This window comes from Quercus robur, chromosome 8, assembly GCF_932294415.1.
Source record: "Quercus robur chromosome 8, dhQueRobu3.1, whole genome shotgun sequence".
NCBI lineage: Eukaryota > Viridiplantae > Streptophyta > Magnoliopsida > Fagales > Fagaceae > Quercus > Quercus robur.
In genome coordinates, this window is record NC_065541.1 from 63,932,721 (window position 1) to 64,004,809 (window position 72,089).

The 72,089-nt window shown below is 36.6% G+C and overlaps 5 protein-coding genes and 5 pseudogenes across 6 annotated transcripts; 1 reads left to right on the forward strand and 9 right to left on the reverse strand.

Annotated features, from left to right (window-relative positions):
• Positions 1–841: 841 nt before the first annotated feature.
• Positions 842–4,048, reverse strand: LOC126697630 (7-deoxyloganetic acid glucosyltransferase-like; annotated as a pseudogene).
• A 2,158-nt stretch (positions 4,049–6,206) lies between these two features.
• LOC126697628 (7-deoxyloganetic acid glucosyltransferase-like) lies at positions 6,207–11,362 on the reverse strand. The gene is made up of 2 exons (XM_050394702.1): positions 10,659–11,362; positions 6,207–7,287 (listed from the first exon to the last, which is right to left on the reverse strand). The coding sequence occupies exons 1-2, from the start codon at positions 11,170–11,172 to the stop codon at positions 6,341–6,343; spliced, it is 1,461 nt and encodes a 486-aa protein (XP_050250659.1). The 5' UTR covers positions 11,173–11,362; the 3' UTR covers positions 6,207–6,340.
• Positions 11,363–14,328: 2,966 nt separating this feature from the next.
• Positions 14,329–15,162, reverse strand: LOC126696616 (7-deoxyloganetic acid glucosyltransferase-like; annotated as a pseudogene).
• A 12,772-nt stretch (positions 15,163–27,934) lies between these two features.
• LOC126697632 (18.1 kDa class I heat shock protein-like) lies at positions 27,935–28,790 on the forward strand. The gene has a single exon (XM_050394703.1). The coding sequence runs from the start codon at positions 28,127–28,129 to the stop codon at positions 28,589–28,591; it is 465 nt and encodes a 154-aa protein (XP_050250660.1). The 5' UTR covers positions 27,935–28,126; the 3' UTR covers positions 28,592–28,790.
• A 1,910-nt stretch (positions 28,791–30,700) lies between these two features.
• On the reverse strand, positions 30,701–31,594 carry LOC126697635 (18.5 kDa class I heat shock protein-like; annotated as a pseudogene).
• Positions 31,595–34,395: 2,801 nt separating this feature from the next.
• Positions 34,396–35,098, reverse strand: LOC126697636 (class I heat shock protein-like; annotated as a pseudogene).
• Positions 35,099–37,879: 2,781 nt separating this feature from the next.
• On the reverse strand, positions 37,880–38,626 carry LOC126697633 (18.5 kDa class I heat shock protein-like; annotated as a pseudogene).
• A 10,122-nt stretch (positions 38,627–48,748) lies between these two features.
• Positions 48,749–52,492, reverse strand: LOC126697637 (uncharacterized). Its single transcript, XM_050394704.1, has 3 exons — positions 52,045–52,492; positions 51,277–51,642; positions 48,749–49,724 (listed from the first exon to the last, which is right to left on the reverse strand). Exons 1-3 carry the CDS (start codon positions 52,333–52,335, stop codon positions 49,056–49,058), a joined length of 1,326 nt encoding a protein of 441 aa, XP_050250661.1. The 5' UTR covers positions 52,336–52,492; the 3' UTR covers positions 48,749–49,055.
• A 6,101-nt stretch (positions 52,493–58,593) lies between these two features.
• LOC126697638 (uncharacterized) lies at positions 58,594–62,800 on the reverse strand. The gene is made up of 2 exons (XM_050394706.1): positions 62,003–62,800; positions 58,594–59,125 (listed from the first exon to the last, which is right to left on the reverse strand). The coding sequence occupies exons 1-2, from the start codon at positions 62,401–62,403 to the stop codon at positions 58,894–58,896; spliced, it is 633 nt and encodes a 210-aa protein (XP_050250663.1). The 5' UTR covers positions 62,404–62,800; the 3' UTR covers positions 58,594–58,893.
• Positions 62,801–65,661: 2,861 nt separating this feature from the next.
• LOC126697639 (transcription factor MYB1-like) lies at positions 65,662–69,975 on the reverse strand. 2 transcript variants are annotated; one of them, XR_007646235.1, is made up of 3 exons: positions 69,576–69,975; positions 66,175–67,163; positions 65,662–65,999 (listed from the first exon to the last, which is right to left on the reverse strand). XR_007646235.1 is itself a non-coding variant. In XM_050394707.1 (2 exons), the coding sequence occupies exons 1-2, from the start codon at positions 69,850–69,852 to the stop codon at positions 66,253–66,255; spliced, it is 1,188 nt and encodes a 395-aa protein (XP_050250664.1). In that variant the 5' UTR covers positions 69,853–69,975; the 3' UTR covers positions 65,662–66,252. The 2 variants fall into 2 exon arrangements, 1 of the variants encoding a protein (XP_050250664.1); XM_050394707.1 differs by having other exon boundaries at positions 65,662–67,163.
• Positions 69,976–72,089: the final 2,114 nt, after the last annotated feature.

Genomic DNA, 72,089 nt, shown 5'->3' on the forward strand with positions numbered 1-72,089 from the left:
ATGGTTCAATCTGATTGGGGTGGTGAATATCGCTCTTTACACAAATTTTTGCAAAATTGTGGCATTACTCATCATGTTGGGTCCTCACACACACCAACAAAATGGTGTTGTGGAATGTAAACATTGTCATGTAGTGTAAACAGGCCTAACCTTACTATATCATGCAAAAATTCCTCTTCAATTTTAGGATGATGCTTTTCAAACGGCTTGTTATCTGATTAATAGTAGGCTTCCTACCTCCACTATTAAAAATTTATCTCCTTTTGAAAAACTTTTTAACCGAGCTCCTAATTATAATTTCTTGCGTATTTTTGGTTTAGCTTCTTATGCCCATTTGATAAATGATGTGTCGTTATTTTCCGATTTATTTTCAGAATTGTCATACTCTCACATAAGGAGAGATGATAATAAAGTTGCTCACAGCTTAGCTAGGTTAGCTCTGACATCACCAAGTTGTACTGTGTGGATGGAGGATATTCCATTTCGCACTTTACCTTTTGTTTAGGCTGATTTGGCCACTCTTTAGTTTATTTCAATAAAAGTCTTCTTTCACCCAAAAAAAAAAAAAAAATTACTAAAAACCAATTAGTATATTGATTTAATAATAAAGATAAATCATCATATAGTGAATGTCATAGGTTGATTTTTATTTTTATTTTTGAACAATATAGAGCAGATGTCATATGTTGAAATTCTATAGTGTAAAAAAAATACTAACCTACTCTTTTACATGAATTTATTGGTGACATCACTTTTATGATTCATTAATAATAATAAACCAAGTCATTAATTATGAAAATGATGGAAAAAAAGCGTCTCACCACATTTATGGCCATACAAATTTTTAAACAGTGCCATCTTTCTTTAACTTGCAATTACAAGAGAAAACTAGTTGGTACTAGAATTCTAAACAATAACACATACTATTTTGTTGTAATCATGCTCATTAACCTTATATCCTTAATCAAATGGTCCAAATTACAGTAAGAGGACCTACCTTCACTTACACTTTCTTTTGCCAACCTAGCCATCTCAGCAGCTGATTTCATGAAAATCTCCCTCCTCTCCCCCATCAAATGATTCACCATTTTTTCTACCATAACTCTATCACACACATCATTCATGTCCATTCCCAACTTCCAAACCTCACTCACAAACCTACTATTTGTTTGTTGATTAGCAACGTAAGGCCAACAAATCATGGGCACCCCAGCCACTGTGCACTCTAAGGTAGAGTTCCATCCACTATGAGTCAAAAACCCACTAATAGCCTGGTGGGCCAAAACCTCCTCTTGTGGGACCCAACCCACCATATACCCTCGATCCTTCGTCCCTTCAACAAGTTCAAGTGGAATTTGACCTTCGCCATCTTTTTGGGTCACCAAGTTAGGCCTTATAGCCCATAAAAAGCGTTTCTTGCTATTAACCAAACCATACCAAAACTCCATGAGCTCATCCTTTGTCATGACCATAATGTTTCCAAAACTTACATAGATTACAGATTTCAAAGGTTAAGCATCGAGCCACACCATACAGCTTTCGTCCACTTCAAAGAGGCTGTTTGGAGACAAAGATTGCAACAATGTCATTTTGGATTCAAGTTTAGATTTAAGAATTGCATGGAGGGGTCCAATAGTATAAGTTTTGGGACATTTTGTGCGTATGTGAGATAGTACAAGTCCTTCTAAATCTTCAAATGTGTTAAGTATGAGCGCATGGGCTCGAGGGGATTGCCTAGTCATATTTTTAAGCTGTTGGAGATTCGGGTCTACTGTGTTTCTTACTCGGCAAAAACTAGGTAAGTCTCGAATTTGAAGAAAAGTTTCCATGCCTGGCACACTTCTTATAAAGCAATCCACATCTTCGTTTTCTAGAGTGGTTACCATACTTTTCATTAGTAAAAAATTTGACATAAACATTTCTTTGTTGAGAAACAAAACAAATTTTTGTAACAAATTCCACTAATATTTTTAATTCGTAAAAAATAATAAAACTATCATAGAATTATTTATACTTTCAAACTAAGAAAATTATAGCTATGTTATATATATGCAAACAAGTGATCATCTGCGGCAATGACAACACCAAGAAATGAAGGAATGACTACTCAAAAGAAAGAAACTATCACATGATATCTCGGTAGGATTAAATATATCTATGATTTTTCTTTTTCTTTTCCGGTTATTGATTTTTTGCATTTTAGTGTTGAAGAATGTCAATATGTATTAAATCAATAACTCATACAAAAAATTCTAGTCTTCTCTATCCAATTAGTTTAGCCAAAAAACAAAAAGGTTTGAGTATAGCTCATGAAAGTTTCGTCATCTTTGACATGCACCTGCGCATGGCTAATTTTATTTGAATTTTAAAATGATATTTTACCAGTCTAATTGTCTATTCCTTAATTAAAAAATGGGTAGTTCATGATAAACAAAAGAGGTCGCTGTCATTTTGAGTCTAAAATATAAATTGCTTAACTGCCATGCCATCAAGCATCACACTCCATAGCTACCTAAATGGTCCATATCTTAATATCTATGGTCCCTAAAAGGTCCAATTTGTAGTGTTTGTTGTATTAGACAGAAAAAGATCGAGGTCACTGTCTTGACTCTTGATAGCCTTCCTGATAATTAAGAATAATAAAATTATGATTGGGGAAAAATATTATATTTAGGGTAAATTACAACTTACCCACATGTGGTTTGGCCGAAATTTAATTTGCCTACTTGTGGTTTGAATTTGACACTTTACTCACCTGAGATTTGACCAAAATTTAAATTATTTACCTGTGGTTTGAAATCTCATGATAAAAGTTTTCCGCTAAATCCTTTTGATCTTGTATTTTTATGTTTTTTTGTGTTTTTGAAGGGGAGAGACACAAAAGTAGAGCAAAATTACATATTTAGCCATGTTTTTAACAAAGATATATTACGGAATTTTAACTGAACTAACCTCAAGTAGGTAAATTGTCAAATTTCTGACCATAGGTAAGTAACTTAAATTTCGGTCAAACCACAAGTGGGTAAACTGTAATTTACCCTTATATTTATATGAAATTATTAATAACATAATGTCTCTTATGCACCAATAATGACATTCACTACAATAATTATGAAAAAGGATTATAAAATTTTTTATGTAAACAAGAAAGCAAATACGAATTTGGCCAGAGTGAGAAAGATTACCTCTAATGGGAAGATCGCCAGTTTATATCATATCTTGAATACAAAAATAAGCCCAAAAGGAGCAAGCACTGATTGTACGGAAATGAATGACCGGAATACCAAGCTCATCGCCAACATCAATAAGAAAGCTCAAGCTACCGTCTACTATGATACAAGTCACCGACTGTCCAGTAGCTGAATTTAACTGACCAGAAGACATCATTACTTTAAATAATGGCTCAGTTACCAATTTAATGGAATCAAACACTTCCATGAATCGGTAACCAGCTCGTGGGTGATCAGTTGGAAGGCCATCTGGGATGCTCTTGAATTGAAATCCAGGAAAACACGCAAGACAGTCTAGTATGTCGGTGTGAAGGACAAGGCGATTGTGGTTGTGATCGGTGTTGAGAAAGGTGATGTTTAGGCCAGAAAGTGAAAGAAGCTGAGCAAGATTGAGCATGGAGTTGACATGTCCTTATGCTGGAAGAGGAAAGATAAGAACATGGGGAGCTTTCAATTCGGGTTCCATCTGAGCTCGATCTAGGGTGCTAATTGCTAAGTTTTCAGTGTCTCTGGCAAGAACTAGTGCCATATACATGCATATATATGGGGTGGTATACATGTTTTTGACTGGTAGATGCATGCATGTGACTAAAACTTGTTGCATGTGTATATGTTGTGCAACAAATGCTGCCAATATTATTAAGGGTAAACTACATTATTGGTCCCTATCCTATACATTATATTTCAATTTGATCCATAACCTTTCAATTGTGTCAATTTGGTCCCTAACATTTTAGTATTGTGTCAATTTAGTCCCTAACGTTATCTTTTGGATAAAAATTTATGACTTGTCTAATGGTCAAAACAAATCTTCTTACTCCACTATATACTCCACAAATAAAAATATGCCACATGTCCATCTAATTTATTAAATGCTAAATTTATGCATTATATTATTTCAATTACCTAAATATGATGGATTATTTATTTATTTATTGGCGTAAATGCTCTTTTCATCCTTACATTTTGGGGTCATTTCTATTTTGGTCCCTACATTTCTATTTTATCACTTTTAGTCCCTAAAGCAATTAATGCGTGACATTTAAGTCCTTATCGTTAGCCAACTAACAGAAAAAGCTGACGTAGCTAACAGAACACCTTATTAGCTTACGTGGCGCTAATGTGGTTATTAAAATATTATTAAAAAAATATTATTTAGCATTTTTATATGCCACGTCAACATTTTAATTTTTTTTTAAAAGTTATGTTAGACAATTTAAACCAAAAAACAAAATAAATTAAAAAACAAAATTAAACTCAATCCTAAGACCCAGAAAAATTAAACTCAATTCCAGGACTTCTCAAACCCAGAAAAACTAAACTCAAATCAACCACTCCACAAATCTCAATCCCAAGACCCACGGTGAGCTGCTACACCACGAACCCAGGTCCACCCACAGCACCATGACCCCACGCTGATGTCCACCGTGACAACCCAAAATCTTAGATCGACCACCACCAAAACCTAAATCGCAACCTACACGTCACATTCCTCAAAACCCAAACCCAAATCAGTCATGCTCCTCCTCCACCAATCAAAACCCAAACCCGTAGATTGGCTTCACCGGCGATAGATCGAAGATGTTGGAGGTTGGTATGGCTTCGGAGAGTGGGGTGGAGCTGTGTCAGAGTGGCATCGGAGTGTGGGGTGGAGCTGTGTCGGAGTGTGGGTGGACATCGAACCTTCGAAGGAGTGTGGGGTGGTGCAACTTCGATCTGTCGTCGGTGCATGGGGGTGGAGCTAAAGCGTTTCGTAGCGGTTGCTTTCTCTTGGAATTGGAATTGGAGGGCTTGTGAGGCTAAGGGTTGTGAGTTTTTGGGCAAGCGAGAGTGTAGGGAGAGAATAAGCTCGTTGAAGAAATGGAAGCAGCAACAGAAGCCATTTTTAGTTTTGGCCCAAACGAAATGAAAGAAGTGGCAAAGAAAAGTATTGGGAGTTTTTTAACCCAAACCCAGATCTGCTCCAAACCCAGAAACGATGCCATTGGATTTACTCCAAACCTTGATCTACTCCTGATAAGAACATAAAAAAGGAAAGGAAAAAAAAAAAAAAAAAACCATTCAAATCTGGGTTGGTGTTTGTGTACAATTGATTTTTGTGGAAGAATTTGTGTACAAATTTTGGAATATTTTGGGTTTCTATTCTTTTGTTCTTGGGATTGAATATTCTGGGTTTGTTGTTCTTGTGTGTTCATGATCAAGATGAATTTGGAATAGGAATTTGATAATTTGAATGTGAAATTTATGAGTTTATGGGTTTCTAATCTTATTGTTATTGTTCAAGGATCTGAGATCTCCATTCATATGATTTTTTGTTTTTAATTCTGTTTGTAATTTTTTTTATTTAGTTAAAATTAATTTTTTTTAATTTAGACGCTGATGTGTCCTTTTTTAATGTCAAAATAGATTTTTTTTTAATTATTATTTTAATGTACCGTTAGCCACATCAGCTTTTTCTGTTACTTGGCTGACGGTAAGGACTTAAATGTCACGCGTTAATTGGTTTAAGGACTAAAAGTGGTAAAATAAAAATGTAGCGACCAAAATAGAAATGACCCCAAAATGTAGGGACAAAAAGAGCATTTACGCCTTATTTATTTTAGGAAATTGAAATAATATAAGGCATAAATTTAGCATTTAATAAATTAGATGAACATGTGGCATATTTTTAATTGTGGAGTATATAGTGGAACAAAAAGAGTAAAATAAAAGATTTGGACTCATAAAAGAAACCAATCGGCATCTTGGTTTGATAATAAAAGACAATTATCATGAAGTAGGCGCTGTAGGTTGATTTTTTTTTTTTTTTTTCTGTGAACCATATGAAGTGGACATCATAATTTGAAATACTATTGTATTTTAAAAATAAATGATAAAAATATAATTGGACTAACCTTTTACATGAATTCATTAGTGGCATCTATTTTATGGCAAATTAATTACAATAAATCAAGTCATTAATCATGAAAAAGTAGGTAAAAAAATTGTGTTGCCACACTTATGACCATAAAATTTTGAATAGTGCCATCTTTCTTAATTTGCAATTACTAAGGAAAACCACTTGGTACTAAAATTCTAAACAATAACAACTCAAGAAATGATAGTACATACTATTTTGTTGTAGCCATGCTCATTAATCTTATATCCTTAATCAAATGGTCCAAATTACGGTAAGAGGACCCACCTTCACTCACACTTTCTTTTGCCAACCTAGCCTTCTCAACAATTGATTTCCTGAAAATCTCCCTCGTCTCCTTCATCAAATGATTCACCATATTTTCTATCATAACTCTGTCACACACATCCTTCATGTCCATTCCCAATTTCCAAACCTCACTCACAAACCTACTATTTATTTGTTGATCGGCAAAGTAAGGCCAACAAATCATGGGCACCCCAGCCACGATGCTCTCTAAGGTAGAGTTCCATCCACTATGAGTCAAAAACCCACCTACAGCTTGGTGGACCAAGACCTCCTCTTGTGGGACCCAACCCACCATATACCCTCTATCCTTTGTCCCTTCAACTAGTTCCACTGGAATTTGACCTTCGCCATCTTTTTGGATCACCAAGTCGGGCCTTATGGCCCATAAAAAGCGCTTCTTGCTATTAACCAAACCATACCAAAACTCCATGAGCTTGTCCTTTGTCATGGTTGTAATGCTTCCAAAGCTTACATATATTACAGATTTCAAAGGTTGAGCATCGAGCCACACCATGCAGCTTCTATCCACTTCGAAGAGGCTATTTGGAGACCGAGATTGCAACAATGTCGTTTTGGATTCAAGTTTAGATTTAAGTATTGCATGGAGGGGTCCAATGGTATAGATTTTGGGACATTTTGCGCGAATGTGGGAGAGTACAGATCCTTCTAAATCTTCAAACGTGTTGAGTATAAGCGAATGGGCTCGAGGGGATTGCCTAGTCCTATTTGCAAAAAGTTGAAGATCTGGGTCTGCTAGGTTGCTTACTTGGCAAAAACTAGGTAAGTCTCGGATTCGGAGAAAAGTTTCCATGCCTGGAACACTTCTTATTAGGCGGTCCATGTCTTCATTTTCTAGAGTGGTTACCATACTTCTCGTTAGTAAGACATTTGACTCAATATTTCTTTATGGAGAAACGAAACAAACGTTAATTAGTAACAAATTTCACTAATATTTTTAATTCGTAAAAAATAATAAAACTATCAAAGAATTATTCATATTGTCAAACTGAGAAAATTCTAGCCATGTTCAAAAAGAATTGTGAGATGTAAAGCCTGTAATTGTTCTTTGAAAACCAGTGATCATATGTGACAGTGACAACACTAAGAAATGAAGGCATGGCTACTTAAAAGAAACAAACAAAGTAAACTATCATGATTACAAATACATCTATGAGTTTTCTTTTGTTTCCCGGTTTTTTTTTTTTAATTTTTTTTATTTCAAGTCAGTGTTGAAGAATGTCAATATGTATAAAATTAATAACTCAAACGAAGAATCTAATCTTCTCTATCCAATTAGCTTTAGCCAAAAACCAAAAGAAAAACAAACAAAAAATGGCCCGTTTGATAAGAGATTTTTAATAACATTGTTTAAGTTTTGTAAAAATATATGTGAGTGAAAAAGTGTGTGAAAGTATGTGTTGTGGTATTTAAACAACCGATTTCCAAACAGGGCCAAAGGTTCGAGAGTATAGCTCATGATGAAGTTTCGTCATCTTTGACAAGCACCTGCGCATGGCTAATTTATTTGAATTTTAAAATGATATTTTACCAATCTAATTGCCTATTTATTAATTATTAAATGTGCAGCTCATGACAAACAAAAGAGGTCGTTGTCATTTTGAGTCTAAATAGCTTAGTTGTCATGCTATCAAGCCATTATAGACCCAAGGTTTGATATGTTAAATTACCAATGGTCCTAAAAGTTTAAAATATTGAGATATGGTAAATTTAATCATTTAACCATACAATTCTAACACTCCCTCTCACATGTGGGTTAAAACTACTTTTTAATAGGTGAGGCTCAACACATAGAAATTTAAATAGGAGGTAGAGTGAAAGAAACAAAGATCGAACTTAGATCTCACATTTAAATACCTCTCTCTCTCTCTCTCTCTCTCTCTCTCTCTCTCTCTCTCTCTCTCTCTCTCTCTCTCTCTCTCTCTCTCTCTGTTATGACCTCCATAGCCAAAGCTTGAAACTTTGACAGGGTCTATTTGGCTTTGTTTGATGATTGGCTTTGGCCTCCCCTGTGTCCAGTGGCGGCGCCACATTCAGGCCAGGGTGTTCCCAGGAACACCTTGACCTGAGAAAAAAAAAATTATATATAATAATTAAAAAAAAATTAGGAATACCCTCAACCAAAATTAGGAACACCCTCAACCAATGTTATTGATTCAGTACGTTCCAGCCGAGATGTGGATTTCGGCCGGAACTGGTTTTGTATCTGATTATCTCTCCTCTCTCATTCGATCTCTCTCTTCCTCTGCCTTCTTAATCCTTTTATCTTCTCTTAAATCCAACAACAAATCATAAAATTCTTCAAACTTGATCTAAATCAAGATCCCAAATTCATCAAACCCTCTCCTAAAAAAAAAAATCATCAAATCCATATAAATAATCAAACCGAAATTGCAAAAGAACAAGAAGAAAATGCAGAAAAAAGCTTACCCACCAAGAGTTTTCTCTCTTTAGCTTCTTGTTTCAACATTAGCAAAAGAAGAAGAAAGACGAAGACGCTGAAGAAGAAAAAATGGAGAAGAAAGAAAGAAGGAGAAGGAAAAGAAAACAAGAAGAAAGTGAAAAAGAAAAAGAAAGAGATAGAGTTCAGATATGGTGTGTGTGTTAAAGTTGGTGGGGCCAGGGTAGTTGTGAATAATAAAAAATATGAGAAAAATATTATTTAAATAAAAAAAAGTGTAGAATGGTCCAATCGATGTAGGTGTTTTGTAAAAATAAGTGTGTAAAATAAAAAAAAAAAGTAAGTTTTTTTTACAAAACAGAAGGAAAATTTGCATTTACACTGATGTGAATGCTCTTAGAAGATATGAATCTTAAAAATAAAAAAATAAAAAAATCATAAGATCAGTAAATCAGCAAACATATTACTAAGTCTAGATAGTTTCAAGTTTTACCAAAAAAAAAAAAAGTTTCAAGTTTAATGTATTGGTTTCTAGCTGTATCTAGGGTAGAATGCTAAAGGCTGTTTTTTTATTATTTAAAAAAAAAAATAGTGAGTGGTTGATAAGATGTTGGTAACTTAACCATTCTTATCCAAGAGTAATATTTCTACCGTTTCTAGAATTTATATATATATATATATATATATATATATATAGATATGAAGTAAAAGAATTTTTTTGTACATACAAGAGGTGCTTTGACTTTCATATTTATTGTACATTTGTACTGTTTACAACTATCCAAAATGTGAATTTTATTTATAAAAAAATTATAAATAAATATTTTAATCCAATTTTATTTAAATATTAAATTTAATTCATTATTTTATATAATAGTAATAATATCTATAATATTTTAAGGAACTTCGAAATATTCTGAAACGATACATCGAAATAGGCTGGTACCGAAATGGCCCACTCAACTTTTAATTACATTATACATATTAATTATACACACAACAAATTATAGAAGACAATTAATAAACAAATTAAACAACTAAATTATGTTAGGCTAAATAATAATGAAACAATACATTATAAAAGACAAACAAATTAAATTATGTTAGGCTAAAAAATAATTAATAATTTTATAATTAATGAAACAACAATATAACAAATTATAATTTATAAAAGACAAACAAATTAATGAAACAACTAAATAAAAATAATTAATATTTGATAGTTTTTTGTATATTGTTTATTGTTTTACTAAAATTATGGACAAATATTTGATAAGAAAACCATGTAGAAGATAATTGTAAACTTTATGTATTTGCATGTTTTTTTTATTGTTATTTTTGTTAATATAGAAAATTTTCTTTTTATTAGATTGTATAATTTATGCTTATTGAAGAACACCCTAAATAAAATTCCTAAAGTCGCCACTGCCTGTGTCTAGTTTATATTATCAGGAGGGAGATTTCTGCTTGCCTGTTTTCAAAACAGTGTTTGTTGTGTTGGAAAAAAACTATTTCATTTAAAAAAAAAAAAAAAAAAAAAAAAAAAAAGAAGGGCGATGTCTTGACTCTTGACGGCCTGCCTAATACTTTGTAATAATAAAATTGTGATTGATATGTAAAATTGTGATTGCTGTAATATTATATTTATATGAAATTATTGATAACCCAATGTTTGTTATGTACTAATAAAAATAGTCACTACCATAATTATGAAAAAGATTTTATATTTTTTTTTATGTAATTAAACAAGAAAGCAAATACGAATTTGCTAATGGATGCCACATGACAGAGTGAGAAAGATTACCACTAATGGGAAGTTCGCCAGCTTCTATCATATCTTGAATACAAAAGCAAGCCAAGAAGTAGCAAGCACTGGCTGTACGGAAATGAATGACTGGAATACCAAGCTCATTGCCAACATCAATAGGAAAGCTCAAGATTCCATCTGCTATGATACAAGTCACCGACTGTCCAGTAGCTGAATTTAACTGACCAGAACACAACATCTCTCTAAATAATGGTATAGTTACCAATTCAAAGGAATCAAACATTTCCATGAATCGGACACCGGCTCGTGGGTGATCATCTGGAAGGCCATCTGGGATGCTCTTGAATTGGAATCCAGGAAAACATGCAAAACGGTGTAGAATATTGGAGTGAAGGACAAGGCGATTATGGTTGTGATCTGTATTGAGAAAGGTGATGTTGAGGCCAGCAAGTGAAAGAAGCTGAGCTAGATTGAGCATGGAGTTGACATGTCCTTGTGCTGGAAGTGGAAAGATGAGAACATGTGGAGTTTTTGATTCTAGTGGTTCCATGCTTGTGTGAGCTCGATCTAGGATTCTTCTAAGGTGCTAATTGCTAAGTGCGGCAGTCAGGGCTCTATATGCATGTACTTCTATATGTGGTGGAATGTATTTGACAGGTCGATGCATTATTATTATCATTGTATGCGTGGAAATGACGACCATGTGGGCTCACTAGATAGTGAGACAATAATCTTATGTGCCGACCAGCTTCTATATTCTTTTCAAAACAAATACAAATGTGGCAGTCTATGTCAGTGCTATTTATATTTTTTCAAAACTAATACAAACGTGGCAATCCATCAGTTCATGTCAGAGCTATTTTAAACAAGCAACCAGTGGTTTTGCGGTAACGTATTCTATTTTTCTAGCTCATGGCATGGAACAAAAGTCATGTGGTACAGGATTAATTGGGAGTCGGGAGTTCGGCATCTTACAGTCATTGGCATATATAAAAGTAAATATTTTCCATTTTTAAATTCCAGAGTCCAGAAAATTGCCACAAGTTCCCAGTATGATGTATGACTAAAGGGAAACATGAAGTTAATTATTTATTTATTTTTTGAAAACCAAGTAAATTAGGTAATAAATAAATGAAATAAGCATTATGCCATCTATCAAAACTGTATTTATAAAATTTGATGATCTTGAATCTGTCTAAGATTTTTTTTAGAATGATTTTGTCTATGAAATGGGTGGACATATTCCCTCCAATTTCCAGTATTATAAAAATTAATGAATGCTCTAAGAAAATTGATTTAAAAAATATTTTTAAAAATTTTTTATTGAAAAAATAATAATAACTTTTTTGTTACATCTTTATATATTTTTTATAAAAGTTGTATCAAATTTTTCTAAAATTATCGATTAACAAATATTCTAAAAATACCATTAACCGAATCCTATTTTCTTGATATAAAATACTGAACCATCTCAACTCTTATCAAGTTTTGATGATAAAGTGATACTATTCAATCCTTTCATATTTTGTTATTCTAGATACAATAAAATTTAAACCTATAACATCTATTCTATGGTGATTAATTTCTTTATTATCAAGTTAAAACATCAATTGATTTTTTGTGCATACGGGGTTAGAACCCTAAATATCTTATTAAAAAATAAGAGTTTTATCAGTTGAATTAACTAGAATCTACAATCCTCCTTAAATTAGAATTTTAGAACCACAATATTATTGTAAATAACTATTTCAGATATAGCTCAAAAGTTCTTAGCATTAAGGCCTTGCTGGCTCATCATCCTAATATTCTCGATCAAATGGTCCAATTTACAATACAATCATCCACCTTCATCAACACTCTCTTTTGCTAACCTAGGCTTCTCATTCTTTGATCTTAGAAACTCCTTCCTCGATCCTTTCTACTATTAGATCATTCAAAATTGAATTTATAAAATTTGATGATCTTGATTTTTTTTTTTTCCTTAAAAATGAATGGACATATTACAATTTTAATATCATATTTTCTTATCTTAGTATATAGTATTGAACCTTCACAACTCTCATCAAAATTTTGGTGATTGAATGATACTATCTGGTTCTTCCATAAATTAAAATTTTAGAATCTCAATAATATTGAAAATAATTAGTCAAGAAATAGCTCGAAAGTTTAAGTAAGGCCTTGTTAGCTCATCATCTAGAAATCCTCAATTAGACCGTCCAAATTACAATATGAGAATCCACCTTTATTATACTATCTTTTGCCAACCTAGTCATTTCATTGATGATCTTAGAAATTCCTCCCTCCTCTCTACTATTAGATCATTCACCATCTTTTTGCACAATCTCCATATCACATGCATCTTTCATGTCCAACTGTAAAAACAAATAAATGTAAGATAATGATTGAATTTTCTAGCCTATCAAAATCAGTGTTGGCTGAGCTGCATATTTATAATACGTGTTTGAGTTACAAATTACAAGAGGACAAAATTACAAATAGGAGTTAAAATACAAAAGAAGTCTATCTTTGACAGCTATTCATCTAGAAATCCTCAATTAGACCGTCCAAATTACAATATGAGAATCCACCTTTATTATACTATCTTTTGCCAACCTAGTCATTTCATTGATGATCTTAGAAATTCCTCCCTCCTCTCTGCTATTAGATCATTCACCATCTTTTTGCACAATCTCCATATCACATGCATCACTACAAAACGCGGGGGTCTTGGGCCGCGTTTTTTAAGCTGTGGCTATAAAAAACGCGGCCCAAGATGGACTGAAGCCGCGTTTCATAAAAACGAGGCCATAGACAAGTTCTTAGGCCGCATTTTTTAAACGTGGCCATAGACGGGACCTTAGGCCGCGTTTATTTGAGCTAAAAACGCGGCCTAAGGACCTCCGTACTTTATTTTTTGGCAAATTTTTTTTTTCTTTTCCTTAACTGTGGCCACGTTTTTTAAACGTGGCCATAGACGGGACCTTAGGCCGCGTTTAAAAAACGCGGCCTAAGGACCTCCGTACTTTATTTTTTGGCAAACTTTTTTTTTCTTTTCCTTAACTGTGGCCACGTTTTTTAAACGTGGCCATAGACGGGACCTTAGGCCGCGTTTATTTGAGCTAAAAACGCGGCCTAAGGACCTCCGTACTTTATTTTTTGGCAAATTTTTTTTTTCTTTTCCTTAACTGTGGCCACGTTTTTTAAACGTGGCCATAGACAGGTTCTTAGGCCACGTTTTTTAAACGTGGCCATAGACGGGACCTTAGGCCGCGTTTATTTGAGCTAAAAACGCGTTTATTTGACCTTAGGCCGTGAGTCCTATAGTCACAGGTTTTAGGCCACACTAGAAAGCGTGGCCTAAAAAAACGCGGCTATAGGCTATAGCCACGTTTTTTTGACATATAGCCACGTTTTAAAAACGCGGCCATAGAACCTTTTTTTTGTAGTGCATCTTTCATGTCCAACTGTAAAAACAAATAAATGTAAGATAATGATTGAATTTTCTAGCCTATCAAAATCAGTGTTGGCTGTGCTGCATATTTATAATACGTGTTTAAGTTACAAATTACAAGAGGACAAAATTACAAATAGAAGGAGTTAAAATACAAAAGAAGTCTATCTTAAAATACAATGGAAGTCGATCTTTGACAGCTATTCTTATCACTAGCTTAATTGTTACTTGCACAACTCTTTTGAATTTTGGAATTCAAAGACTCCTCTTTATCACAACTAGCTTGGATTCGTATTTTGGAGTTGTTGTTGATCTTATCCTTAACAACAACCCAACCTTCCACTCCTCCCTTACAAGCAAACTACTATTCACCATTTGATCAGTTGAATAAGGCCAGCAAATCATAGGCACACCAGTCACAATGCTCTCTAACATTGAGTTCCACCCGCTATGAATCAAAAACCCATCAATTGTATGGTGGGCTAGTATCTCTTCTTATGGGACCCAACCCGGCCACCATATACATTCTCTTCCTAGTTCCTTCCACAAGTTCTTTTGGAACCTCTTTCTCTTCTTTTTCACACGCCAAGTCTGTTCTTATGACCCACAAGAACCTTTTATAACTATTCACCAATAATACCAAAACTCCGAGAGTTGATTCCTTGTCATGAACGTGACACTTCCAAAGTTTACATAAATTACTGATTTTGATGGCTGATTGTCCAGCCATTTCATGCAACTTCTATCCACTTCCCAAAGACTATTCAAAGACTGAGTTGTTTTGCCTACGAGTCTAGTTACTAAACTCATATATATGGAGAGGTCCAATGCTGTAAGTTTTTTGGGATACGGTTACGCATATGGGTGAGTATGGGAGCTTCTAGGTCTTCAAACGTACGTTGATGATGAGTGCATTGGCTATAGCTTTTTTTTGGCCCTCACTAATAACAAATTGGAGAGTTGGGTCAGCTAAGTCGCTGGTGTGCAAAATCCTGGAAGATCTCGGAGGCGGAGAAAATCCTCCATACTACCAGGGACATGTTCTATTGGCCTATCCATATCATCATTTCCTGCAATATATTCATGCATTTTCTTAAATTTTTGTAGATGGGTTGGATCAACTTGGGTCTGTTTTTGACTTAAACTAATTTACTTACTCAAAGAATATTCAACCCAACTCAATACAAGCCATGATATCTTTAAAGGGTAAATTTAAGCACAGTGTACGGCACCGAGCTCCCAAAGCCCATACAGGCCTTGGGCCCAGACCCATCTAGGCCCCGGGCCCAAGCCCATACCAGCCTTGGGCGCAGGCCCGGCAGATAGTTCCCGTTACCTTATACCCTTCTTAAAACTGCCTTAGGGCCAACAACAAGTTTTGGTTATCAGGCTCTCGGGGTTGACCGGTTAACATTTCCCGGTATAGCGCGTGAGTCAATACCCGGGAAGGTCATGATATGCACGGGAACGTGAGTCGCCGAACACAATCGGTGAAAATGGAGCCAAGTTCCAAGATCATAAATGCTGCATCGCCCTCTCACCTAAAACAGCCACTTTAACCAGATAATACTGGACCTTCAATAGCACTAACGATGAACATAATCATGGTCTCCCCACTAACATTGGCTATAAATAGAGGAAAGTTGGGAGAAGAAGGGGTTCAGAAAAAATGGAGAGAAAATAGTCAAGGAGAGAGCTTTTCAACTGAATGTTGCTTTGAGTCTCTCTGCCGAGAACGACCCATTGTAGGAAATCCTTAAACCCACTACAAATAAATTGTGAGCCCAAGGGATCTAAGGCCCAGAGTTCTTGTACTTGGTTCTTACAATTGGCGCCCACCGTGGGGCCATCCTACGAAGCTGTGGTTCGAGTGAGACTCAAGCAAAGAAGATGTCTGAGGAGCGTTCAAGAGGGCACGTTCCGAGCAATTCCGCAGGATCTTCCCGGGGATCGACGTGGAGGGAGAGAAGGCAGAAGCGGCTGGAGGATAGGGAGCATTCAAGAGGAGAGGAAGGGTCCGGACTGGGAGAAGGATCGGACCAAACGCACCGGACGATTTCAAACGTCTCAGCACATCGGCAACCTGATGATAGAGACCGGGAGCTGGAGCGGTTGCGCAGATTGGTAATGGACTTGGAGCTGGAGGCAAGGGGTCGGCGCCACGAAAGGGACCACAACCCCCAACCCAGGAGGAACCGTGGCGAGGAAGGTTCCAGCCGACCTGTTACGCAACAACACCGAGACCGGTCCCATTCTCAAGAGTCACGTCGTCACTCCCGGGATATTCGTCGTAGACGGGACCGTTCCCGGTCACATGGGTATGATAACCAAGGGTCAGAGTCGCCAGAGGAGCAGCAGCACCACAACGCCGCAATGGATGCCATGAGCAGGGCCTTGCGGATGGCGGCCCGGTCTCCATTCTCGGATGAGATTGAACGGGCACCCATGCCGAGCAGATTCGCGCGCCCACCATTCAATTCCTATGAGGGGAGGACAGACCCCGTGGAGCATGTCAGTCATTACATCCACATGATGTCGTTGCATGCGCACAACGACGCATTGATGTGTAAAGTATTCCCCTCTAGTCTCGGCTCTACCGCACTGAGGTGGTTCAATGGGTTGCGGAAAGGTTCTATACACAGCTTCGCCGAACTGATTCAGGAGTTCGGCAGCAGGTTCGTAACATGCAGCCAAGTGCAACAACCGGTCGACGCGTTGCTTTCCATGAAAATGAGGGTCGGGGAAACCCTTCGGAGTTATGCCAGCCGATACTGGGAACTCTACAATGAGATTGGTGGGGGAAACGAGAAGATTGCGGCTAGCACCTTCAGGATGGGGCTCCCCGAGGATTCTGAACTACGGGAGTCGTTGACAAGAAGACCCCCGGAGAACATGAGGCAACTGATGAGACGCATAGAGGAGTACAAACGCTTGGAGGATGACCGGCTGCAAAGCAGGGGGAAAGCCCCTTTTTCGGGGAGATCTCGGCAAAACATCTTGCCGCCAAAGCCGAAAAGGGACTTCAGAATGCAGGAACCAGAGGTGCAGTTCGAAGGGGTTAATGTGTTGTTTAAAGAGCCCGTGCACAAGATACTGGAACGGATAAGGAACGAGCCATTCTTCAGATGGCCGAACAAAATGGGGGGCGACCCATCTCGGAGGAACCAAAGCCTATACTGCACTTATCACAGAGACAAGGGGCACACCACCGAGCAGTGTAGGGTATTGAAAGATCATCTCGGGCAGTTAGTGAAGGCAGGACACCTGAAAGAGTTTGTAGCAGATTCCACTGACCGGGAGACCGAGCAAAGCGCCCCACAGAGAAGGAATCCCCTTCCACCACCCCGGGGAGTAATCAACGTCATTCATGCCGCACCGAGAGAGGCAGCGGCGGCTAGGATGGTGATGACAGTGGCTTGCGCGGAGGGAGAATCATCCAAGAAGCAGAAGAGGGCTGGACGGCTAGACATCTCGTTCGGAGAAGATGATTTCGAAGGAACCATCCAACCACACGACGACGCTTTGGTGGTGACAGCCCGGATAGGCGGATTCCTGGTGAAGAGGGTGATGATTGATCAGGGCAGTGGGGCTGACGTCATGTACCCGGACCTCTTCGAAGGGCTCGGGTTAAGAACCCAGGATTTGGCGAAGTATAACACGCCATTGGTCTCGTTTGACGGGAGAATTGTGATTCCCAAGGGGCAAATCTCACTCCCAGTGGACATGGAGGGCAAGGAGGTTGCAGTTACGTTCATAGTAGTCCGATCGTTCGCACCTTACACCGCAATCCTGGGGAGGCCATGGATTCACACCATGGGGGCTGTTCCGTCCACCCTTCACGTGAAAGTAAAGTTTCCTACTGAGTACGGAGTTGTAGAGGTAAGGGGGAATCAGCAGGTGGCGAAGCAATGCCTCATAGCCGCGGTCCAGTGGGAAAAGGAACAGCTCGGCCAAACTGAGCACGCCGAGAAAGAGACTGCATAGCAATTACAGATACCCCAGGAAAAGGGGGCGGACGTTGCCGAGGAGGTACTGAAGGTAAGAATTCTCCCAGATAGTGACAAATACTTCCAGATAGGTACAAGCATGAATGACCGGGAAAGGGCAGAGATGTTGCTGTTCCTATTGCAGAACATAGATGTCTTCGCGTGGAACCCGTATGAAGTGCCCGGCGTAGACCCCGAGTTCATTGTTCACAAACTCAATGTGGACCCATCATTTCCTCCGAAAAAGCAGAAGCCGAGAAGAGTGTCAAAGGAGCACGTCGATGCAGTAAACCTGGAGGTCCAGCGGCTGAAGGAAGCCGGGGCCATAAAAGAAATATTCTTCCCGAGATGGCTAGCAAACACTGTCGTAGTAAAGAAGAAAAGCGGTAAATGGAGAGTTTGCGTGGACTTCACCGATTTAAACAGAGCGTGTCCCAAGGATCCGTTCCCGATGCCCAAGATTGATCAGTTGGTGGATGCCACGTACGGGCACCCGAGAATGAGTTTCCTAGACGCCTTCCAAGGCTACCACCAGATTGCCTTAGCACCCGAGGACCGAGAGAAGACAGCATTTATATCCCCGAACGCAAACTACCACTACGAAGTCATGCCGTTTGGACTGAAGAATGCCGGGGCTACCTACCAGCGTATGATGACAAGGATGTTCCGGGAGAAAATTGGTTGCACGGTTGAGGTTTATATCGACGACATGGTAGTAAAGAGCAGAAAAGAGTCGCTGCATACTGAAGACCTTCGGGGAGTATTCGAGATACTACGGCGACACAGGCTGCGCCTCAATGCCGAAAAGTGCACTTTCGGAGTGGGGGCTGGCAAGTTCCTGGGTTATCTGATCTCCACTCGGGGAATAGAGGCTAACCCCGACCAAATAGAGGCAATCAATCGCCTAAAACCACCGAGCAACCCTAAGGAGGTGCAGGTGCTCACCGGAATACTGGCCGCCCTGAACCGGTTCATCTCCAAGTTTGCCGATCGCTGCCGGCCATTCTATCAGCTTCTAAAGAAGTGGAAGGGGTTTCAGTGGGACGAGAGCTGCGATGAAGCTTTTCGAGAACTAAAGGAGTATTTGGCAAAGGCGCCGAGGTTGACGGCCCCGGAACCCGGGGAGGATCTGTTTATGTACCTAGCAGTGACCAATCATGCCGTAAGTGCTGTATTACTAAGGGACCGGGGAGTGCAAATACCAGTGTATTACGTAAGCAAGACCTTGGTCGATGCCGAGACAAGGTACCTGCCTCTTGAAAAGTTGGTTCTGGCCTTGGTACACGCCACGAGGAAGTTACCACACTACTTCCAGGCACACACAGTGTTCGTCCTCACCGAGTATCCATTACAATCACTGTTGAAGAGATCCGACTTCACAGGACGGATTGCTAAATGGGGGACTCGGTTGGGATCGTTTGACATAAGATACCGACCTAGAAGCTCGGTGAAAGGGCAGATTCTCGCTGATTTCATCGCAGAATTCACACCTAAGAATGAAGGCCAGATAATCTGTAGTGCGGAGATTCGCCCGTGGAGGTTATTTGTGGACGGCGCATCGAACGCTATGGGGGCCGGGGCTGGTATTGTCATAATTACCCCTGATGGTATGCGACTAGAACATTCCTTCAGATTGGGGTTCAAAGCCTCAAACAATGAAGCCGAATATGAGGCCCTGTTGGCCGGACTAAGGGCAGTATTGCATCTGGGCGCCAGGGACGTAGAAATCTACTCAGACTCACGGCTGGTCGTTTATCAGATCACTGGGGACTTCGAAGCTCGGGATCCTCGAATGAAAGCTTATCTGAGTACGTCAAAGCAGATTATCGGTCAGTTTGAAAAGGTAAAGATATCACAGGTGTCCCGGTCGCAGAACAAGCATGCAGACTCTCTTGCTACGTTAGCCTCATCGGCTACCGAGGACACCCCGAGGCTTATCACGATTGAACTTGTAAGGGAACCAAGCATCTCTGTACAGACTGCCCTCAACCGGGCCGGAGTAGAAGTTGCGCAGGTGGCGGTGGCCGGACCATGCTGGATGAACCCGATCATAGACTTTCTTTCTGAAGATAAAGTTCCAGAGGATGAGGCCGAGGCTAATAAGATTCGACGAATGGCTCCCAGGTACTGGTTGTCTTCGGACCGAAAGTTGTACAGGAGGTCCTTCGCGGGCCCTTACCTCTTGTGCCTGCATCCTGAAAAAGTTAAGGAGCTTCTAACCGAGCTGCATGGAGGAGTATGCGGCGGGCATGCCGGGGGACGATCTCTAGCACACAGAGCAATGACGCAGGGGTTTTGGTGGCCACAGATGCAGAAGGACGCCGCCGAGTACGTTCGGAATTGCGAACAATGTCAAAGGCACGCCCCGATGATCCATCAGCCTGCCGGACATCTAAATCCTGTCAGCATCCCGTGGCCATTTGCACAATGGGGGCTTGACATCCTCGGTCCATTCCCCCGAGCAACGGGGAACCGCCGTTTTGTATTGGTGGCCGTGGATTACTTCACAAAGTGGGCTGAAGCTGAAGCCTTGGCCAATATCCGGGATACCGACGTGAAAAAGTTTGTGTGGAAAAACATAGTTACAAGGTTTGGGGTGCCGAATTCACTAGTGACAGACAACGGGCTACAGTTCGACAGCAACGCTTTTCGGACCTTTTGCGGCGAGCTCAGCATCAAGAACAAGTATTCAACCCCGGCGTACCCCCAGAGTAACGGCCAAGCCGAAGCAGTAAACAAGACTATATTGAATGGGCTCAAGAGAAGGTTGGATGGAGCTAAAGGAAGGTGGGCAGAAGATCTACCCAGCGTCTTGTGGGCCTACCGCACGACCCCCAGGAGATCCTCGGGGGAAACCCCATTTTCTCTGGCATACGGAGCAGAAGCAGTGATACCGACCGAGGTAAGCCTATGCAGTGCGCGGGTTGTTGGGTTTGACCCTGTACAGAACGCCGACCTTATGATGGAGCAGTTGGATTGGCTAGAAGAATGCAGGGAGGCGGCGACCGTGCGTCTTGCCGAGTATCAACAGAAGCTAGCGCAAAGGTACAACCGAAACGTAAGGACCAGGGAATTCAGTGCCGGGGAATTGGTGTTAAGAAGGGTAGTAGGGAACATGCGGGACGTGGCTACAGGGAAGCTTGCTCAGAGTTGGGAGGGACCATACAGAGTCACAGCCGTCGCAGGGGCAGGGGCTTACTACTTGGAGGACCTGGACGAGAGGCCGCTCCCCCGACCATGGAACGCCAACAACCTGAAGAAGTTCTACGCGTAACCATCGATGTAAGCCTAAACTTGTATTCTATGAAGATTAAGAGTATGATGAACTTTTTTGTCTTTGCTGCTTTTTCTTTTTACCCTGTAGCCGCACACCAAGAGAATCGCCGAGCAGGTGCAAACCTTACAAACAAAAGCCTAAGGACAGAAACCTGACCCTCGGCTCGATCAATATCGCCGAGCAGGTGAAAACCTTACAAACAAAAGCCTAAGGACAGAAACCTGACCCTCGGCTCGATCAATATCGCCGAGCAGGTGAAAACCTTACAAACAAAAGCCTAAGGACAGAAACCTGACCCTCGGCTCGATCAATATCGCCGAGCAGGTGAAAACCTTACGAATAAATCCTAAGGACAGAAACCTGACCCTCGGCTAGATAATATCGCCGAGCAGGTGAAAACCTTACAAACAAAATCCTAAGGACAGAAACCTGACCCTCGGCTCGATCAATATCGCCGAGCAGGTGAAAACCTTACGAATAAAGCCTAAGGATAGAAACCTGACCCTCGGCTCGATCAATATCGCCGAGCAGGTGAAAACCTTACAAACAAAAGCCTAAGGACAGAAACCTGACCCTCGGCTCGATCAATATCATCGAGCAGGTGAAAACCTTACAAACAAAATCATAAGGAGGGAAACCTGACCCTCGGCTCGATCAATATCCCCGAGCAGGTGAAAACCTTACAAAAAAAAAAAAAAAAAAAAAAAAAAAAAAAAAAAAAAAAAAAAAACTAAGGGCAGAAACCTGACTTTCGGCTCGGACAAAATCACCGAGCATGTGTGAACCCTGCAATTAAATCTATGAGGGCGAAAAAATTGATTCTCGGTTAAAATCAAACGTCCGGACAAACGGAAACTTTGCAAACAAATGCTCGAAGGACGGAAACTCAATTCTCGGTTAAACCAAAACCTGATAAAAACCTGACCTTTTTTTTTACAAAAACAAAGTCCAAAATAGCGCTCTCAAAACTACTCACAGCTCCGCACAACAGGTTCTCGGGGGTACATTCTATTGAGCGGCCATAGCATTGGTGTGATTCAAACAGGGCACAAACGGATATAATTTCATTCAACCAAATTGAAACAGGAAAAGAAAACGGACTTCCAATTAAAAGAGTAAAAGCAAATTGTTCAGTCACCACAGCCCGGTGACATGGGCAAATAAAACCAATAAATTAAAACAAAGGTTCAATCACCACATCCCGGTGACATAGGCAAATAAAAACGAAATAAAAATAAGCTAAAAATAAAATCAACTAGGGGGTTGAGTCGGTGGTGGCACTTCCTGTTGGACGATCAGGGAGAAAGGCTGGGCCTCGTCAAGAAGTTCCTGCATGGTCGGTGTGCTCGTAGCCTCCAGTTCCTCGGGCTCAGCATGAGAGTCTATTTGCTCAACCAACTCCCTCATACTGGCCGTCTCCTCCTCATCTGGAGCAGCCGGGACGTTCTGGATGGCTGGTACAGGACTCGGAAATGGAATCTGGCCGGGGTCTCTCAGCGGCGAATCTTCAGGAACTCCCATTGCTTGAAGAGCAGCATACCACCCGGCCTCGAAACCCATATGCCGAGCCCGAGCCACCACCGGCTCTGCGGAGTTCTCGGCGTCGGCGAAGCCCACGTCGTACCACTTCTGCTCCGCGGCCGCCAAGCCCGCCCTGAGATCAGCTATCTCCTCGGCATGAGAAGTGTTGAGACTGAGGGCTTGGGCCAGTTTAAGTTCAGTCTCATTTTGCCTGGCCAGGAGGTCAGTACACCTCTGTTCGGCAGATGCTCGGAACTTCTCCGCGGCAGCAGCCTTATTCTCGACAGACTCAGCGATCTTGGCCTTTTCCTTTGCCGTTTTTACTGCTGCCTCCCGCGCCGCCTTCTCGCGCTCATTTTCCTCGTCAAGCTCCCGTGCCCGGGCAGCCACAATGTGAGCTAGTTGAACGGCCTAGCAAGCGTGAAGGTTAGCAAAGTGGCAAAAGGAAATTTACATGGAGTAAATAGACAAAAGAATTACCGCAATGGCGTGCCACTCTAACCGGCGCCCCACGGACTCCTCGGACCCGTCCTCAAAGGCGTGCACGTCCTCGGGAAGTTGGAGAGCTCCGGCCAATGTTTGGGCAATGCGGCCGCCCTCGCCCTTATCCCATATCCGAATAGAGGCCGTTGATGGCAATGGTTTGCCATCCAGAAGGAATTTTGGCTCCCACGCCGGAGCCACTTGGGAGGAGGATGCGCCCCCCGTGCCGGCTTCGGTCTGCGGCTCGCGGATGACAATCCCCCTCTGTTGGTCGGGGAGGAGTCCGGGCAGAGGCGTCCCCCGGGGCCGTGGAATGTGGCTCGGCCACTTTCTGTTTTTTCCGGGCACGTCCGGACTGCGAGGTTGGTTGAGGTTGAGAAACTGGACCCCGACCCTGGGTAGGCGGGGGCTGGTTGGTCGGCCAGGCACCAGGCACGAACCTGTCTAGGGTCATTGTTCGCCTTGCCACCATGCTTGCACCGGGCTGGATCGCTTCAGCTAGCAGGTTAGCCGCGTCTATCACTTGCTGTTGATGCTCGGCGGGTGGATCCTCGTGATGGGTCTGCTCTTGGGCTTGGTCCCCTTGTTGTATAGCTTCGTGGGCTCTCTCTCTAAGGCGCCGGGATACTTGCTCCGCGGAATCGTCTCGAAGGGGAACTCGTTCGTCCGCGGCAGTGAACCGCCTACCAAATTCCCTCGCTTCCCCGGTTGTAAGCTTCGGCGGCAAGAAGTTCACGTACCGGACGTCTATGTACGAGAGCAGGGGGCTGTCAACTATCAACGCCTGCTTGAATGATTGCCAAGTGGAGTAAACCGGTTCCACGCCGAGGATCAGGTGTGAGGCCCGGAGTTGCCCGTCCCAGTGCACGTAGATCTCGGAACGAAGGACGAAGTTTAAGTCGTTGACGTGGACGGCTCTGAGGTCCTGAGTAAACACTTTGCCGTCTGCAGAAGAACAAGTAACACGTTAGCTTTTAACAATAAAAGATTTTCTTTTACTCAAACAACTATAAGAAGGGGAAGGTACGAACCCACTTCACGCCGTGTGAGGGGGCAAGGGATCTCCCCGGCAAACCAATTGCCGCGCACCCTGACAAACTCCCCGGCGGAGTTCCTGTTCGAATCGGGTAGGCACGATATCAGCCGTACCCGAGCATCCCTTGTCTTTAAGTAGTAATTTGTGGATTTGCTCCCACAAAGGCTGTACATTTGGTTAATATCATGGTGGTCTAGTTGTAAGTTAAAGGTATGGTTCAACTGGCCGACACAACTAACTACCCGGTAAAAATTGGGGGGAAGCTGGTCGGGGCACAGCCCATAGTAGGTAAGTGTGCTTATCAGGAGGGGATCTACCGGGAACCTAACCCCACCTTCTAAGATGGACATCAAAGGGAAGAAGGCCGTACCATGCCCTCGGTGGAGTTCCATATCACTCTCATGGCAGTAAGCCACGTCCACGTCACTGGGGATACTAAACTTATTCCTAAAGTTGGCCAAAGCAACCGGGGTATCTAGAAGGTAAGAATAACCCATTTATAAAGCCTAAAACTACGAGAATAAAATCAAAGAAACAAAGCTGAAGGAACAGGAAGGGAAAAAGAGACTTACGTTGGGTTCTAAGGAGGAAAAGAGCGTTGAGCAAGCAAGCACACAGAAATGTGGTCGGCAGAGAGTAGGCGCTAAAAATCAGAGGCAAAGGAAAAGTGGAGTGACGTTTGGAGAAGAACTATTTATAGAGCCAGAAGAAATGAGGAAAGAAGAAACGCTTGATCAAACAATAAATGGGCACAGCAAGCGAGCGACCCAGCAAATGCCAGGCGTAACTGATTTGCGCACCGCTTCGGTTCACGAACCGTCAGGCAATAATGACGTCTGCGCCTGGCACCGCGGAACGGCGCGTCTTTTGAGATGGCTATTAATGAGAAATGACAGCCAGAGGTCCCAGACTAAAAGATTCCCGAGGTCAAGAAGCCCAGACAGCTCCTTGATTCTCCTCGGCAACCGAGTATGAATCAAGGGGGGGCTATTGTACGGCACCGAGCTCCCAAAGCCCATACAGGCCTTGGGCCCAGACCCATCTAGGCCCCGGGCCCAAGCCCATACCAGCCTTGGGCGCAGGCCCGGCAGATAGTTCCCGTTACCTTATGCCCTTCTTAAAACTGCCTTAGGGCCAACAACAAGTTTTGGTTATCAGGCTCTCGGGGTTGACCGGTTAACATTTCCCGGTATAGCGCGTGAGTCAATACCCGGGAAGGTCATGATATGCACGGGAACGTGAGTCGCCGAACACAATCGGTGAAAATGGAGCCAAGTTCCAAGATCATAAATGCTGCACCGCCCTCTCACCTAAAACAACCACTTTAACCAGATAATACTGGACTTTCAATAGCACTAACGATGAACATAATCATGGTCTCCCCACTAACATTGGCTATAAATAGAGGAAAGTTGGGAGAAGAAGGGGTTCAGAAAAAATGGAGAGAAAATAGTCAAGGAGAGAGCTTTTCAACTGAATGTTGCTTTGAGTCTCTCTGCCGAGAACGACCCATTGTAGGAAATCCTTAAACCCACTACAAATAAATTGTGAGCCCAAGGGATCTAAGGCCCAGAGTTCTTGTACTTGGTTCTTACACACAGCATATTAGGTTTTTCAATTAAATTCAAACATTTAGTTGCATTGATCCTATACCTTTGAAAGGCAACTCAGACTACCCGAGACCACCATCTCTCTAAAGAGTGGCTTGGTTACAGCCCTGGTTGATTCAAACATTTCTCTAATCTTGTGATCCCAGCGCAAGTGGTCTTCTGGTAAACAATCAGTAATAGTTTTTGATGGGACTAACGAGTTCAACTTCTCTGGATGATCTCACCAAATATACTCGTCCATTCCAACGCGACACGAACGAACACAAAAGAGCCATTAATTAGAGCATTCAATACCTCAATCAGTTATCAAACAATTCGCAAACCATTGGGGCCTCATCAAAACCCATATTCATGAACCCTGAGGCGTTACAAAAAGGGCACTAAAGCCACAATTAAGGCCTCCAACGGCTAGGAACCATAAAGCTATATATGTACACTTTGATTAGAGACAAACCTGATACAAAAAAACACACCTAAAAGCACTCATAGCTACTCTAATATTCTGTGTTATTCTTTAAAGGCTTCTTTATACTAACTTTGGCATCGAAGGTGTTGTGGCAGGTACCACACCAGTGACCATCTCGAGGGAGCCATCTCACTATATTTGCAGGAACAAGAACGAGGACTCAGCTCCATCTGGACGCACTTACAAAGACTAACGATTTGCACTTCATCAATTTTGAAGTGAAGTATTCCAGGATATATAGTGTGCAAAACGAGCTTGTATATCAATATAACGCAAAAGGGGTTTTTGAATGTAATGGGAGTTGAGGAAGGTGACCTTGAGGTTCGCCAAGCAAAGAAGCTCTATGAATTTGAGCATGGTATTGACATGGTTCTGTGCTGGTAATGGAAAGATGAGTACATCTGTACATGAGGGTCATGTACAAGCCTGCTATATATGATCCATGGAAATTCTCACTTTTGTATGTTTGGTATGATTTTCATTGGCAAATTAATGCTTTCAATTCTAGGTTACATGCATCATACAATGAGCAATTTAAAGGTATTTATTTGTCTAGGTAGTTGAGAGAGAGAGAGAGAGAGAGAGAGAAACTCTATGCATGAATTTATTAGGGGAGCAATGATGCACGTACTACTACGTACGATATTCATGACCAGCAAGTTGACCGGCTAAATTGTGAAATGGAAAAACCATCCGAAATTGGAAGAGAATCCTCTATATTTTGTAATTTTTATTTATTGTATTTAACAATGTACGTATATGGTAACACTTCCTATAAATTCTAAATAACACGACACTAAATACCCTTTTAGATTTGTAAAACATGATTTGAATTATGAAATAAATTCATTTAAAATGAAGTGTGTCATCCACAAAGATTGTCATTACAATTAATTAATTTTAGGGACTTAAAATTACATGATCACTACATAAGCCTTAGATAGGTAAAATTTAATTTAAATCATAAAATAAATCGATTTGAAATGAAGAGTATGCTTTTCCACAAAAATTGTGGATTGAAATATATCATAACAAATTAACAATCAATCCTTTCTCTCACAGCTGAGAAACAAATAGTTAGAAATTTACGTCCTTCTCCAATTGAACTAAACCCATCGAAAATGCACATATTTGCCGTGCAAAAAGCAGTACATGTAATAGGATTGTTTTGGAGCAGCCCATGTTTACTTGGTCACACTTAATAGGCTTCCATCTCAGCCCAATCTCACGAGGAGCTTAATCAAATGGGCAACCAACTAACCATCCCCTTCTGGATCCGAGCCCAGCCCACTGGACCATTGGTGGTACACGTGTGAGGATTTCTTTGATTGCTTGGGGTAAGTGGGACGCGTAGTTTTGGGTAACATCATTCTTTTTCTTTTTATTTGCTGAATGGGTAACATCATTCTTATTCCAAAAGTTGAAAGCTTCAAGATTTTTCCATCTGGCACATTGGAGAAGGTGGTAGAACCTTACCGATCTCTCTCGCTCTCTCCTTCTCTCTCTATCCTGTTCATAAAAAAAATCTTAAACAGAGGCCAAGAAAGTCCCAGAATCTATTTTTAATAGATATATATACATCCCTCTACATTAGCCTTTTATCATCACCAAGAATTGTCTACAACTAAAACTCTAAAGCTCAGTGCAAGTTTCTATAAACTAGAAGCAAATCCAATGGCGCTCAGTCTTTTCGGTGGCCGAAGAAGCAACGTGTTCGACCCTTTCTCACTGGACATCTGGGACCCATTTGAGGGCTTCAGTGCTGTAGCCAGCGTTCCTCCCTCAGCTCGTGAAACCACAGCTTTTGCTACAGCACGCATTGATTGGAAGGAAACCCCAGAGGCTCACATTTTCAAGGCTGATCTTCCGGGTCTGAAGAAGGAGGAAGTGAAAGTTGAGGTTGAGGATGGTAATGTATTGCAAATAAGTGGGGAGAGGAGCAAAGAGCACGAGGAAAAGAATGAGAAGTGGCACAGGGTTGAGAGGAGCTCTGGCAAGTTTATGAGGAGGTTTAGGTTGCCAGAGAATGCGAAGGTGGATCAGGTGAAGGCTAATATGGAGAATGGAGTGCTCACAGTGATGGTGCCTAAGGAAGAGCAGAAGAAGCCTGCGGTCAAGGCTATCGAGATCTCTGGCTAAATTTCAAGCTGTTTAATTGTGGTGCTCTTTTGTGTTCTATCTTTGTTATGTTGAATAAAAAAAGAATGAGGAGTGTGGATCAGTATGGCATGTTTTGTTTTTGTTTGCGTGTATCTGTAATGTAAGAGGCTCACTGCCTGTATGGTCGACAATATTGTAATGGTTTTTGTTATAAATATATGTGTGTAAGTTTCTGTAAGCTTTATGTCCATTTTGCACATCTAAAATCCAAGAAATTTGAGGTTAATAGGCCAGCATGACCCTATCAAGGAGGAAAAAAAAATATCTTCAGAGTGGAAATGGATTAATTACAATTTTTTATTTATCTTCTTCACACACGGGACCCTAACAATTTTACTAGTGAATTTTGTGAACCACGTCAAATCTATGTAAGAATATGAACCTTTTTAATTTTCCAAGAGTGCATTTGCTAAGTTTCCCTCAAGCAAGGGGGTGTATTTGGCAGTTGTTAAACTAGGTCTAAATGGCCAAGAAGGATTGGGAGGGGGTCTCTGATGTTCGTAGATTGTGAGTAATCAAACCAAAACTAAGGCCATAGAAGCATGCTTGGTGATTTCTCTTTAGCATACCTTTCCCCTACAGAATTTAGGCCCCCTAGCGTAAAATGTAGAGCCCAGAATCTAGAGGTGATTTCTCTTTAGCAACTAATTCCCTACTGAATTTAGGCCCCGCTAGAGTAAATTATTTCTAATATCTAACATTCGCCTTGTTTGTCTAGTCATGAGGGATGGGGTTGGATTGAGGGGAAGGAGGAGAGTAGAGGCTAAAAATATGCTAATTTTTGGTCAAATTTTACTCTACTTTCTTTCCCTCCTCTCAATCGTAACGGACGTATTTATGTTGGGAAATCTGCAGGATTTAAGTCTGCATTGTCTTCAGAATTTACCTGTCTGCGTTGCTTGTATCTACCTTATGCATTGTAATTTTACATGTTTCTCAAAACTTACATGGTAGCAAGAAGGAAAGCTAATAGCATATGGTACATAATCATGCAAAGCTCAACCTTCTCGAATGAACAGTGCATTGCATAATTGGAATAGATTCCTTACAATGCTGAATTATCTCCACTCTTGGGGCTTCTATGATTTTACTTTATGTGAATTTCGTGAATCGTGTTTAATCTATTCAAGAATTTGAACTCATTTCAAGGGTGCATTATCTGTATTTCCCTCAAGCAAGGAGGAAAGTGAGACTTAAAAGTAACAACCCAAAAACGAGTGAGAAATAGCCAATACATATATATATATATATATATATATATATATATATATTTTGGGAGGGAGTTTTCTGATGTTGATAGATGGAGTAATTAAATCAAAACCAAAGCTATAGAAGCATGAATTATGGACATCATCATAATTTGGCTAGATTTGATACACTAGGTTTTGCCTAAGCAAAAGTGGCAATGGTATCCCAGATCGACATCTTTCACTTGAAATTTTTTTTTTTAAGAATCTTCTAGACGTTTCTGATTCCCCTTGAACATACTTTTCACTGAATTACTGAATTCAGGCCCCCCTAAAGTTAAAAACATCTGCATCTAAAAATCTGCATTCACCCTATTTGTCTGGTAAATGTATCCTCAATTTATGGTGGCAATATATATCAACTCAGAACCATGCATCCCCTGTTATTGACATCACAATTCACAAAGAAACAATTGCATTTTGCTTTCTTTGTATCTGTTTGGATTCTCGTTTGTATTTTCCTTACACGCATTTTATTCTTATTTTTTTTCAAGTCTTTTCTTGTATTATTTATGGGTTTCACAAATTTCAATTTTCAACTATTTTTTTATTAAAAATAGATTTTACGGTACTTTATATATTTAAAAATTATTTTATTATAATATTTTTAATTTTTAGTAAAAATAAGTTATATCTAAATGTGCTCATTGTTTCTGTAATAATTGCAAGCAATTTTTTACATAAAATCAAATCTCACTGAATTATTGCTAATATTTTCCACCCAATTGAATACTTTCAGTTATATCCCCAAACATCCAACAATGCTATGCAACAAAAAAACAGAATAATTATTCTTCCTCAAATTCTAGAATTCAATAATTAGAATTAGAAACAGAGTAAATAAGTAATAATATCCATGACTGCATTCATATATAATAAGAGTTCTTCCCCTACATCACAAACCAAACACCGATTTTCACAAAAACGACACAGAACACGAAACTAACGAAAACAAGCGAAGCCATTATACAAAACAAAACCAGACTTAATTTCCTAACCAGAAATCTGAATGGGCCTAACGTCAGGCCTTTTAACTTCCTCTTTGGGCACAGTGACAGTAAGCACACCATTCCCCATAGCAGCCTTGACTTCCTCGACCTTCGCGTTCTCCGGCAGCCTGAACCTCGTCGAGAACCTTCCGCTGCTCCGCTCCACGCGGTGCCACGTGTCACTCTTCTCTTCCTGCTCTTGAGTCCTCTCCCCGCTTATCTGTAGAACTCGACCGTCCTCGATCTCCACCTTCACTTCCTCTTTCTTCAGCCGGCTTTGAACACGTGCGCGTTCGGGGTCTCCTTCCAGTCAACTTCAGCGGCGGCGAACGACGACGTTTCGGAGGGGAAGTTGGAGTGAGAGGAGAGCGGTGGGAAGCCCTCGAATGGGTCCCACACGTCGAGCGCCGAGAATGGGTCGAAGACATTGGATCGGCGGTTGAGGAAATTTGGAATCAGCGACATTTTTTCTTTTTGTGAATGCGATTGTGATAGTGACTGTTTCGAGCGAACTGTGATACGAAATAACGGTTTTCTGATGGGGAGGTTTTTTTTTTTGTAGTGTGGAGTGGATAAACCTTGATGGTTCTGGAAAATTCTAAGGGGAGTATATTCTGGAAAGTTCCAGACTAGTTGGGCTTCCTATCAATGGTTGTGATTTTGGAAATATCAGAATTATTCCTAGAGTTTACAGATATCTCAAGAAGCAACATTTTTTTTTTTTTCATTTTTGGGCATTTTTTTTCTTTTTTTTTGGGGGTGGGAAAATTTAGAAAGAGAGACTATGTAGTTTAATTATATTTTTTATGAACATAATCTTTATTTATATGATAACAAAAAAAAATATATATATATAGTTAAATGATGTTGGTACGAATTATTTTTTTTTCTCACTCTAAACTATTTTTCTGATTACACTTAGTCCTTTGAACTATCAGGACATACAATTAAATCTCAATTTTAAAAAAAGTTACACTTTTACCTCATGTCATTTAATTTATTATTAAGTGATAGAATTTACACTATATTTGGAGAGTGATAGAATTTACACTATATTTGAAGAGGGAAGAAGAGGTAGGAGAAGGGAAATGAGGGGAAAATGAGGCTACTCTTACGTTTGGTTGAAGATGAGAAAAGAAAGCTATATAAATCATTTAATGAGGGCTCCACATTTTGCAATCTGCCCAATTTGGGCAGATTTGGAAAGAAAAGAAAGCTATATAAATCATTTTATGAGGGCTCCACATTTTGCAATTCGCCCAATTCGGGTAGATTTGGAAAGAAACAAAGGAATAAAAATGAGTGGGCCCCACTCCCACATACTTAATTTCTCATGAACCAATTTTACATTTTTACCCATAACTTTCATTCATCTTTTACATTCATATGGACAAAAAAGTAAAATTACATATATATTTCTTTTGATTTCCTTTTTCAAACAAAGGAAAGAAAAGTGTATTTTTCCTTTTTCTTTTCTCTTTTCCTCCTTATTTAGTCTTAGGGTACGTTTGGTACATTAAATAAAAATTACGATAAAAACTGTAATCTTTATTACTAAGAATAAAATGTATTGTAATGTAATAATTAAATCTATTCATTAATTTACTTATAAGTTATAATATTAGAATGAAACTTAACATTTATTTTATGAAATTTCTTGCTCATATAATTATATCTCTTTAAAAACTGTTATTTTTAAATTTAAGAGAGATGTGCGTTATTTTTTATGATTTTTTATTTTTATAATTGTTAGATGTATATGAAAAGTTTGTTTATTTGAAAATATATTAAGTTTTGAAATTATTGCATTTATTAAGGAATAGCTAATACAATCTTTTAAAGAGGAATAATTATTCCTCATTTTGAAAAATAACTATTCATAAAGAATGATTATTCCTTGTAATAAAAATATAATCAAACTAAACCATAGAAATAACTATTACATTACAGTATCTATTATAGTCTACCAAACATGCCCTATTTCTCATTTCATTTCCTTTACTTATTTCTTTTCTCTCATTTGCAACCAAACAAAGGGGTACTATTAAAAAATCAATTTACTCATGCTTGAAGAGGGGCAAAATGGGCATTTATCCCTAATTTATAAACTGTGCAGCAAAATGTCTCTATTTTGAAATTATTTATCAAATACTCTTATTTTTGTAATTCGGTTTTAACAAAATCGAGTTATGTGTAAAACTTGATATCCTCAAAATTGAGTTATATAAATATTTTTAAGTAGAATTCGACATTAGTAATGTTAAATTTCACTTAAATTTTCAAAAAAAATTAAGTGATAAAATATGCATAAAACTTGACATTTTAAAATCGAGTTTAAAAAATAAGGACATTTTATTAAATAATTTCAAAACAATGCTACATAATTGATAAATTAAGGACAAATGCCCATTTTTCCCATAATCTTTGACATCAAAACACTTAAGTCTTAACTATCAAAACGCATTATTGACTCTCCCAAAGTTATGACTCAAATTCAATGTCTATTTTGCAAAAAATAAAAATTGTTGTTTATTTTGGTGTTAAAGTATAATAAAATTAACTTTAAAAGACCAACTTATCATTCTCTTCAAGCAGGAAAAATGGACATTTGTCCCTAATTTATCAATTATGTAGCAAAATACTCCTATTTTGAAATTATTTAGCAAAATGTTCTTATTTTTTAAACTCGATTTTAACAAAATCAAGTTCTATATATATTTTGTCACTTAAATTTTTTTGAAAATTTAAGTGAAACTCGACATTACTAATGTCAAGTTCCACTTAAAAATATACATGTAACTCAATTTTGAGAATATCGAGTTTTACACAACTCAATTTTGTTAAAATCGAATTTTAAAAATAGAAACATTTTGCTAAATAATTTCAAAATATAAATATTTTGCTGTATAGTTCATAAATTAGGGGCAAATACCCATTTTCCTCAAAAGAATATGGTAGAAAAATATAATTTACCCATAGAATTTTGATTATCTTCATTTGGTCATTTGTGCTCCCTACAAAAAGACAAGATGTGGATATCAAATGTTACGGGTGGACAAATCACTCTGGCTTGAATGAAGATAATCATTTTTTTTTTTTTTTAAATCCCTGACTTTCACTAAACAACAAGAGAAGTTTGAAGTTAATAGGAAAGCATGACCCGATCAAGTAGAAAAAAAAAATAACATATAGAAAATCGAAATGGATTAATCACAATTCTTGATTCATCTTCTCACAAAGGACCTAACGATTTCACTTGAGCATTTTGTGAACCCCGTCAAATCTATGCAAGAATTTGAACATTCTTGACTTTTCAAGAGTGCAATTGCTGAATTTCCCTCAAGCAAGGGGGTCAATACTTGGCAGTAGGCAAACCCTCTTAAACTAGTTCTAAATGGCCAAGAAGGATTGGGACGGGGTTTCTGATGTTCAGATTGTGAGTAATCAAATCAAAACTAAAGCTATAGAAGCGTGGCATGTCAGGTTGACATAACTCAAAATACTTTACACAGAATTCAAGCCAACAAATAAGTTCCAGGCTCTCACATACTAGAATTCAATAATTAGAATTAGAAACGGAGTAAATAAGTAAATAGTATCCATCACTCCATTCATATATAACAGAGTTCTTCTTCTACGTCAAAAACCAAACATCGATTTTCACAAAAACGACACAACACGAAACTAACGAAAACAAGCAAAGCCATTATTTACCATAACAAAACAAAACCAGACTTCCCTAACCAGAAATTTGAATGGGCCTAACATCAGGCCTCTTGACTTCCTCTTTGGGCACAGTGACAGTAAGCACACCATTCTCCATAGCAGCCTTGACTTCCTCGACCTTTGCGTTCTCCGGCAGCCTGAACCTCCTCGAGAACCTTCCGCTGCTCCGCTCCACGCGGTGCCACGTGTCACTCTTCTCTTCCTGCTCTTGATTCCTCTCCCCGCTTATCTGCAGAACTCAACCGTCCTCGATCTCCACCTTCACTTCCTCTTTCTTCAGCCCAGGAACGTCGGCTTTGAACACGTGCGCGTTCTGGGTCTCCTTCCAGTCCACTTTAGCGGCGGCGAACGACGACGTTTCGGAGGGGAAGTTGGAGTGAGAGGAGAGCGGCGGGAAGCCCTCGAATGGGTCGAGGAGGTTGGATCGGCGGTTGAGGAAATTTGGAATCAGCGACATTTTTTTTTTTTTTTGTGAATGCGATTGTGAATGTGACTGTTTCGAGCGAACTGTGATATGAAATAACGGTTTTTTGATGGGGAGGATTTTTTATAGTGTGGAGGGGATAAATCTTGATGGTTCTGGAAAGTTCTGGAAAGTTCCAGACTAGTTAGGCTTCCTATCAACGGTTGTGATTTTGGAAATATCAGAATTATTCCTAGAGTTTACAGATATCTCTAGAAGCAACATTTTTTTTTTTTTTCATTTTTGGACATTTTTTTGGGTTTTCTTTTTTTTGGGCATTAAATGGTAGCTATGTAATTATATTTAATCCCAAAAGATAGGCACTTAGTCCACGTCCATGACTAAATTTTAGCATGCTTAAAAAAGCTATAAAAAAAAAAAAAAAAAAAAAAAAACCAAGGGTTGTCAATGTAACCATTCCTTTAATTTTTTTTTTTTTTTAAATGCATTCTATTTTTTAAAATAAATGTGCAATGAAAGACACAACAAAGAACAATATTACATTTCATATAAACTAAACTCATCACACGCATTTCACGCATGCGATGAGGTTTTTTTTTTTTAGTAGTCTTATTTTGTACCAAAAAAAAAGTGTCTTTATTTTATATATATAATTTTTATTTTGAAAATTTAATTTGTAAGTAGATAAATTAATTTGAAAATCAATAGGAGAGTGACCCTATTTTTTGGGCAATGTTTTAGTAGAAGTTAAAGTTGTATTTTTACCAAATTATCCTGTAGTTTTGTCCCTACTTAAATATAGGAGTGTAGGGGTATTTTTGAACTAAAAAATAAGAAATCCAAATAGGGAAAGCCCCTTAAATAATAGTATAGAAGAGATGTGATTGAGTAAAATGAAGTTAAAGTGTAACCGTTTCAATTAAAAGAAAACATAGTGTTACACAAATTAATAAATATAGGTATATATAGGTAGAATATTTACAAAAAATGGCCTTTAACGACTACTTGATAGATTAACTACCACTTCACTCATTCAAAATCATCCAATGTGCCTGCTATGCAATGTTTTGGCATCAATGCATTTTTATAGTTCAAGACTTAGGTGTATTTGATGTTAAAGACTATGGTAGAAAAATATAATTTACCCATAGGATTAGGATTAGGATTATCTTCATTTGGTCATTTGTGCTCCTTACAAAACGACAAGATGTAGATATCAAATGTCACGGGTGGACAAATCACTCTGGCTTGAATGAAGATAATCAATTTTTTTTTTTTTTTAATCCCCAACTTTCATTAAAGTTTGAAGTGAATAGGTCAGCACGACCCGATCAAGGAGGGGGGGAAAATAATATCTAGATAATCGAAATGGATTAATAACAATTCTTGATTCATCTTCTCACAAAGCTCCCTAACGATTTTACTTGAGAATTTTGTGAACCCCATCAAATCCATGCAAGAATTTTAACATTCTTGACTTTTGTGCAATTGCTGAATTTCCCTCAAGCAAGGGGGGTCAATACTTGGCAGTTGGCAAACCCTTTTAAACTAGGTCCAAATGGCTAAGAAGGATTGGAGGGGGTTTCTGATGTTGGTAGATTGTGAGTAAACAAATCAAAACTAAGTATTCGTTTGGATTCAAATGTTTTGGCTTGCGGTTGCCTTTATTTATTTATTTATTTTTTTTAACCAGCGCCTCTTGCACTGTTCATAAGACATGAACAATGTATTTAAGCAAATGAACAATAATCGACATGTAAACAGTAACTTTTTTTAATTGTTTTCAGTTTTTAATAAAATAAACAGTATCTAAACAATCCCAAAAGCTATAGAAACAGTATTCAAGCCAACAAATAAGTTCCATAAGTTCCAGGCTCTCCCAGAATCTTGAGGTTATTTCTCTTTAGCATACTTTTGCCCCTACTGAATTCAGGCCCTGCTAGAGTAAAATGTTTCTAAAAACCAATGTTCACCTTATTTGTCTGCGATGCTTGTATCTACCTTACGCATTGTAATTTTACATCTTTCTGAAAACCTACATGCTACCAAAGGAAAACTAATAGCGCGTGGTACGTAATCAAGCAAAGCTCAACCATCTAGAATCAACAGTAAATTGCATAATTGGATAGATTCCTTATACAATGCTGAATTATCTCCACTCTTGGGACTTCTATGATTTTACTTAATGTGAATTTCGTGAATCCCGTATAATCTATGCAAGAATTTGAACTCATTTCAAGGGTGCATTTGCTATATTTCCCTCAAGCAAAGGGGGAAAGTGAGACTTACAAGTTACAACCCAAAAACTAGAAAGAAATAGCCAAAAAGAATTGGGAGGGGGTTTCTGATGTTAACAGGTGGAGTAATTAAATCAAAACCAAAGCTATAGAAGCATGAATTATGGACATTGTCATAATTTGGTCTAGATTTGAGACACCAGGTTTTGCCAAGACAAAAATGGCAATGGTATCCCTGATTGACATCTTCCACTACAAGTTCTTACTCTTCTAGAAGTTTCTTATTCCCCTAGAGCATACTTTGCTCCTACTTCATTCAGGCCCCTCTAAAGTTTAAACATCTGCATCGCATCTTAAAATCTGCATTCATCCTATTTGCCCGGTAAATGCACCCTAAATTGCGTGCAATTTTACATAAATTTGGCTAAACTCAGAATTAAGTACCAAGTTCTTGCCGGTATGGAGTGAGTGAATTGTTTTCGCATTCTAAATTTGGCTAAACTCAGAAATCCCCAAACATCCACCTATGATATTTAACTTCTAATAATGATTCAAAAAACAGAATAATTATGTTTCCTCACAACTCTGTCCATCAAATTTCAATCGGAAACAATAGAATAAAATAATTAGAATTAGAAACAGAGTTAATACTAAATAAGTAGCATCAGCCATTCATATATAATTACACAATAAGAGTTCTTCTTCTACATAACAAACCAAACACCGATTTTCACAAAAACGACACACATAACACGAGACTAACGAAAACAAACGAAGCCGTTATTTACCATAAAAACAAACAGACACAACAAAACAAATCTCAGACTTAATTTCCTAACCAGAAATCTGAATGGGCCTAACATCAGGCCTCTTGACTTCCTCTTTGGGCACAGTGACAGTAAGCACACCATTCTCCATAGCAGCCTTGACTTCCTCGACCTTCGCGTTCTCCGGCAGCCTGAACCTCCTCGAGAACCTTCCGCTGCTCCTCTCCACGCGGTGCCACGTGTCACTCTTCTCTTCCTGCTCTTGATTCCTCTCCCCGCTTATCTGCAGAACTCAACCGTCCTCGATCTCCACCTTCACTTCCTCTTTCTTCAGCCCAGGCACGTCGGCTTTGAACACGTGCGCGTTCGGGGTCTCCTTCCAGTCCACTTTAGCGGCGGCGAACGACGACGTTTCGGAGGGGAAGTTGGAGAGGGAGGAGAGTTGTGGGAAGCCCTCGAATGGGTCCCACACGTCGAGCGAGAATGGGTCGAAGACGTTGGATCGACGGTTGAGGAAATTTGGAACCAGCGACATTTTTCTTTTTTCTTTTTTTGTTGTTGTTGTTGTGATTGTGAGTATTGGTTATGAAAAAGCGGTTTTTTGATGGAGGGGTTAGTTTGGAGTGGAGGGGTTTTTAACGTGTGGAGTGGATAAATCTTGATGGTTCTGGAGAATTCTACGGGTCTATCTTCTGGAACGTTCCACAATCCAGAATTGTAAGCCTTCAGAGCAACGGTTGTGATCTTTTTTATTACACTGGACTATCGTCCAATCAACCCTTCAATTTTTCCTATACTAAAAATAAATAAATAAAAAGTATGGCTCACTTCAACTGGAATTTTTTTTTAAAATAATAAAGTTGGTCCCTAATTTTTCAATTGTATCGATTTAATCCCTAAATTTTTAAAGTCATTTCAATTTAATCTTTATCATTATCTCTTGGAAGAAAAAGACTGACATGTCAAATAGAATAATATAAAACTGATTGCCACATCAACTGCTGTAACGCCTCATCATATAAAAAAAAAAAAAATTCAATTCTCGATCTCTCTCACGTCAGTTCTCACCATCCTCACAATTTTGTGATCCTTACTCAGGGGAATTAGCCATATTTTTCTCTTTGATTTCACGTACTGATATTTTAGGAGGTGTCTGATACATGCACTTAAACAACAATTTTCATTTTTTAAACAACATTATACGTATTTCTACATACTTTTTTACCCACACATATTTTCAAAAAATACAACTAATAATATTATCCTCTTAATATCTTGAATATCGGTGGCTATTTCATGATTTGGTTTTACATTTTTTTTTCAATAAGCTACCTATTTTGTGGAGGAAAACAGCAAATCATTTCTCGTGACAATGCTCTACAACATGAAGAATGTATTAGTCTATAACATCTTCAATATGATAGTCTGCCTCTCTAGTTCATCTATAATACCCAAAATTTCCATTCCACAGCCACAGGAACACCACAACAAATAATAGAGCAACGGAACCAAACAAAAACAGAGACAAATACTGACCCAATGAAAGCCAACAAAATCAAGAGAAGAAAATGGACAAGCAATATCAGAACACTTATTTACTCTCTTAGTATTTTCATCAAATACTTTGCTCTACATACTACATTCACGTCATATTCTCCCCCACATTCAAACACACACAAAATTTCAACTAATACACGGTTGATGTGTAAAAATAATAATTTTTTATTTGAGCCGTTTGCAATGTCAGCAATTTCCATCCAAAGATAATGGCAAAAACTAAATTGACACAACTTTGAAAAGATTAGGAACTAAAAATTAAAATAAGATTTAAAAGATATGAACCAATTTTGTAATTTACCATTTTTTTTATAAGTAACTGGACATTTTCTTTTGTTTTAATGACATGGTTTTTTACATTTTATTTAGTTAGTAAGTGATGTGGCAATATTTCATCAAAACAAAAGGAGATTTTAGTATAAAATATGTCACACTTAACTTCATACAGACTATTTTATTATTAAGTGGCGAAATTTAAGTATTAAAAAATCAATTAATGGAAAAGGTTTCTCTGTAAGCTAGTTCAGAGAGAAACCCTTCATACTCTTCCTACATATTTTATTAAATGTGAATTTTTAAAAATTTAATTGTTAGATTGCATGTTCTTATTATATCCTTTATACTTGTAAAAAATTTCAAGAAAATCAAATATCAATAACTATGTTATCAATCAAATGTTTATATTTCTAGTTTTTGTGGTATAAAATTATGCATTAAAAATAATTTTATTGATCAAATGGTAAATAATATTCAATTTGAACGAAAATTGACATGCACATTAAGAAAATAAAAAAATGCAATCCAAAGATTAGATATTTAAAATTCACTTCTAATAAAAAGATATAGTAAGAATTTGAAGAATTTTTCGCTAAACTAGAAACCTTTGTAGAGACATGACTTGAATTAATTGGTCATGTAGGATTCACATGATACGTGGACTCAATATAGGTGTTGAAGTTAATGGTGGTCTTGACTTGGACATCAAGTACTCAATGGTTATTGTTTAGTTTAGAATAGAAGTATCCTATTACAATTAGTAGTGAATAAACTAGGCATTTGAATCTCTCTCTTTTCCTCAAAAGCCAAAAGATCCCTATTCTCCAAGAAAGTACCCCTCTCTCTCCAAGTACCAAAATATTAATGGGTTCTTCTAAGCCTTCACAGTACAAAAAAACTCAAGCCAAGTCTTTGCCTGTGAAGTCTTTGACTACTTTTCTCGCCAAACCAATTAAAGAGAGAGTCCGGTAGCATCTTAGATTTGCAAGAGCATGGAATTAAGAAAAATTGACGCTTTCCTCACATTTCAAAATCGTAGGAACCTAGAATTACAAGCTTTAGGAGCATTTCGAGCTTTTAATAATCTCCCCATAGATATCAAGGTAACCATCATCTATCCTAGTTTGCTTTCTTTTTTAGATAGGTTATTCTTAATATTTTTTTTGAGAAGTAGGTTATTCTTAATATTGATTTTGTTAAAGAGTTCATTCCTGAGTCTATTAATGAATATACACTGTTATTGAAATTTAGAACTTCGGGATCCACCTATAAAATAGGTACTTGTCCTCTCTAACAATTAAGAAGTGGAAAAAAAAGTACTGTAGTAATTAAGGTCAATTCTAGATTTTATTTGTATTACAAAACAAATATATGAATCATTTGATTTTTAAAATATATAGAGATTTACATTAATCAAAAAAGAGATTAATTTTACGAATTTTGATAATTATGTCGTAAAAAATTAATTTCATTCCTTTAAGAATTTTGATCAACCACAAAGTTAGGGTAGCTATTTAACATATAAATATTTATTTACCTATAATAGTTTTTTAGTACCTACTTGCTAAAGGCAATATATCTATTCTCTAAAAACTTCTAAGAATGATAACAAATATCATTATCTTTCAACAATAAACAACTGAGTTTTGCTAAGAAATTTAAAATTAAAGAAAAAGAAAAAAAGATAAGAAAAGGCTTGTGTCATTAAATATCATCATTCTAACTTTCTAAAAATTTTTATCATTTAAAACTCAAAATTCGTAAAGAAAATTTTTAGGATGTTAAAATTTAGCAGGAGTAATTTAGACATTACACAATAAAATATTTTAAGAATCATAAACTTTCATTAGGGTTTAACTGAGAAAATAACAATATGATATTGCGGGGCCGGAGAATTTGTGGTCCTGGCCCACTTTACATTAGGGCCCAAAGCCCAAGCCGAGGAGACCTATTGCCGAGGACGCATAATGAAAGCCCAAAAAGGCCCAAGGATGTGGCCGAGGACGATTTCATGCTCAGTACCCCATAGAACGCCTAAAGAAAAAGGACGAGCTCAGTGCAGGAGCAGGTCAAGGGAAAAAGCTGCCAATACAGCAATAAAGAACTCTGCGTCTGACAGGTCCATGCCTTCCACCATGCTATTCAGCTTTTACAACTACTTCCAACCACTCCAGGTATGGGCTGATAGGACAAGTCTCAACCCCAGAAAGTGGAACTTACACATGGACCCTAGAAGGGGGGTAAATGCTAGTATAAGAGGGAAGGAGAACCAATGAAGAAGGGGATCCAGGGCTAAGAAGTCTTGGAAGAGGAGAATAATAACATTAATCTCCTCGGACAAGGTCTAAAAACTGGAACCATTCATTGTCGCCACCAGAGGAAGATCTCGTTAAGCTCGTCAGGATTCACCTTCATGCAAATTTCCATAGACACCATGGCTAACCGCTGTTCAGTGACCTGAGCCTAGCCTTTCAAGCCCACGCTCTACAAATGATATTGTTCAGGCCCTTAAACGTACGAACCCGGTATCTTTATTAGGTCGCCACAAATCGTGCCCCTACAATTGGCGCCGTCTATGGGAAGGCTTGCGCGTTGGCACAGGTGGTGGCGGAATCAAGCCTCTGTCAAACAAGGGTCTGCGAAAGCTCCTCCATTTCCAGCAACACGCTGTTGTTGTCCTGACATAAATTTCCGCTAGGGACTACACCTCGCAGTGTCAATGGCACGGGCAGTTCTAGGGGCTTCCAACATCAAGTTAACGCCCCACACCTTGGTCAAGGGGCTAATCCTCGAAAAAAAAATGATATAAAAGAAAAACTACAAGTTTTAGACAGAACCAAGGCCTTATATGGTCCTCGGACTCAAGCCTATAAGGAAACCAACTACTTAAAAGAAAAATTACAAGTTTTGGACAGAACCAAGGCCTTGTACAATCCTCGGACTCAAGCCTATGGGGAAACCAACTACTTAAAAGAAAAACTACAAGTTTTGGACAGAACCAAGGCCTTGTACGGTCCTCGGACTCAAGCCCATAGGGAAACCAACTACTTAAAAGAAAAACTATAAGTTTTGGACAGAACCAAGGCCTTGTACGGTCCTCGGACTCAAGCCTATGGGGAAACCAACTACTTAAAAGAAAAACTACAAGTTTTGGACAGAACCAAGACCTTGTACGGTCCTCGAACTCAAGCCTATGGGGAAACCAACTACTTAAAAGAAAAACTACAAGTTTTGGACAGAACCAAGGCCTTGTACGGTCCTCGAACTCAAGCCTATGGGGAAACCAACTACTTAAAAGAAAAACTACAAGTTTTGGACAGAACCAAGGCCTTGTACGGTCCTCAGACTCAAGCCTATGGGGAAACCAACTGTTATTATTATTAATTAATTGTTATTATAACTACTGAACACAATCCGAGCATTGTATGGTCCCCTGACCTGACCCATGGAAAGGTTACCCATTTAAAAATTGGGTTAAGTCCTAGATCGAATGGAAGTCCCGATCTATCCTCGTATCCTCAATTCTAAGGGAATTAATGCGAATAAGTGTTTGAGCCTGTGTCTCCCTTGCCCTAACCGCGCCATCTTGAGTCTCGAAAGGACCCAGTGCCTCTGAAGCGGGTGTGGTTCCTTCATCCCCACTCGTGCCTCAAACATCACTCTAAGGTTTGATTGCGCTGGAGATGAAGACTTGGAGCACAGTTGAAAGATTAAGAATCTGAAGGGACTGAAAGATCTGCACGTAAAGGGAGTGACTCCCTACCCTGCTTCTTATATAGAGGGCAAGTGGGCGGCATTTAATTTACACAGATTTCCAAGAAGCGCTATGGACGAGACAGTTTCTGCTCAACTCCCCACACTGTCTACAACCATAGGATTTGGGTGGCCTCATGAAGGGGACATATTAAAGACGTGCCTCGAGCACTGAAACGTCGAGGACACCGCGTGAGTAAATCTAGAGGAATGTCTCATAATCCGGCGCACCTCCTATGCAAGTGGAGAGACGCCGACATTAATGAAGTGCAGAGCTAGGCAAGCCATGGTATGGGCCTGACATCACCAAAACCTTCTTCCCCAACCAACAAGTCGGGCAGCAGGATTTTGAGGGGCTATTGTGGGGCCGGAGAATTTATGGTCCCGGCCCACTTTACAATAGGGCCCAAAGCCCAAGCCGAGGAGACCTATTGCCGAGGACGCATAATGAAAGCTCAAAAGGCCCAAGGATGTGGCCGATGACGATCTCATGCTCAGTACCCCATAGAACGCCTAAAGAAAAAGGACGAGCTCAGTGCAGAAGCAGGTAAAGGGAAAAAGCTGCCAATACAACAATAAAGAACTCTACGTCTGACAGGTCCATGCCTTCCACCATGCTATTCATCTTTTACAACTACTCTCAACCACTCCAGGTATGGGCTGATAGGACAAGTCTCAACCCCAGAAAGTGGAACTTACACGTGGACCCTAGAAGGGGGGTAAATGCTAGTATAAGAGGGAAGGAGAACCAATAGAGAAAGGGATCCGGGGCTAGGAAGTCCTGGGAGAGGAGAATAATAACATTAATCTCCTCAGACAAGGTCTAAAAACTGGAACCATTCATTGTCGCCACCAGAGGAAGATCTCGTTAAGCTCGTCAAGATTCACCTTCATGCAAATTTCCATAGACACCATGGCTAACCGCTGTTCAGTGACCTGGGTCTAGCCTTTCAAGCTCACGCTCTACAAATGATATTGTTCGAGCCCTTAAACATACGAACCCGGTATCTTTATTAGGTCGCCACAAATCGTGCCCCTACAGATATATTTGCTCTTTTCCAAAATATTAAGGGAAAAATTGCATGATTTTAAAGTTTAAGAAAGAATTTTAAACTATCCCAAACATAAAGGACGGAAAATGTTTTTTTTCCTAAGTTTTTGTTTTAGTTTTTGTGTGCAAAACTATGTGTTTTTACTTAAAATAGTATGTAAAGAAAAAAAAAAAAACAAAAAGTCAACCCAAAAAATTTGTATGTGGAATAGTGAATTTTGGCTCAACAAAGTTGATTAAACCAACTTGATACTGTAGCTACTGTTCAAAACTTAAAAAAAATAAAAAAAGACAAAGTGGGTCAATAAAATGGCACTGTAGATGTACAGCGCAAAAACACTGTATGCGCATTCGCGCTTTTATATATAGGAAAAAAGAGCACAAATCGATGATTGAAAGAAAAAAAAAATACATATTGAATAAATCAAAAGTACTATAGCTTTTACACATTCACCTACCAAGTGTCATAACATTTTCACAAAATATTTATTTTCAGTTGTGGTTGGTCACAGTTTCATATTTTATTATTTTATTTTGACTTATAAGAAATTGACACCTCAATAATTGTGAAAATATTGTGAAATTTGTTGTGTCAGTATAACAATATATTAAAAAAAAAAAAGTGTCTCACCAAAATTCACGGTGAACAATGAAGAAAGTGGTATGAACAGTGTCAAAACACTATAGCGGCATAAACGCTTTTTATATAGTTAATAGATATTAGCCCCTTCCAAAGGTATATAAGAAGTCGAAATCAAAGCAGATTGGGACCACTCATAAATTTAGGCTTTTTAACTTGGATACAATCTTGGTTGTGCTTCCCCTCACCTTTGAAACCGAAATTCTCCCTAAACCCAAATTTTCCATTCTTTTGCTTAAGTTATGGAGTTATTTGGGGACAATTTGTAATTAGTTTCTTCCAATATTTTAATAATTTTCTTCAAGAGCCTTTGTAAATCAACTATTTGATATCTTCTGGTATTTCCAACAGAGATATATGTGATTCAAATCCATATTCAAATCCATATCAATTTATCAAGGAAAAATATTTCATTAATTTTCCTTGTAAAAATTGTAGCCATTAGTATTCTATTTTATAGACAAAATATAAAGACAATAAGCTAGAGTACTATAATTTGACCTTACTATATATGTTTAAAATTTTGAAATGCATGATATAATGACAAATAGATAGGCATTTTTCATACCTACTCAAGAATGCAATATCATTTTTATATAATAATAATAATAATAATAACTAGCCTCACGCGCGTGCTCAGAAGCTCTTTTATTTTTTGGGTAAAAATTAATAATTTGCATTTATTATAATTTGTGATTTTTACTTTTTCCAATCACCAAAAAAAAAAAAAAAAAACATGGGGTGAGTTTTGTAGATTGGAGGAGTTTTAAAACTAACAAAAGAGTGATCATATTTTGTAGGGAGTTAGTGAGTAAAAGTAGGAATTTAAATCAACGTAAAAATAGGAGTTTATTAGAAACAGAAAGGCATTTCAACATAGAAGTATAAATTTATTATTTTTGTCAATTTACTATTTTAACCCCTTTTTAAGTTTTAAGTAGGGGTATTTTTGACAATAAAAAAAGTAATAATTAACATTCTTTTGCCAATTTACTATTTTAACCCCATTTTAAAGTTGTTGGTTAAATTTAGGAGTATTTTTTACAGGAAAAAAAAAAAAAAAAAACAATAACTAACTTTCTGAATCTTCTTAATATATACCGATAATAATAACTAGCCTCATCACACGCGCTTCGCGTGTGCAATGAGGCTTTTTTTTTTTTTAGGTTTAGTCTCATAATTTTATATTCATAACCAAATTTCCTATAAAGGTCATAGAATTATCCATTCACAATATATGTAGTTGAGAAAGTAAAATATAAATTTTGTTCAAAGGCTTACCAATTTTGATAGGAAATGCTGGACCACTAAGAAAATTTTCATATATGAAACAGAAAGAACAAAGAAGAAACTGAAAGAATATTGTGGATTTGCAATTTGAGGGACCACAATGTTATAAAGGGGAAGAGAGGAACAAATGAAAGAGGATTTTTTTTTTTTTTTTTTTTTAATGTGATATGGGGCAGTTTTTTTTTAGGAAATTGTGGGTGGGTTTTCTTTTAAGAAGGTGGGGTAGTTTTTATTTTTGCTTTGTGATAGGTTTTTTTTTTTTTTTTTTTTTTTTTAATAAAAAACGTACGGTGGTTTTTTTTTTTTTAGAAGGTGGGATGGTTTTTTTAGGAGAAGGTGTGGATTGTGGAGTTTTTATTTTTTATTTTTTTCACTTCTTTGTTATTAATTTTTGTTGATTTACCGTCTTAACCCCATTTCTTATTTTTTTTAGGAATAAGAATAAGTTAATTAAATTAGAGATATTTTTTTTAATAGAAACTTGGGGTAGTTTATATATATAGAACATGGGGTAGTTTTATTTATTTATTTATTTATTTATAGGAATATGGGGTAGTTTTGGTTGTGTAAATGGGGTAGTGGGATGTTTTATAGAACATGGGTAGTTTTATAAACATGAGTAGGTTTTTTTTGTTTTTAATTTTTGTCAATTTACTTTTAACCTCATTTTTATGTTTTAGGAATAAAGATAAGTTAATTAAATTAGGGGTATTTGATGCTGTGGAAGTCTAAAGAAAGCACACACGATGCTCTCTTGATGGAATAGAAACTAAACTATTAGTTCCTAGTAGTAAACCTCGAATCCACAAGGGGTTCCCTGAATTCACAAGGAAAAGAAAACTGAAGTCCACTAGAGAAATAATTTAACAAAAGTCTGTGTTTATTGATAATAGTCTGATTTGCCTCTGATGGCTACAAAACATATAAATACTGAGAAAAACTTCTAAAACCTTAATTCACACTAATTACGCAATTAGATGACAAAATACCGAAACTTACCAAAAATTGCGAAATTGAGTTAAATGCATAATTATAAACTATTGACCTTAAGGGACCTTATTCTGACTTTTAAATTAAAAATTATTAAGAAAAAAACTAATATTATTATAAATAGCAAAAACACTATTTTCGAGGCCTTAATAACAACCGTTTCCCTTCAACCTGCCAAATTTCATGCAATTCCGACACTATCACCTTGATGGCCTCTACTGGCACCCCCCTTAGATCTTACATTGTGACTTCTTGCGCCTCTGTTGCTCTAGGAAGGCATGTGCTGTCTATTTCTACATCAGCATTTTTGGAAATTAAAAAAAAAAAAACAATAACTAACTTTCTAAACTCTCTTATTATTATTATAGTACTTAGTTCAATTGTTGCAAAAGCAACTAAATTTAAGCAATAAAACCATATTTCAAATCAAATATTTCTCATATAAATCTTAGAAAAATAACTTCAAAATTTCATTATACTTAAATAATTATTGCACCTCTTAAAATAATTAACATAACAAAATAAATGTATTTATTCTATTAGTAATGTTTTTAATTACATGGAATAAATACTACAAAATAATTTTGGGGGCAACTTTAATTGTAAGGTCAATCCTTGCTACCTAAGGTTAAGTTCTTGCATGAGGCTGGTTTCATAAAGTAGCAAAGGCATCCCGCTCTTTATAGTGGAAGGATTACGGGCCGGTCCACTGCAGGCCCACATTGCCTGGTTGAGCTGGGCTCCTTAATACACTACCATTCTCAACAAATGTTTGTATACTTTATTTGTTAAAAAAGTTTATTTTTAATTTTTGTTGCTTGGGATTTTGTTGATGTGAGAGAAGGTTTGGTAATTTTGTGGCCGATTGTGTTTTGCTTGTAAGTTGTAAGTTGTCCTTTGTACTCATATCCATCTCTAAACTACTTTCCTAGTTTTCTCTTCACTAGTTAGAGATTACTCCGAGCCTTTAAACCTTTAGCTTTTGATGTTTAATAATGGATTTTACACCAAACCCTCATAGCAGTTACATTTGCACTAAAAAAAATTACTATCTTGCTAGAATCTCTTTTTAATTTTGATCAAACAATTTAATTCATATATACTAAGATCTGCACGACCAATTTGGGATTTGCTACACATTCCTTTTCCCTCTTTAACAAATAGCAAAAGAATAGTTTGCAAAAACGTATTTCTTCTTTAAAATTATCATATTTCTTAAATTATAATTATAGTTGCTACATCAAAAGTCTGATACATGGATGCGAGGTCATGAAATGCCCCTCTAGTCCTGGCTTTCTAAATAGCAACTCTCCGTTGATGGGAGATACGTATGCAGTTTACACATCACCACCATAACATACCTTAATGATGACTCTCATTTGATGTTTAAATTGAATACTTAAACAATTCACTTATGCAAAACTAAATTGCGCATTATCATGTATAAATAATGCGATGGTGTACCATATATGTACAAAATGAAGACAGATTGAACGTTACTCTTTCTCACTCTCAATGTAATCCGAGTCTTCAACATCGATAGCTACTACCTTAGAGGAATTAATCCTAAAAGAAGCCGATCGAATCTTTAATGGTAACTTCACGTTACTTGTTATATCACACCCTTCTTCCTCTTTCATTAATGGTAACTTCACGTCATCATTTGTTACACCACACCCTTTTTCCTCGTTCTCTAAGTCAGCAGGAGGCAAGAAACAATCTTTGGACAATCCCTCTATGTTAAAATCAACTTCTTCAATTGTCCAAACCTCTTCCATTCGAGTCCTAGAATGGCTTTCTGGGTTCTCACCAAACCTAAACAAAGAGACCGAGGTCTTGCCCGCGTGCGCAATGTTAATCCCATCTATGGTTCGGTAGTCTTGGATCAATGACTCCATTGTGGTCTCCCAGTATATGCTTTCACTTCTTGGGGCTTTGATTCTGAGGAGGTGAGAGTCTTCTAGTTGGACTAATAGGCCTGTTCTTGTGCTGAAGCAGCCCCACACTGTGTGCCTGATTATTTCTACGTTGCTGTTGCTTCTTGCTTTTAGTGTTGAGGATTCAGCTTCAAGTTTTAGTATGAAACAGTCTTCATCGTTGATTGTCTTCTCACCAGCGCAGACTGAATTTGAGAATAAATTTGCTGTGGACATTGGATCAAGACCCTGTTGAGTGTCACACATATGAGTAATTTGTCTAGAGAAAAATGTTGTGTATGAATCAATGAAAATAAACCCAATTGAGAAAATTAAGCTGTTTATTCAATTTATTTATTTTAAGTGCAACTTTTTCATAATTTTTTAAACAAATGACTGTATTTTTATTCTGTTTGATTTTTAAAACCCAATTGAGAGACAATTTTTTTGGTAACACTGGCTTTACAGGCCTGCCATGGGAACAGACTGTTGTGTAGGCTTAAATGGGTCAAGCCGATTCGTACGCTCCAATTAACTTGCGCCAATTAATCCACCAACCGACCCTTTAAAAAGACTTTTAACGAACTGATAGACGTAAACCAACCACTATGGACTTTTTATCTCCCTTTTACAGCTGCTAAAGAAAAACTATGCTGTTGACTTATATACATTTTTTTTTTTTTTTTTTTATTCTTCTTCTAATAATTTTCACATTGATTAAGATTGTTGACTCCAGCAGATTCAAATTAAAATTTTAAAATTTCAGCTAGGAATACAAGTGCAAGAGCCAAGAAGATGCAAGGAAAAGAACAAATCTTGTTGGTAGAGGTAACAACATGTTAATTTTTGGTGGGCCAGGCCCCACAATGAAGTGGGCCATTGAGCGTGGAAAACGTAATTAGTTGGTATGAACATGACAATGGATGATGAAACTCTGACCCCAAAAAAAGGTACCCAATCGAATGAATCGAACATGGAATGCATGCCAGACTTTTTTCTTTTCTCTTTTTTTTTTTATTATTTTTTATTATTTTTTTTTAAGGACACATGGAATTCAAGCCTTGGTCTTGTGTGGGAAAAGTCTGAAAGGAGACTCTCAATTAGCTTCTAATAAGGGTAAGAATCCAGCTAATGCTACGACTATATGCCAAGACCATGAGAATTATTAGTGAAGACTTTAAGACTTAATGAGTAATTGGCGGTTCTCATCTCCCACATTAGCAAAAAGACAACTATACTGTTCATAAATAAAGCTTCCACATTAGCAAAAAAGACCATTATACCGTTCATAAATAAAGCCTCAATCAATGCAATTAAAAGGGACTCTTGGTAAGTTTGTTTTACATGTGATAAAATTTTATACTAAAATTTTGGCTAATACTCATTACACACACGATTGAAGTCACGTTTTCAATTATAATCGATAATATGTGTAACAAACACTATCTTAAAGTTTTTTATATGACTCCACCATGAACTTCTCAAACTCTTATCAATCAATTTTTAAAACAAATCAATTAAATTTTACACATTAGTTTAAATAAATATCAAGATTCAAGAGTGATAATCATTTTTTTAGAAGTTAAAAGTACGATAAAATCTAGTCTCATCTATATGCTCATAGTTATACTTCAAAATTTAAAAACCTCTTAATCCACCAAAATGATAATAATCAACATTTTTTTTTCACTCCAATCCACTTATTTTTCAAAATGAATAGATAAAATTTCAAGAATATGATAGAATTATCTAAGAAAGAATTGAATTCCCTTGTGAATTACTTCAATGAGAGAGGGGGTACCTGTAAGAAACGCCTAAGAGGCCTAGGTGGACCACGTGAAGCGTGAGAGTGGTGCCAAGGGGTTTGCCTCCAAGCCACATTACCATCACTACCGGCACTGACTTTGCAACCAGAGACCACAAGCTCCAAGCACCATAAGCCAGGCCTCTTTTGCCAAAGCACAAACCCACCCATCTCTCCACCCCCATGTCTCACACTCTTCACCTTCACCACCTTATTGTTCAAGCTACCTTCACCTGAACTGAACTCTGACGCACCCATTCTCACTTTCCCCATTGCATACATGCTGTCTATTGACCTCATTGCCTTCTCTCCCCCCACTGCTGCTATGTACTGTTGCACTATGTATTTCGCCACCGAAGCCTCCTATTAATATAATCATCATAAAGTTATAAGCTTTTAATCAACGGTGCCACAACTTATTTTAACTTAACAAATGGTTCAAAGTTGAGGAAATGTAGAGAACATGTTGGGGACGACTAAAAATAGAGTAACAAAAAGTACGAATTCAAATAGAATAAAATAACAGAAAAGAATGTATTTGATCTAAGAATCTATAATTAACCTTAACCCCAAAATGCTAGGAATAAAATTAGATTGTCGTCGTCGTTGTTGTTGTTGCATGAAAGTGGGAGAACTGGGAAGTGCTAAAGTAAATATGATATTTACAAAGATAGGAGACAAAAGTGGCATGTTGGGATAGTTCTTTTTTTGTGTGTATGATGTATAATGTTGTTATATAAAGGTATTAAAATAGGTGCCACTTACAATAGGGTTGTCTTTGATGTTGGAGTTGATGGGTTGGTGATCAGCCCGGATAGGAAGAGGGATTAATGGAGCTCCAACGACACCAAGCAAGAGTTGTATCTCTGCATTTCGGCTTCCAAATACTGTTGTCATGGCCTGTTGTGATTTTTCACCGTTTGGTTTCATCCATGACTTCATGTTTTGCCATGAACTATTGTTGTTCTTGTTGGAGAACATCTCTTCTGGGATTGGGACCTCGAGGACTGTGTCGAGCCCATCTTCACGATCAAAGTTGGGACAGAGTTTCCTCATGAGAGAGAGTCTAGCTAATAAGATTGGTAGGGAGTAGTGTCTTTTTTCTTTTTTTTTGGGAATGTAATGTGGGTTTTGCTTGGGAGTTTGTGAATGCTATAGAAAGAGAGTCTTGGATTCAAAGGGAGGGAGTCTAGAATTACCAACCGGCAATGGCCCCCTATGTAAACGTGGTTAGCTTTGTATATGTCGTGTTTGCACGCTCTCTCATCCTCTCTCTCTCTTTTGAAAATTAAAATTTGCTCCTAATATAAAATTTGATAGTGACTGATAATTAAATAATTTAGATTTCAATATTTTATGTTGTTAGATAATGAGATTTATTTGATTTTAAAATTTGCGTAATTGATAATAAGGTTCTTTTCTCTCAACTCTCAAGACGCATCCCATTAATTTTGTTTATTTAATGCTAAATTGTTAATTAACTTCTTCAATAATCATGACTCTGATTGGTTTAATTCTAAGAATTCTTGTTCTAGACTTTGTACAATGGATTTCAACGGTTTAACTTACATAGAATGCTACCAACATTAAAATAATTAAGCCGGTTTTCAAGCTTCATTAACTAATAAGTAAAGCTTTTTAAATGATGGGTTTGATTTATTAATTATTTGCTATTGACATATTTAGAAGTGAGGTTATGTCATACTCGAGACTATTAAGTGTTCTAGTTGAAAGAAATTGTCATGTAAAAAAATACATTCCAACAGAAAGTAACTTTAATTAAGAAACATTAGTGGCTTACCACAGTCCCTCTACTAACTAGGGTTCTACTTATGATTCTTACTTCTTAATCCTAAAATTTAGAGGGTTTTCTAAATGTTTATTAATTTTTAACCTTTGGACAGCTTTCATTTTTATTTTTTTTTCAATCTCGATATCATCAAGATTTTAATGTGTGGAGCCTGAAACACACACTTGCCAAAAACTCAACAAACTTTAGGCACCAAGTCACAAAATATAAACAACCCAAAATGTTTCTTATAAGTTATAACAAACGAATCATTGAACATACAAAAGGGAAAAAGAAAAGGCAAAAGAATACCCCAATTGCAAAGGCAGTATGTATGTTCCCCATGTTATGGATAGCACTTTGCTACCTTTTGCGGTAGCATATCTAATCCAAACTTTCACGCATGAATGGATAAGAATGTATGTAAGTGTAACCTTTGATTAACAATGAAAATGTCGGCGATACATGTCCATTGCCGGAGCATGAGACCGACACTTTAATTGAGAATGCAAGCATGGTGGTTAGGGAGACACTCAATCTAAATTTTGTCCCAATTTGCTGTGCCACATTAGCTGGGTTCTGAATTAATTTAATTCCATAGTTTAATTGAACCGACTCTTGGGTCTGAGTGGGAATGAAGCCAAAGGAGGGTAGAACTAGAACCTAGCTAGAGCAGCTTTAAAATATTGTCTCCAATCATGGTGAGCACGTTGTGAAGGGATAACCTTTTAGTTTTTATCCATTAGACTGGTTACGAGGTAACATTGTAGTTTATGTTACAGAATACATACAATTCTTTAGTACAAGAAATTATTACAATGCAATCTTTGCCACTCTTGCAAATCTAGTTTTTTTAATGTTGTAGATTAAGTTTGATGGAATCTTAAACCAAGAAGATTGGAGTTGTTGGACCCACATCATTATTCTCTTTACTTGAACCCAACATTATTTCTGATTAAATTGGTAAAAAGAATTTAATAATAATCAACAAATAACAAGTGATTTCTTTTCTTTCTTTTTTTATTTTTTTTATTTTTTTATTTTTTATTTATAGATAACAAGTGAATTGTGTTTGGGGGCACTAGAATAAATGACCAATGCCGGCTCAAGGCCTAGGCCTAAGGCCCCACAACAAATAAAAAATCTCCCTACTAAAAAAATGTCTCATCTTTCATTCTTTCTTAGTAAAATGTCCAAAATTTTATAAAAATCTAATATTTTTTTAAAATAATTGGTACTTTTTTTTAAGAGTGATGCTAAAGATATCACAAATTTTACTCTAGATATAACTGACATATCACCATGGTTTTAAAAACCGAACCGGTCAAAGAACCGTTTTTTTTTTTAATTTCCAGTTCAACCCCGGTTTTTGGCCGGTTTTCCGGTTGTTGACCGGTTATTGACCGGTTTTTGAGCTTTTAACCGGACCGGATTGGCTTTCGGTTCCTGGTTGAACCGGTCGGACCGGCCGGTCCGGTCCGGTTTTTAAAACAGTGCATATCACCAATCACATAAAAAAGTAATTCAAACACAAATAAATTAAGTTGTTGAAATTCATCAATTACACTCATAATCAGATTTATTGTGAACATTTTGTAGTATTTTTAGTATTTTTCTTTTTCATTTCTAAAAAGGCTTTTAAAATAGGAGACCAATAAAAATTTAACCCAATTGAAATCCTAAGATGTTTCAAATAAAATGCTGCAAATGTGATAAATCATCAATGATGACTAATCTCCTACTAAGCCACACACCAAATAATATCTATCTATCTCTTTCTCTTAAAAAAATATATAAAATTAAAATTCAGATTACAACTGTACTTAACTATGCATAATCATATATCGAAGTTAAAGTAAGTTCCTTTTAATTCAACTATAATATTCAATCTTCTATATAAAATTAACCTTAGTTTAACTAGTATTATTCATCAATTTCTATATTTACATCAAATTAGTCTTAATTTAATTAGTATTATATAATTTTATTTAATTAATGTTTACATATAAAAAGGTCTCATATAAAATTTTAACCTGAGGCCCCAAATTTTGTTGGACCGCCCTGTAAATGACAATGTAAAAAAATCTAGAAAAATAAGGTATGGTAGGTAAAGGTTATATTTGCTTACGTTGTTCCTGACTTTTGTGTTGGATAAGCAAATGTTAAACCAAAAACACTGTTTTTACTCGGTTGGAATATATTGTCCGGACTATAGTTGGGAATCAATCGCAAATCTATTGATTTGTGCCATTATGATGAGGTATATATCTAGATTTTATCAGTTGAAGATTAGTTTTGCAAATGGGCATTATAAATTCACTAAAAAGAAATGGAGAAGGCATCTTAAGCTTTCCTAATTTGCTTCATTCTCTCATCATCTAATAGGTTAACAAAAAAAATATGTTTAGACTTTTTTGAATTTTCTCTTATGTTGTCACATCAGGTTTCAAATCCCTCTCTACTTTATAATTTTCAAAACTTAAACTAATACTAAACTATTGCATGATAATTTTTTAATAAGAAAGATAATATTATTAAGAAAGAATAGGAGACCCAAGTCTCAAAAGAGGCAGAGACAACAAAGAGAGAACCGATTCATTAATTTCCTTACAAAAGATCCATTAAATGATAGAAGAGATGAGTTTTTAAACTAAAGAAACAAATGTCCAGCGAGCTAAAAGACAAGCAAGCTCATTACATGATTAGTAATAGTACTATATTACAATATTAATTTGTATATTTTAGTGTTAATATTATTATATTTTTTGATAGTTTTTTTTATGAAGTCACATCACATGCTCTAAGTCTAACTAAATATAATAGGTTATTATTAGCATTTTTAACTTCTTTTTTTTAAGTACGCAACTACTTTTAGAGAAAAAAATCATGAATAAATATATTCTTTTATGTTAACTTTTTCTATTCATCGTGCAAGTTAGCAATTGTTGATAGGTATTGTTAGAGGCGGAGACATAAACTTTTTTTTAAGGGCCAATCCAAGTTAAAAAGATATCAAGAAATTGTAAATCCAATAAGTAACTTATCAATCACACTTATAATAAAAATAACATCAATTTGATATTTATAGATGAAAAGAAAAAAAAAATCCATTAAATTAGTTTTGGTTAACTACAAACTATCTTTTAAATCAAATTGGTCACAATTAAAGGGGGAAAAAAATGTATTATTCATTTGCATAAGCTTGTCTATTTTTAGGAATATATATATTAAATACACCTGGGTTTGATCAATTAAACTTAAAGGTTTGGTCTAAAAATTCCCAAGGTCTCATGAGACCCATAAGATCCTAAGTTCAATCATTCAAGCATTTATCTTGGAGTCAGCTCCAAAAAATTCCTTTTTTTTATTACTTAGTGTGCGTGTGTGTGTGCGCGTGTGTTATACCGTGAACCAAACACACAGAAAAATAGTTAAGACTTTCAAAAAGTTCTAGATACCCGCAAATATGGAATAAGAGTAAGAAGATAAGAAAATAATGCATTGGTCATTTACATACATGTCTTACAATTTTCTTAAAATCTAAGGGGCACTAGTTGAATTTTCAAAAGCCAGGACATGGCCCCTTCTCTCTACCACTGGCTATTGTGACTATTGTTTAAGAATAAAAATTATCTTTCCTCTGGAAAACATAATCTATAGAAGTATAAATATAATCACATGAAACCTCGCTATCACCATTACATAGCTTAGATCAACATATTGATATTACCAATACTCCTATAATGATTCTGGTTAGTACTTAGTCAAAAATGCATTATAGCCTATAGTTTATGGGAGAAGTGCAGGTTAATGAAAAGGGAAGTTGTAATACATAAATTTCTTTTTTGAAAGCCATTCATGAGCATAGCATGCGCCTCCACTCGTGGTGAATATGATAATGACAAATCCAGTCTTTCCTCAAAATATCTATCTCTGAGTTCTCTTTTTTTTTTTTTTTTTTTTTTTTTTTTTTTTTTTTTTTTTTTTTTTTAATCTATTTATCACTTTTTGGGGGATAGAAATTGAAACTAACAAGAATCAAGAATGCAATTTTTTTTTTTTAATTTATATATTTCACTAGAGAAATATTTATAAAGACTTCTTTTTTAAAATGCCCACTTGAAAGCAAATTATGCACTATATTGGTCACTATATACCAACTATAGAGAATTTATTACCCATTAAAAAAAATTATAGAGATTTTATATTGGTTTTACTGACAATGTCATAGGTTCATAATTGCATTAGAAAAAAAAAAGGCACATTTATAAATCATTAAGTTCTAGATTCTACTGTAGAGTGGAATTATAAGAAAAATAAAAGCTAATGAGGATCTAATCTAATGACTAATCTCATGGATGACTGACTTCCCAGTACGAGCTATGTCTCTGGAAGATCAAGATTATTGTGACCACAAATCTCGGCATATTCAAAGGAGATAATCTTGCAATGAATGACTTTAACCTCACCTGAGGACCAAGTCCAAATCTAAACCTAAATCTAATCTAATCACACTGCTGAGATTATACCGACTGAGAGTCTGACAATTAGATCACCTAATTAATGTTAATTACTTTTGCACCGTGGCCCATGTCTTCGATTGGATCCTAGGAGATCAAGGTTACTATATAGCCAACGTAGATGGTCAAGAAATATTCTGTCTTTCTTTAAGATTATCTTTCAACTTTAACTTTTGTCCTTTTTGTCTTTCTTTTTTGTGACCAATTTTTTTGCAAAGCTGCAGGTGCAGGGTTGCATGCACATCAGTCTTTCTTTTTTATGGTACCTGAAATGAAGCTCCATCGATTAAAAAAAGAAAAGAGGAACCCTCATCATCGTAGCTTTCATTGCCCCTAGTACCTTAGGACAAATCCTACTTCATTTTTACTTTGACATCAAGGTGCTTCTATGCACCTTGCAAATCATTGTCCCAAATTTATTATAGGCCCCCATGTACCTGAAGAATAAGTAAATAACCTTGGGATGTTATTACATACGGATTATGCTCCCTCCCTCTCACAGAAAGATGGGTCCCACCTTTCTGTGATATGAATGGAGTATACTTTTAAAGTATATAATAATTTTCGAATAACTATAAGGTTTTGCTCTTACTTATTGTAACATACTACTCAACATAACAAAGATATATCCGTGAAGAGCTTTTCACTCTGAACATAGATCATCAGACTGTAACACATCAATTCTCTTATTTCTCTTTTCTCTCCTCCCTACATTATTTTACTTTCTTCATTCTATTCTAAGTTCTAACAATAGTTTGAGTACACTATTGTGGAACTTAAATTTGAACCCCTGGGTAAAAATTCAGTGAATTAATAAGCTCATGCAGGTTATTAAAACCGACCCATTGAAATCTCAAGCCAATTCAAAGCTGGGTTAGATACCTGTAACAAGAACACGTGCTTGCTTAGTCTCTTTAACTCAAGCATACTAAAGAATTCAATATCTAATTAATTGATGCAAACATCCGACTGGTCCATCCAACAGAATCTCTAAAGCCCAGCAAAAGAGGTGAAAGACTGAGAGGACTACATTGTGATTCAAATGTAACAAAGCCAATAAGGTTACAACAGTAATATGATACTATTTTGGGTTATACAACATAGATTACACAACAGCCCAATAAAGCTCTGCTTTTACTATTACTATAAACATCAAGCAGATACAGAAATACCAACTCCAGGCAAGTATGGAGATATGGGTACTGAGGATGTACCTTTGCGAAGTGCTAAGAGAGACATAAGGGTTTGTTTACTCCTTCTCAATCATCAACCCAGGCGAAATGCAATATTTCTTGCCATAGGATTTCATGAGGGTACATTGAAATGGAAGAGCCATGAGATGACAAAGGCAAATACCATACAAGCAAGCAGGAAATTCAGAAACCGGTGTCCCTGCCAGCAGTTTTGAGTCTCTGCAAGGTGCACAGGTGCAGGTGCTACTGCTGCTGCAGCATCATTTGTCTCAGTCCATTGCTCCAACTCGGCCTCATTTACACCAGCAACATTGCGTGCAACTGATCCACAGATCTCACAGGTCCTGCAGTTACATACAGGAAAGAAGATTATAATAAAGTTACAGAGAAATAGATTATACAGGGGTTATTCCAAAAAAATCAGGCAAAACAATGTAACGTTTTGTTTCAAAAAATGATGGTACTGGTAGATCAATCTGAACCAAATAAGAGAGTCAGTATTTATATTTTCTGAAAACAAGTAGTAGGATACAACACCAACCAATTCAACAAGCCTCCGAACACGAGATGTCCCCAAAATTTTGATATGCTACATTTGTTTCAGTGGAAAATCATTTTCTGAACAGCTACTGAATTTAGGTACGATGTACCAAATGTTTCATAGCTATGACCTTTCATATGATGTCCAATCTTCCATAAAAAAGAAAACAATTTACCTACTAATACCAGAGTGAATAAGATCTCCACCAGACTCAGGTAGCACTTTGGCTGCATATATATAACACAATTTTTATGTCTATCAATAACTACATGCATTGCATGATGGCTGTGAATAAGTAGACCATTATCTCAGCAATACTGAGTCAAAAGATTTATCAGACTACGATGGAGATTCAGATCATCAATAATCATGAGATAGGACTTCAGTTCATAAATGTATGTATAAGGTTTAATCGACAAGTTAGAACAACACGAAGGAGAAAACTAAAAAGTGTGGTAGAGGATCATGGTATTTGTTCAAGAAAAGCTAAACATGTCATGATTCTTACTGCACAGAATATTGATCATGGCAAGTACTTACTATTTCATCATTGAAAAACAAAATGAGACTTACCTAATTCATGATCTTAACAAATTTGAATTACCCGTTGGAAACTAAGTAGGATAAACACAAGGAAGCAAACAATATAACAGATTTAATACGTAGGTTTCTTTTGCCCTTGGCACAGCTTGTGTAGGTTTTTGATTCTCAAAAAAAAAAAAAAAAAAAAAAAAAAAAAAAAAAAAAGCTTGTGTAGGTTTTTATACATGGATATATATTTATTTAAGCTATTGATACATTAGTGAACCAGGAGAAATTTTCTTTGCTCATTTCTGTGTTTTGAGTTTCCAAAGTTGGATACAGCTAAAATACAATCAGAATAGTGGACAGTTTGTTAATGCTGTCAGGCAGGAAGCTATTGAAACTATTTCTGAAAGGAAAAATAAGTCTACAAGAGTAATAGTGTGGATAAAATGGTATAAAAATTCTGGAATTAAACAGAACATTGGAATAGATTTTATAGCCTTCAACTCAACAGTAATGTGAAAAAACTCAGAAATAAGTGAATATTTATGGTATATAATGAATATCATCATGTTTTCCTCACTGAGGCTACACGAAACATAATTCTGTAAACCGTAATGTAACCAATTTCTACATATATTTTTTCTAAAATTATAAAAAATAATAATAATAAAAGGAAATAGATTTTGCAATGCTTCAACTTTTTGTTTTCAATGTTACGGAAACAGCAAATAATAGATTTTCATTTTCCAAATTTGATTTGTTTGAAAACATCTTTCTGTATTTTGAAATAATGCTAATAATAATATACTCTTTGCTTTTTCTTTTCTTTTTTTTTTTTTTTTTGCACTTTCTATGCATATCAAAGCATTTTGAACCTCAAATCCTCAACCCAATTTTCCCACCTAGAGCAAATTCATTGTAGTAGGAAGAGCTGGCATAGATACCTCCTAAAAATGAAAGAAAGTATACATGTCAAAGCATTCATGATCTTGATAGGTGAAAGAGAATGAACAAAACCAACCCAGCTCCAAAAGTGATAGAAAGGTGGAAAATTGGTAGTGCCTAACTACTTTAGGAAGAAAAAAAAAAGGACCGGTTACAACCCAACTGCCCCAAAATGCATGCGTGAATCATCAAAATACTGTATGCGAGGTACATAGGTCAAGTCTGTCAAATAGTGAACCAGAAATCAGAATGACCTGGTCAATGTACATTGTACCATATCAAGAAAATACCAAGTTGAACATAATTTAACTTGGAAAGTATCTAAACCAACTTGTTCGCTGTTACATCAAAAAAATAAAAATAAAAACTTGTCCCGTGGAAATAAAGAGAAATTGAAAAGGAGAGAGACTGATCTCAAACGGAATATAATACTATGAGGACAGAGAAGAGAACAGGGAAGAATCAAATTGCACAGTTTAAAGAAGCAGGACATCTATGTGCTTTTTATCTTTTACTTTATCGATTTTGATTCCTTTGTGAAGCCTAATTGACCGTCAAATTTTCCTTTAAACCTTCAAAAGTAGAGATTTTCCCTCATATTTAAGTAGCCATTATCATGTTCCTTGCTTTAAGCATATAGTCCTTTGCCAGCATTGTCCCTAAATGCTTGTACAACTTTGATCAGAACTAAACAATCATATACATGAAGTCAAGACACTCCAAAGACAAGAACTTATACAATAAGAACACATATACAAAATAAAAATAACAATTTTATCGGCAATTTCACTATAAGCACATCCACATATCATTTCAACAGCTACAAATTGCTGAAAATTAACAAAACACTCAGACCCCAAGGTTCAAAACAACTCTAAAAAATACACAATACCAACTTTGATCAGAGCTAAACAATCATATATTAAGTCTAGACACTCCAAAGACAGCAACTTTATACAATATGAACACACCCACAAAATAAAAACAACAAATTTAAATAGCAATTTCACTATAAGCACATCCACATATCATTTCAACAACAACAAATTGCTGAAACTTAACAAAACAATCATAACAACCCAGCAGAAACTAATAACATATAAAAGACAGAACATGTTCTGATCACATCCAAAAAAAAGTACTAAAATTCACAAAAAGCCAATAACCAACAAATGTGTCACATCCAAAACAAATGTAAGGAGCTTACTTGTTTCCCTTGATCTTGAACCAAGCCTCAGCACATTGCTTGTGTGCAGCAGCTAAATCATCCTTACATGAACACCCCAATTCAATGGGAAACCCAGATTCAGGATTGGCTGCATCTATGCTCAGATGGCAAATCCTGCAGTCCCTCTCAACTTTTGCCAAATGTAACTTATCCTCAGCCACCCCACATTCCAGATCCACCTCCACAGAACACTCTGACACAGAGGATTCCCTCTCCTTATCAGAAACTCCAACAATCTCAGTCTCAGACCCAATTGAACGTCTCTGATCCTCATCTGACCTGTCTCCGGAGTCTGAGTACACGTTAATGCCGGTGCCGGAGCTCCGGCGGAGCCCACATTCCTCCACATTAATAACAAGGGATTTCTCTACGGTTGTCATTGTCAAGACCCAGAAAGAGAATCTTCATGTAATGTGTATGTGAGGCCGAGATCATGAATGCCCGCACAACAAGAAGGTTAAAGAAGAAGAAGAAAACTAAGCTATCTTTGTGAGAGAGAGTCCCTCTTAACCTTTGTTGTAAGCAAAAAAAACACCAACTTGATTCTGTTTGTGTGTGTGTGTGTATTTTTATTTAACAACTGGACACTGTAGTGTGTTAGGTAGTCTCTCTCTGTGTGTTTTATGTGTGTCAGCCCCTGAACAGGACTTGGAAGATGTAGAGAGAAAAATACCAAAAGATCTTATAGAGAAAATAAAATAGTAGTAATACTAATACCACAGCATTACACACAGGGTATAGGAAAAGACAGAACCTCTTCTTTTTGTGTGAATTATGTTCTTGAAGCTTTCTTTTTCTTTTTAAATAGTAAAGAAAACATGGGCTGCTCATCTTTGTTTTCTTTTCTTTATTTATTTTTTTCTTTCTTTTGCTCCTTTTGGCTAAATAAACCTAAAACCAATGTGATTTCTGAAAATGAGAAGAAAAAGGAAAATGAAGTATTAGGGAAAAAGATCTGATACAGTTCCCTTTGCCTCAGACAGCTCAGAAGTAAATTAAGGTGTCGAAAGCAGATTTTTCTTTGTCTTCTTCAGAACCTTTTGGTTATCAAGTACTATATACTCTTATAAAATTGTGTCAGCTATTATTACAAGGTCCCTGATTTTTCTGCTGAGGTGAGAGTGAGTCCACTTTAAAGTTGTGAAAGGTCAATCCTGCTCTTGTGCAATGATTGCATGCCATAAATATATGAAGGGTAATTTTGGCTTCATAAATTTGCATGTAAGGAGGGTTGTAAATTATTCATCTGCTCATTGTAAAAAAGGCAGAGCAGAAGTGTGCAGAGAAGTTGCTGTTCTCCGCACAAATAGTACTATTTTTTTTTTTAAAGAGAGCTTTCACGTGCATTTATGAAATCCATTTCTCGTAATAACTATTTATAGTTAAATCAAAACATTAATTAATTTTTAATATAAATAAAGATTGAATTATATATCTTTTATTCAAACATTAAAAATTTTAACTAGAACCGAGGAATATGGTTCATTTTTAATTATTAAGGCAAAATCCTAAATTATACTTTTTGGTCATGGTCACAATCTGAAGACTGATGCAGTAGCAGTCTTTGTCAACTTTCAACAGTTTTTTTTTCTTTTTCTTCTCCCAAAAAAAAAAAAAACTTTCAACAGCTTTTAATTTCTTTTCAGTTTTTTTTTCACCCCTAATCATCAATGAACAATATTTTTTTCCCCTAAACATCAATGATCCCCCATTAAAAATAAAAAATAAAAAAAAAATCAATGATCAATGAACAAGACAACAACCTAACATGCAATATATAATAAATAATCCGGACACTAAACGGTATATATATTGGTTGCAGAAATCCAATTGATCTCATATTAGGGACAACTTTTTTTTAATATAAATTTCATAATTATTGAACTAGTCAATTGAGCATGGATTCATGTGTGTCAAGTCAATTGTGTTCAACACTCACAATCAACTAAATCAACAATTATTAAATTTATTGCAGAAATAGTTTTGTTTGTAATATTATTGAATCTAGTATAATTCTCTTGGGCATTCTAGGACTCTTGGGTCACAATATTTATGTTTAGCTAATCAAAATTTGTATTTATATCCAATTGAGGAGGCCCATGTGGAAGTATGGGAGCCCCTAAGATGTAGTAATGTCTTTCCTTTAAAGGGTAGGCATATTGTTAAGGTCTCTATATGACTTTATGGAAATGAGTTCATTCACCCACACAACCCTATTAATAGCCTTTTGAACAATAGAGAAAGATATGCACTCTTTATTCCATTATTTTGTAATTTTTCTCTAAAATTATAATTTGAATTCTTTCACTAACTTTCCATTTGGGGTGCCCTTCAACCAATCCCACTTGTTAGTCTTTGATCTAATTAGTAGGCTCATCCCTCTTTGTAGAGATGAACTAATTTCCAACCAAAATTTGGTTACAATTCTATTTCTCAATCTACCTAACTATATCCATCAATAAACAATCACAAGCCTTGTGACTCAATGACCATTTGAACTACAGACTTCCTATATGATATTCCAAATTATTACTATAGCATATACTATATAATATAAATTGAGTTTTAAAACTGTAATCGTGTCAAGTGGCTTAACATAATTGTTATACGTTTCTCACCAAAAAAAAAAAAAAAAAAAAAAAACAAAAAACAAAAAACAAAAAACATAATTGTTATACGTTATATGTGCCATGTGGCTCATTAATTATTATGATAATTTACTTCAAAATGAAACTTTGATACAAAAATAACAAGTGGCATATTATTTGTTTAGATAGTTTATTCTAGGTAAAAATATATCACTTAAATTTCAAAAAAAAATTAAATTATATTAATAAAAGTTTATAGAAATTTCAAATAAAATTTATTTTTTACTTTAATTATTTTAATAATATATCCTGATTTTTTGTTTTAATGTATTAAAAGTTACATCTATGCTTGTGCCAAGGGGATCAACGTATGTGTTACAGCAAAATTAATATGACTTTGTCATATAGCTCATTAATTATTAAGATAGTTGAAATATTAAAATTCTATTAAAGTTTCAAATGGTCCAGAAATGATTAAAATGGCTCAGATCATACTAATAAGTTTTATTTTTTTTAATTGACATAATTTTTAGTTAATCCGAGCATAGGCAGATACCAATATTCTTTATTTTCGGCTGAATTATCAATTTTTTTTGGTGGGCTAAGTGAATTATCAGAAACGTACATATCACCCAACACCACTACCGATTGAGTATATTATAAGTTGTAACCCAAGAGAGGAAGTTTTATTAAACTATGCCATCTAAATATACTGCTTTATATATATATATATAAAGTCTGGGGTGTGTGTGGGTTCGGAGTTTCTGAGCTCCACTTCGAGTTAGTGGTACTCATGGACTTACCCAACTGTACCGTGGGGCATGAGACAATAACTGCCACACGCGAGTCCCTTTTTTTTCCCTCAAAAAAAATAAAATAAAATAAAATAAAATTTGGGACTTTATATATATAAAATCAACATGCAAGATACATACATCATGGTACTTAGACAGAGCACTGTTAACTTGCGAAACGCCTGTGTGGTGGTCCTACTTCATCAATCCACTATTTACTATTTTATAACTGATTCTTATATTAAACAACAAGCCAGAGACAACTTCATTGTTTAATTTGGCTCCAGATCAGAACTCCTATGATGTAGAAATTAAATATAATATGTAATACTTCTATCCAGGAGATGTAAGAACTCCTAGCTTTATATTTTTGCTAATCGGGAACCTTGAAAGGCCGAAACCCATGGCCGAAGAAAAAAGAAGAAAAAAGAAAAAAAAAAAAAAAAAAAAGCTGTAGGGTCCAATCAAGCCATGGTAAGACTAGCATTATTTGGGCCTACTTTGAGGAACCAGCACTACCTTGCCTACTGAATTTAAGTTTTGCACAAGCAATTAGCCTTAACGATGGCGCAGTTAATCCTCTAATGGTGACAACTGCACAACCAAGAAAAAAGATACATATCAGAGGTTGATATCTCTACCTAAACAAATCATAACCATTATAGTAACTGCTATAAACAAGTTTCATTTCTTTAGTGAATCTAGTACGAATATATTTTCAGAAAGATGTTCAGAATCTTTATCAACCAATATGCCATGATCTCTTCACCTGGAATATGGAATATGGAAGCCTCTTCTTCACAAAAATAAATTCCCGCCTTCTATAAAATTTAGCCAACGTTGGCTTTTAGCTCAAGCCCTCAACTTCAGCCGGACCTGGAAAAGTTTGCCTAGGCATCTGGGTAGATAGCACATCTTTCATCATGCCCATCAATTTGTTATGTCCCTCTTCAACACCCATATGGTCTTTCTTCATATTATGTTCAAATGTTCCCAACTGTGAGGCTGCAGCCACCGCTTCAGATACTCTGTGGCTTGCTGCATCGTCTGGCATTCTGACACCATTCTTCTCAAGGCCACTCTTAATCCATGCAATATTGTTCAAATCTGTAGCAATGGAGATCAACTCATGACTAGAGAAAGATGGAGGCTCTATATATTCAACAAACTCAGGCCCCAACAGCGAGCTATGAGAATGGTCCCCACGTGAATCTGTACAGCAACCATGGCCACATTGCAAAGGAACCATTGGCTCACTATAAACATCTTGAAGAAATTTGCATACCCCTAATTCTGGTTTGGAAGCTTGAACCAAAGGACCTTGAGTAGGAACTGTCCTTGAAAACACAGAAGAGTTTGTGCCACCAGGAGGGTTATAAACATTAAATGCACTAACACGCGCCACTGGACGGGAGAGAGTAGGATGCTCTCTTTCTTCAGCAACAAAATGCTCCTCATTTGTTTGAGCTTTATCTTCACATGGCAGGGGACTATCCTCCATTGGGACATCTCCTCCTTCAGGGGGACTGAATGAATTGATAACCCCAACTGACAGAGTTTCTTCTGAAGATACTTTTGCTCTGTCAAGGCTGCTATCTTCCATCTTCCACATCCCTAGATCTGCACCCCGACGCCTTAAGGTAGAATTCCAGTGGTTCTTGATTGCATTATCCGTTCTACCTGGAAGGAGCTTTGCAATTGCAGCCCATTTGTTTCCATGAATTGCATGGGCCTTAAGTATAATTTCATCCTCTTCATCTGCATCAATTCAAGTTCGTAAGAATCCATTAATTAAAGTGCACAATATATGCAAAACATTTATGAAAAAAGTGACAAGTAAAATATAACAATTGCAAGTATAATTTCATGACATAATACTTAAATATAAAAATTAATTACTCTTTGGATATGAACATGAAATCATCTATGACTAATAAAAACTAACAAGGTATATGGAAGGAGAAGAAAATGGAAGATTAAGCAGGTATCAAGTTTTAGGTTTTTTATCATACAAAATTTTCTTTTCATTTTGGATTTTTATCCCCACATGCTAAAAACGAAAGGCAAATTATGGAAGAAGAAGATAACAAAAGTATGCAAATATTATGGATTCAGCTTTCCATCAAGTCACCTCTATCAACAGCAATGTAATGACAAAAGTTGAAGAATCAAGTGCTAGTGGAAGAAAAAGAAGGGGTGGGGGTAAAAGAAGAATGAAGAAAAAGAGAACCTCAAACATCAATAAACAATATAGCTCTTTGAAATTTTGGTAAAATCATTTGATTATCTTTTTTAATGTCAATTAAGAGTAAAACTGACAGTGGGTTATTCAAGTTGCAAAAAAGGCTTCAGCATCTCAACGTTTTGTATTATCCTACAATACAAAAAATTTAAACCATCCATTTGTTTTATGAATTGTATAGGGGCATCTAAACAAAATGTATCCACTCCAGTGCCAACATTGTTATCAAAAATCAAACAATCAAACTCAAAACTCACCAATGATAAACAACCCTAAATAGTCATGTTTTTTGGGAAAGTGAGAACTCACAATAGGCTACAAATATTTGCTGATAGTACTCTAACTAAAGGTTCAATGCCAATATCAACCTAGCCAGATTCCATCCTTTGCACAAGCACCCAAATAAAACACACTGTAAGTAAACTTAGTTTGCCAAAGTTCAGGCTTTTGACATCATGCTTTGTGGAGTGGAGTTGATTTGTAAGAATAGACAATGAACATATGTATAGGCTGAAATAACCAGAGAAGAGCAAAATATATTTTGTACAAATTCTCAAAAAAAGATAAAGAAAACAAAGATATATAATGTCTTGAAATGAAACCAAAATAACAAAAAGATTCCATGTTCTTGAAACCAATCTATATATGAAGTCAGGTTGCTACAGTGTACATGGATATTAAGAGTTGAAAATGACATTTCTAAGGCTACTCAAAGAGAGAAGCACAATGCAGGTACAGGTTAGCTGAGAACCCTCCACACAAGGAAAATAACCTACTAAAAACTTACAGTTTTTTGGTTCTCAACTTCGGGCTTAAAGTTTCATGTATGGTATGACATAAACATATATGATACAAGGAAAGAAGAGGAGAAGAGGATAGAGGACAAGAAACAATTATTGCAGACAGAAACCATGAGTGCCTCTATGCTAATGTTTACTGTAGTGTATATATATCATATATAACATACTGCCTCTGAACATGAGTGCCTGTGTACAAAAGTTCACCGTTGCATCTTTGTCAATTGTCGTACACAACAAAGTTAAACAATAAATCATTAACATCCACAAAACTTCCAAAACCAGTTAAGCCATGATGATGATCATGAACACAATTTGGTGTTTCAAGTATCCTTTCTCCAAAATAAAGATCCTAGCCTTTAAACTATCTTCTATTATTCTCATGAACTTCAACCATACTAAGTATCTCACAACTTGAAATGAAGAACTGTGATGGGCCCTTAATAACCTCATATCTTTTTCATTCCAATTAAAGCACGACCAAAAATCGTGAGTACAACCCACACATTCTACACATACTTGCCGTTATTTACAAGTTTAACAGTTTCTTTAACCTGATAATTGGTTACCTCTACAGAATTAGCATATAAGCTGTCCTGCTACCCGGCACGCTCTTTTGACAGTGACTGATTCCAACAATCGTTCCATTAGACATCCAAGGTTTGCTCGCGTTCAAATAGGACTCAACACACTTACCCCATGGTAAGGCTTGGCTATTGTTAATGTCGATGTCCACTATTTTCTTTAATGGTTCCATTGAAGATGATTAATTTAATTTACAAACAATGTTGCTTCCTTTAACCATTAAAATTCAAATGGAACATTTTATAACTCAAGCCATAATCACAAATCCTAACTAATTTTCTTCTTACAACCTCAATTGTAACAACCTAACCAAATGCTTAACAATAATATACTCATTTTTTTTTTAATGTTTTCTATTCTCCATTGTTTCACTTAACTGCTATAACTAACTCCTTGATTCTCTAACCAAAACAATGTAACAAAACAAAACAAAACAACCACCTCGTCCACTTATAAAATTCAACTCACATCAACTAATAACAGTTACAAATTCAATATTCAACAAATTGAATTCAAAATAATATATATTTATATTTATATAATTACCAGTGAAGGGCTTGCGCTTGAGACAAGGGTCGAGCTGATTACACCAACGGAGGCGACAAGATTTGCCGGAGCGCCCGGGAATTCCGCGGGCGATTAAGCTCCAATTCCTTGCTCCGAACTGGCTGACGAGTCGACTCAGCACGGCGTCTTCCTCCGGCGACCACGGTCCTTTCACTTTTCCGCCACCGCCGATACCCTCTGAAGCAACCAACTCGGGGTCCCCGGACTCGGCGCCGCATTCCGCGGCGGGTGAGTGGTCTTCTACTTTTTCACTCATCGTTTTCGTGGCGGTTTTAGGTTTGGTACTTGTCAGTTTTGTCTGTTTGGTTTGTTTTAGTTTTTGTTCTCTCTCTCAGAGTCTAACACACACACACAAAAACACAGTCTCTCTCTAGTCTCTACCTGCCTTTTAATTTAACCCAATAAAAAATGAGTAAATGCTTAACTGCAAAAGGGCATGGATGGGAACCGAATAAATAGGAGCCAAATGTTTCGGATTCTTTCGATTACTTTTTGGGAGTTAAAAGCAAAAAATTAAATACAAAACCATCTATTCAAGTCGGTTTAGATATCGTTTATTTATTAAAAATTAAAAATTTATTATTGAAAATATTGTAATAAAATAATTTTTAGATATGTGAATAGTATCGTGGGACCCAAATTTACCTAAAAATTTGTGTTTTGCTGAGTTTGGTTGGATCATGAACAATGTTGTGAGACCTAGCTAAAAACGCAAATGCACACAAATGCACACTTGCCGCTATGCAAACGCACACTAGGCATGCGTTTGGGTAACGCGTTTTGCAGCGTTAGGCACTGTTCACGCGTTTTTAAGCATGGGACCCACGAAAAATGAAGAAAAACACAAACCCACGGCACAATGTGAACAGTGTTTTGTCATTTAAAATATATTTTGCTACAGTATTTTTAACAATAAATTTTCAGTTTTCAACAAGATAAGTGATATCCAAACAATCCCTAGGTATGGGCTAACTCTAATATATATATATATATATATATAAAAGAAAAAAAGAAAAAAAAAGGTATGGGCCAATTTCAGTTACTACCGATATTTTTTCAAAAATATTCCATTTGCTCCAAATGCAAGAAGATATTTAAGTATTTAACACCATCTAAAAGTAATATGTTCACGTGAGTCATTTGGTTTTTGTGAGTTTCAATTAACTCAACTCGTAAGGTAAGATCTTTTATCATCAAATAAAAAATCTAGGGTTCAAATCAACTAATAGCTTAATCTGATAATAAGAGCAATTGTCATGGAAGTGGATGTTATAAATTTAAATTATACTATAAGAGAAATTTTCATGGAAGTGGATGTCATAAATTTAAAGTATACTCTATATATTATAAATAAATAAATAAAAGAAAAAAAGTCCTTTTTTTTTTTTTTTTCATGAGAAAGTCCATGTTTTCTTTTAACTACATCATATCTAATAGTAACTATATTATAGCAATTATATGTGTAAAATGTATGGGTAATCAATGACTTACTAGTAAAGTGGGTAAGAGCTACCATCAAGAACAAATATCATAAATGTGGTTGAAACTTAAAAAAAAAAAAAAAAAAAAAAAAAAAAAAAAAAGACTCACGGGTAGATAAATAACACTTTGAAATGAAAAAGAAAGCACAAAAATAGAGGATTTTTCAAATGGTGTTAAATAACGTTTGTCCTTATTGAATAAATTTGTAATTTTATAAAATTTTGGTAGTAATTTGCATTAACTCAAACCTCCGAACTAAGGGTTTTTTTTTTTTCCCGGTTCTGTAAGGCGGTTCTTCCAAAATGACCCAAATGTTCCTTAACTTGACTTGGGTTTGGACTTTCTTCAAAATGTACAAAATGCGGTTGGCTTGTTTTTACCCCTCAAATTGTGTCAATTTATTGAGAGATAGGCTTTCCTGGTTATTTAAACGTGAGGGGTCTGTTATAGTAAAAGGCCAAAGAAACCGCTTCCAAGGCTCCAAGTTTCAAAATTCAAAGTACTGGATCTTTTTGAGTACTGGTATGACGAATTTACCCTTGAGTTGAGCATCAATTGTGATTGTGTAATGGACTCTTTCTAGGCCCCATACAATGAGTTCGAGTTTAAGGCTTTTTAAGCCCATTTAGCTTTCAAGAAAAGCCTAGTAAATTAAAATGTTCCATTTGTTCAGACCCAAAGTATCGTGGTCTGTTTCAATTGCCCAGACACTAGATCCATAGTTGATAGTCCACTCAATTATAGCACACACTACACCCAGTTTAGTTTCAAATGCAAGTCAGATGGCCCATAACTCCAGTAAAATGTGTTTTATTTATTATTATCCACTACCTTGCAACTCCATGCTTGCGCTAGAAAACATTTAACAGTAGTGATGATAAGTTAATTTTACTAATACGAGTGAAGTGGTCATCTCAAGTTTCATTAGGAGTTTTATGATGGTCACTTGACGCTAAAATTAAGAAAATTATAATGGACACTTAGTACAAAATTAGACTACAATTAGAAATT

Coding starts and splice junctions, on each gene's coding strand:
- LOC126697632 (XM_050394703.1), top strand. CDS start 28,127: ATGGCGCTCAGTCTTTTCGGTGGCCGAAGAAGCAACGTGTTCGACCCT.
- LOC126697628 (XM_050394702.1), bottom strand. CDS start 11,172: ATGGAACCACTAGAATCAAAAACTCCACATGTTCTCATCTTTCCACTT. Junction 7,288..10,658: donor TGGCGAACTTCCCATTAGTG/GTAATCTTTCTC, acceptor TAACCACTCTAG/AAAATGAAGACATGGACCGC.
- LOC126697638 (XM_050394706.1), bottom strand. CDS start 62,403: ATGACAACCGTAGAGAAATCCCTTGTTATTAATGTGGAGGAATGTGGG. Junction 59,126..62,002: donor TTCAAGATCAAGGGAAACAA/GTAAGCTCCTTA, acceptor ATGTAACTGCAG/GACCTGTGAGATCTGTGGAT.
- LOC126697639 (XM_050394707.1), bottom strand. CDS start 69,852: ATGAGTGAAAAAGTAGAAGACCACTCACCCGCCGCGGAATGCGGCGCC. Junction 67,164..69,575: donor CAAGCGCAAGCCCTTCACTG/GTAATTATATAA, acceptor GAATTGATGCAG/ATGAAGAGGATGAAATTATA.
- LOC126697637 (XM_050394704.1), bottom strand. CDS start 52,335: ATGAGGAAACTCTGTCCCAACTTTGATCGTGAAGATGGGCTCGACACA. Junction 51,643..52,044: donor ACATCAAAGACAACCCTATT/GTAAGTGGCACC, acceptor TTATATTAATAG/GAGGCTTCGGTGGCGAAATA. Junction 49,725..51,276: donor CTCTTAGGCGTTTCTTACAG/GTACCCCCTCTC, acceptor GACACTCAACAG/GGTCTTGATCCAATGTCCAC.